The sequence below is a fragment of the Eriocheir sinensis genome, unplaced genomic scaffold (genome assembly GCF_024679095.1).
Source record: "Eriocheir sinensis breed Jianghai 21 unplaced genomic scaffold, ASM2467909v1 Scaffold362, whole genome shotgun sequence".
In the NCBI taxonomy this organism is placed as follows: Eukaryota; Metazoa; Arthropoda; class Malacostraca; order Decapoda; family Varunidae; genus Eriocheir; species Eriocheir sinensis.
The window spans coordinates 74,937-147,025 of NW_026111679.1; the positions used below are offsets into that span (position 1 = coordinate 74,937).

The window sequence follows — 72,089 nt, forward strand, 5'->3', positions numbered from 1 at the left end:
ATACCAAATCGCGGGACCACTAATATTTTTTCCTCTACTGCCGCATATTGGTGCACCAATGTACCAGGCATGGGTTGCTTGCATACCATGTACCAGTTCGCGAAGCACTGACGATATAGTCTTGTTCTGCTATTCGGTGTAGTTTTATGATTATTATACGAGTTAGTGTCGATACAATATCTTACATTTTGATGAGCTGCAAGCATAAAAAAACAATTAATACGTGTTTTTTTACCCTCCTTTCAACAGAAATGAGAACCTGACCGTATTTTAAGGAGGGCAATCGGATCTCACCTGGTGATTCAGATGATTCAAATTTTTGCTCCTTCAGATGACCCAGATGATGAGCTCTCCGAGGAAAGTGACGGGTTAAAGGGAAACAGATGAGAAGAGCAGGATGGGGAACATTATTCTCTTCTTCTGTTATGAGCAAAATTTTAATTTATTAGGGATTTTTACGTTGTTGTGAATTAGTATTTTCCTCTGCAGTTCTGTAAAATACACTTCAAACATTAGGATAATCTAATATTCCAAGTACTAGTAAGTAGTGATCTAGACATTATTTTTTGTTATGAAAGCAAAATTTTTCATTTTTGGGATTTTTTTTTTTTGTTTGATATGAGGGCATTGCCTCTATAGTTGATTACTAGCATAATGAAATGCTTATAATTTGGAAGCAAATTGTCCTGAAGCTTAAATGTATTTTGGATGCCTTTTACATAGCTATATATTTGTTACCTTATCATTTGAACTTATTACCTGGGTACCATTGCAACACATCTGCGGTCATAAATAAATTTACCCATAATTGTTTTTATATACTCATGTTTGTAAGAAGTTTATAGAAGACTATTCGGGCCACAGATGTACCAATATGCAACAAGTGGAAATATCTGCTCAACACAATAGCTGACTGATAAGTGAACAAGGTATAAACAATCATATGTGAAGATTTCAACGACAATCAAATGAATACAAATGTGTAGAACATGAAGTAAAACCAAGGAACCAAAATCTTGAAATTTACGAACTTACATAAAAGGCTACAAAATCGACAAAACGTCTGACCTTGATCTTTTGTAAAAGATATCAATATAATCTACGACTAAACAGCAATTTTTTCTCATTTGTACATTTTTAAAAATGTAAAGCAAGAAAACAAGGAGAAAAAGTGGAGAAAATTATTAGTGAAAATAAATTTCAATTTTTAAGCCAGAACAAAAAAAATGAAAAAAAATTACAAAACGAGAAATGTAGATATATACATAAAGTTTCTATAGTATTTTTTTCAACTAAAGTCTGAAACAAAAAATAATCAGTAGCATGCTTTGTTTGAGTCCTCTCTACACATTCACCCCAAATTTCACAAAATTCACAGAATGTCCTTACACTTACACCCAACAAACAACATACTAAAATTTCAATATAGGACATGCATGTGCCCAGGAGGACCCCCCAGGCATCACCTCCTTAACTGAGAGCTGTAGACCCTTTTTGAGCTTTCCTGCGAGTCGTGGCTGTGGTGCAGTGTGGACCCCCTAAAAGGGCTGCTCATAAAACGCATATTGTGAGCTAATTGTGGCGGTGAGTGGCACCATGCAGCCACCATGAATGCCCTAGTTCATTGTGGTGGGTGGTGATCTTGAGTTGGCTTTTTTGTCATAGGTGAACTGTGAGATTTGTAGCATACTAATTATTATCATACAGTGATCATGGCAAATTCTCTATAGTACACAGCCGACTCTCGGCTAGATGCCACGCATCAAGACTGTTTATTTTGTAAAAACATCACCCAAAAGAATGGAGTTTGAGTAAAAGTAAATATTTTGAACGGTTTTATGGTTATGAGAGGAGTACTTTGATGTACGTTTCATGCTCTTTTCTTAGTCTCAAAACGCAGAGTAGTTTATTCGTTTCTCAGGCACTTCTCCGGCTTTCCCTGGCAAGCCTACGAGGTTAATAAGGCAGTGAGGCCGCTGATTGGGTGAGCATGGCATTGACGTCATTGGACTCCAGATCCTGTCCATGTTTTCAGGCTCAGCCAGTCAGCGCTTCATCGACTTCAAATGACCGTTCTCTCTTTTGTTTCCTTTTCTTTTCAGGTATGTTGCAGGCCTAACAAGGGGAGTAAGGAGGAAAAAAGTGAGCTCCAGGGGCAGCATGACCCAACTATAATGCTTTCCACATAAACAGTTGCCTGCTGTGGCAGGCTCAAGGGCCGACCATTAGGCTCAGATGGATGGATTTATCAGCCATATAAACCACATAAAAAAAAACTCACGGATCAGACAAATAGCGCTTCTTCAGTGTTTTCAGTACCTCGAGTTTCGCGACTCTCGAGTTTGCGCTATACCTTCGGAATGAGGAGCTGAAACTCGAGGAGAAGTTACTGTAGTCATAACAAATACTGGCTAAAGCGAAACCTTCTCTTTATCAATGCTTTTATTTATCGTAAATATACACATTTCTTCCATTTTGTGGGTATGTAAATAGCCATAGGAGTGGTGGTTGGCCCAAGCCCAGGCATTGAATTGCGGGCAAGTGTTTATGCAACAAATCTATTCTTGGCTCATGCACTGCGCAGGCTCATTCTTGATTTCCCTTTGACAGTTCCTTTAGAGTCCACGTTGATGGGTGGTCTCAGGACGGCATGTGTGGGTGGTCTTGGGCCACTCGGCGGTGACTGAAAAATCAGGTGGTAGCGGCGGCGGATTCGTTAAATCATCCACGACAGTGAACTGGACCAGCACGCTAACCACTCAGCCACCGCCTTGGATACCAACAGAAAAATGATGTATTTGGTATGGGTTGTCTTAAAATACGTATGTGTAAAGAAGGCGACGCAATGTCCTCCTTCCTCCTGGCAGTGGGCAGCGGCTGTCAGTCATAGCAGGCCACATAGAACTAGAACTGGGTTAGGCTGGAATTGGGACAACAACAGGTCTTTGAACAAATAATTTAGAATTAATAAGATATGGGGAGAATAGCCTCAAAGATCAGTGCCAGGTGAAAGGTCAGAAATTGCAGATAAACTCCGTGCATGACCTGGGTACCCCTAGTTAGTATTGACTTTTCACCACTGTGACACATTGACATCACAAGGACGGTAACAGATGGACTCTCACCTTCAGAACAGGGAACCCAACACCTCCCTCCGCTCTGCAAGTCCTGGTGTTGTCGAAAATGGAATACCTGTGCCAGCAGGGGTCCCCAAACAAAATTTGTGACAACAAGCGTCTCGAACAGACACAAAGGGTCTTCACAAGGAAGCTGAACTCGATGAATAATCTGAGCAACTGGGACAGACTCAAGATTCTGCAACTACACTCCTCCAAGGACGAAGAGATAGTACTACATAATTAACACTGAAGAAGCAAGTGCCTAACCCATCACCACAAACTGAAGGAGGATAACACGCCAGACACCCCTAATTTGGCACCTGCCCCAGAACATCCATTGAAACAGTCAGTCAATGTCTTAGGTCCATACATGCTACCAGCTTTAGCAACGAGGCCAAGACTATTCAACTGCCTGCCCAGGGCATCAGGGACACCTCAAACTGCAGCATGGAGACCTTCATAAGAAAATTTGACCTGTTTCTGCAGGGGATCCCTGATGAGCTCCCTTCCTACACGCGACTACTCCAAGGGTGGCAGAGTAGCTCCTCCTGACCAGCTGAGGCAATTAGGGACCGCTTTCACAGTCATTTTGTTTGTTTTATCGTTACAAATGGCGGTGATTGCCGCTATAGTATTTGTGGCGGCTGCAGGTGAGCCCAGCCCGCACCTTACCACATACTCTCAACACCTCTCACCTCTACCACTAATAGGCTTTCACGTGGAAAATATGCGTTGATCACCGCCATTGGTCAAATAAATAGGAGTAGGGAACAGTGTTGGGGCGGTGGACTCAAGTCGCCCAAAGTGAACATCACCTACACTGCAACAAGACAAGACCCATAACTTAAAATAAAGTTAGTTCCGTATTGGACACTCACCCTGGGAGTGCCTGGGTGAGGAGCAGAATGCTCCTCCTCCACGAGAAACACTGCCAGGGCACTTAAGGGCACGCGGCGGACCGATGATCTTGATGTCACAGGGGACTTGTTTGCTTCCTCCTCTTCTTCTTCTTCCTTCCTTTATAGCTTCTTGGGTCCTTCTTGATTGTTTGACTTTTCTGTTATATTCAGACTTACCTATTTTCTCCGATTGACCTATTTTTAACTTTTTTATTTTATTTCCTGTTTTCCTCTTTTCCCTTCTCCTCTTGTTTATCTGCAACAATAAACTATCAATCAATCAAATATCCTCTTTGTACATCTTCTTAGGTCCTTCTTGAGTCTTTATTTTTCTTTGTACCTATATTCAGATTTTCCTGTCTTCTAATTTAGTACATATTTTTCCCATTTTTCTTTTATTTCCGTATTTTCTTCTTCTTTTGATCTGATCTGCTTCTTTTTCTTCTTCACACTATAAGTTGTTGTCTTTATGCATTTTATTTATGGTCTTTTATTTCTTGTATTTTCTTTTCCTTACGCTTAGTTTATCCTTGGAGGAATAATACATGGAGTGGCCCTCAGCGGTCGCTCTCTTGGAGGAAGATTCTTCCTCCCTAACTTTGTAATAAACTACCGATGAAGTCCTTAAAGCCCCGGACCTGACAACGTATATCCTATACTGCTTAACCCTAGAATGGAAACCGTTTGCCGTTTGGCACAAAAATTAAGGTGTTTTGAAACTGCTCACTGTGGTTAACCTTGGCCGAATTTTTCAACTCATTCACGGGCATGTATCTCTCTCTCTCTCTCTCTCTGGTATCTCTGATTTCTCTCTCTGTCAATACCATATAGTATATATATATATATATATATATATATATATATATATATATATATATATATATATATATATATATATATATATATATATATATATATATTTTTATATATGATGCGTGATAACGTCCATGTTACGAGACAGATCGTTCAATTATATATATATATATATATATATATATATATATATATATATATTGCTTCGTATCATATCATTGAGGAATAGCCTGACACGTCAGATTAAGTTTGTGTGTTAACGCCTCAACACTAGGCCGCATATAATCGCTGCCCTTAATATATCCCAGAATACATATACTGCGTCATGGCCCATTGCGGAATCTTGATGTGCACAGACAGGCTGGACACAAGTGTTCAGTGCCGTTTGCACCATTTAGTGATGAAGAGGTTTAAGTTGTTCTTGCCAGGTGTTTGGTGAGGTCAGGTTGAAGAGGATTAGGATGCGTGAGGTTAGTGTGACCTGACTACAGTGGAGGTGGAATTATAAAGTAAATGGTGAGAGTTAGTCTCTTCACTTCGCCATGGCAAGTCTAAGAGACGTATTAGAATTTGAGACAGAAGGCTTTCATTCTGTAATACTTAGTGAAACTGAAGACACAGTACATTTCCGGCTAAATGTGAAAAGTGACGATGAGTTCCAACTGTGGAAAGAACTTTATATGAAGGAAAATAACACGTGTTTGAACGTGAAGCGTTCGTATCCTTGCAAGAAGTGGAATTTGTTTCACAAGACGTTCGTCTGTCTACATGGTGATGCTCGCAGCAAGGGAAGAATCAAGACATATACTGGGTATGTATTGTTTATGTACAGTATATATTCTAAGTAATTATTTTCAGTATGGTGAATATAGTTGTATATATGGCTCATATCATAAATAAATGTTCTCTGGTGTGTGTGTGTGTGCGCCATAATTCCCTGTGGCATTTTTTCCGGTGCCATTTCTTCCTGTATTCCAGGCAACCAGACGTTATACTACGAGAGTGTGTGAGAGAGAGAGAGAGAGAGAGAGAGAGAGAGAGAGAGAGAGAGAGAGAGAGAGAGAGAGAGAGAGAGAGAGAGAGAGAGAGAGAGAGAGAGAGAGAGAGAGAGAGAGAGAGAGAGAGAGAGAGAGAGAGAGAGAGAGAGAGAGAGAGAGAGAGAGAGAGAGAGAGAGAGAGAGAGAGAGAGAGAGAGAGACAGACAGACAGACAGACAGACAGACAGACACACACACACACACACACACACACACCTCGGATCTGCTGCACCCTTTGGCTGTCTCGACAGACAGACAGACAGACCGACAGTCCCACCCACACACACACACACACACACACACACACACACCCACACACACCTCGGATCTGCTGCACCCTTTGGCTGTCTCGACAGACAGACAGACAGACAGACAGACAGACAGACACACACACACACACAGAGAGAGAGAGAGAGAGAGAGAGAGAGAGAGAGAGAGAGAGAGAGAGAGAGAGAGAGAGAGAGAGAGAGAGAGAGAGAGAGAGAGAGAGAGAGGCAGGCAGGCAGGCACACACACACACACACACACACACACACACACACACACACACACACACACACACACACACACACAGAGAGAGAGAGAGAGAGAGAGAGAGAGAGAGAGAGAGAGAGAGAGAGAGAGAGAGAGAGAGAGAGAGAGAGAGAGAGAGAGAGAGAGAGAGAGAGAGAGAGAGATGCACTCAGATTTGATCATATGTGCTGGACTCGCGACCGCTAAATGCATCACCCTTTACAACAGTAGTTCTTAATTAACGAAACATGCTGGAAAACTTTTAAATAGCATCTGACATCTCTCCTAGGCAAACGTGTACATTACTTATAGCAATGGCAGTGTACCCCTCCCTTCTTTCTCTCCACTGAGTGCGTGCACACTCAGTAGTGTTAAATATCCTGGAGTACACCTATAACATATTCATATTGTTAACCTTTTAATCCCATACACTGATGTTATTTCCGTACCACTACACTACATTGTTTTCTGTTTGGTGTCCTCACTCCAAAGTCTGTTGTTTCTTTTCATAACTTAACGTTTACTTTTCTCACCGTTGAATGGAGTTGGTTTTGTTATTGCTGTTGGGACATTATGAAAAGAGAAACAATAGTAGCAAAACCTGGATTTAGACGGGTGAAATCTATATTTTTGTAAGTTGATTTCTTTTCAGCAACAAATGCCTAGATTTTGATTCAAGGAAACATATTTTTTCTGAAAGCGGGATTTCTTTTCACTGAGTGAGTCTCACCCTGCTAGGCCCAGGGTAATGAGAAGCATTGACCCCGAGGAAATTCCAGCACTGCTGGTTATATATCACTATTATGGAATGTGTGTGTGTGTGTAATTCACTGTTGTCTGCTGCAGTTTCATCGAGACAGCCAAACATTACTGCCAGAATGAGCCCAGAGCTCATTATTCTCGGATCTTTGATAAGTCTGAGACCACACACCAATTACACAATCTCATCCCTACCTAAGGATAGTAACCGTGCATTGTCAGCGAAAATCCCACCTGGGTCATAAAGTGGTTTTGAACACGGCTCGAAGGAGACGTGAAGCTGATGCCTCCCCACTGAACTATCGAGAGGTGTGTGTGTGTGTGTGTGTGTGTGTGTGTGGGTGGTGTGGCAATGGATCCAAGGACACCGTCTGTAGTCAGTAGTATTGGAGAAGGGGACAGCTCACAGGTTCCAGTCACGAATGCTTCTTCAGATAGAAAACATGATTCAAACGCGATTCCTATAATAGCCTTGATATTTAGTTTATAAAATTGGCAGGTGTCTGTGACTTGAATGTCTAAGTATCCGGCTGACGACGAAAGACAAAGTGAAAAAAGACAGACTGATGAAAAGCATCCATGCTTAGGCCCGCTAAAGGGTCTTCACAACCACTTCTTCAGTCAGAAGCCTCAACCAACTTAGGATTCTCCTGAACAAAAGAAACTTTCATCAAGTATTTGAGCAATTGTAAGTTATTATATAACTAGTAATATATATATATATATATATATATATATATATATATATATATATATATATATATATATATATATATATATATATATATATATATAATACACATGCAGGTATATATATATATATATATATATATATATATATATATATATATATATATATATATATATATATATATATATATATATATATATGTATGTGTGTGTGTGTGTGTGTATATTCATTTGTCGGCTGCAGCCTGATGAGTATTGCTTCAGACGTTACCCTGCCAGATAATGAGCTCAGAGCTCATTATTTGGATCTTTGATAAAGTTCGAGACTATTCATTACCACCATTGACACCCCATCCTCACTCCAAGGGGGGATGAAAACTCCCCGCATTGTCAGCGAAAAATCACACTTTGGGTTTATGGAATTGAACACGGCTCATACAAGGCCGATCCGCTTCCACTGAGCTATCAGAGGTCTGAACCATCGAGAGGTGTGTGTGTGTGTGCGTGTGTGTGTGTGTGTGCGCGCGCGTCAGTGCACAATATTGGTCATTTCTTGTGCTACCTAGGAATGTCAGTACCAAGCATCAAGACATCATGTACTAAAAGTTAGGGCTGTAGATGATTCCATATGGCCAGGCAATCATGCAATCAACCCATCGTGGTCCGGAGCTCTCATACATCACATGAGGCAACGATGGATCGAACAAATATGGGGACTTGATAACTTATCCATGGCAGACTGTATTATAAATATGCCGCAAACAACCCAGAAGTGACAATAATACAGACATAGAAGAAAGTCGCTTTTCTGTGGTGCTGTAACTCTTTCATGAGAGAGTACACTCAGTTCAGAGAGGCTGGAGAACTGTGATGCACAGGATGTGTTGACGCTCAATACATCTGTGGATAATTCTTTCCCCATGGACCTGTAGCAGGAGCTGCTCCTCTGTTTCATGTTTCATCTTCCTAGATGCAGCAATGCTACGAAAGGTGAGAGCATGTTTATCAAATGTATAGCGTGATGTTTCCTTGTCTATTGTTCAGCCTAACAATTACCGAGAGCACCTGTATTATCCCGTTGTGTGTGTGTGTGTGGTGTAAGGTGTGGTGGTGTGTGTGTGTTTTGGAGAGAGAGAGAGAGAGAGAGGAGAGAGAGGAGAGAGAAGAGAGAGAGAGAGAGAGAGAGATTCCTGTATACTGTAACCGCTTTTTTTTCTCATTACAGGCTTGCATGGTAAAACCAGCTGTTTGAGAAAATGCAGTTCATGGGACACAGTCATCACCAGAAACGTTCATGACCGACAACCGTAGGCTAAGGAAGTGCCTTGGCAGCAACCTGGCCTGCAGCCTGACAGTTTTGTGGCTTTTCACGTACTCCAAGGAGTGTGTATGATGGCTACTAGACTCCAAACATGCCATAAAAAGGAGGATTAGGAGACGATGGCTACGAAGTTCACTGGCATATGACCATCGAAGGTGATTTCAAAGCTATAAGAGTTCAAAGCTAAATCCTCTTCACAGAGGTACACCAACTCTTGGCAGGTATTGTTAAATTCCTATCAACTTCATCTACAAAAGTTTTTAAAAGAAAAGCATATGAGCATATCATCATACCTCAATCGTCATTATATTACTTAATAATATTACTAATATAGCAGTAGTAGTAGTAGTATAGTAGGTAGTAGTAGTAGTAGTAGCAGTAGCGTATACTATACTATAGCAGTATATGTCTCTATTACTAACAACAACTATAATAATAATTATTATAGATACCACAAGCATCACTATCTATTCAGAAACTGGTAGTAGCAATTGTTACTATGTCGAACTTATACATTTTGCGTATTGCGTATAGTTATTGATATTGTTGTAACCCGCAATCCGGGTCACACAGGGAGACGACACACTGTTTGTACTAGTGACACTTGACTTAAAATTCTAGTACTTTAGGAGTATTTAAAGGAGTTCGTAAATGGGGTGATGAAACGGTGTCGCCTTTCTTATATGTATTTTATTCACCTTAATACTACTTAATATTACAGAGGGTAAAAATATTGTTTAAAACCAGCGACTGGCTTACGAGACTCAATGAGTCTTCAGGTTTTCTTTTCACCATTGGTTACTGACGTTAACACTGGTATAATATTGAGTAAAACTCACAACAATAAAGTATCATAGAAATATAATCCTAAGTAAAACTAAGATAATAGAACACAATAGATATGTTAGATACGCTTTCCTCTATGGTACCACATCACCCATACTCACAGTAGCAACGATGAATGTTCTACCCATGTTGTCTAGGGAAGGACAACTGAGTGTCCAGCAACGAACAGAGTGCTGGTTAATCTGAGGTCTTGCCTGCATGAATGCTTTTATATAGGCATGACATACATACAGACATCACGAGGGTAATACGTCAGGCGTGTGAGTCATACATCAAACTCACACTGAGCTCATACAATAATCTACCTAACTGACATGTGCTTAATAAGGTCGTAGTAAGGTCGATTGTCACGCGGTGACGCAGCTTTGTTTTCATAACATTTTGTTCCGCGGCTGATCGTGTTTTTGGCTGCAGTGATTGTGTTTTGGCTTAGAGAGATAAGGGTGCGTTAATGGGCAATTACAATTGTGTATAGGTTGGTAAATGAACAGGGGACAACTGCGTGTTGGAGTCCGTGTTGTGTTTTAGCGGTCGATACCGCTGTTGTCATCGGAAAATATTGCAGGTGAAGATGATGATGACACGAGTGGTGTCGCAGCCCTCGGGGCACCACATACACCCCCCGTTAAAATCACGCCACGTCCTCGTGGCACAAAGCGTTCCGCCCGGCGGACGACCATGGAGGGCCAAGACGGGGATGGCGGGATCGTGGGGAGGAGTCCTGCGAGAGACGGGACCTGAAGAGACAGAAGAAGGTTGACCCCACCGGCGACGAAGACGACGCCGAGGAGGAGCAGCCACCCCACCAAGGGAGGAAGGGGTCGAAGGCGGGGACCGAGAGACGGATTCTGGAGCGCGTGAAGTGCTGTAGGGAGGGCCATCGGGGGGTCCAGAGACGACCCGTGCGACGGCTGCGGGGAGGGGAAGGGGCAAAGGTGAGTCCTGGCCAGGAGCGATGAGACCACGTCACGTCCGATGTGGAATGGGGCGCGATGAACCGTCAGCGGGGCGTCACCGTCCATAGTAGCAGAGGCAGGGAGGCTGAAGGCGTCGGAGTGGGCACTACAGCCCATACCGAGGCGGAGGAGACCTGTCCTGTTGATGGTCTGCCTGTATTTGGAGACCGGGCTGTCCGGCAGACCATGGTGACCATCTGGGGAGTATCGGAAGGAAGACCCAGCCCGCAGGAGACGGATGAAGACTGGGGGAAGACTCTGAGGAGAGACTTAGAACACAGCGAGAGGGCGTCTGGGCGATCGAGAAAGAGAGCGATCTCGCAGCGCTGGACAGAAGTCGAGTAGACAGGGGCGACAGGGGACATACATAGAGCAGGTGGTGTTTAGCACAGCGGTCCAAGGAGTCTAAGAGCATATAGTGAGTGCGGTCTTCAGAAACCGCAAGGTAGTGGAAAGCGTGTCGGTGTGCAGAAAATATGGCGTGCCATCAAGATGAAAAGGCAACGCGTCCATTTTAAACACATCGAACACGTCAGAGGGATCCCTTTCATGGGATTTGTGGGCAGAAGTGAAGGTTCCTGAGGAAAGCGTACCTTTAGAAATAACCCTAGAGACATCTCTATACAATGCTAAATATTCATGTGCTGCAGGGAAAAGTAAGCCTGGTAATGGAGGACGCATTGCTGAGCACACGAAATAGTACATCATTTGGAAGGAGGAGAGGGAAACCTGCGTTTGGGACAGCTGCTGAAGGCCAAGCTTGAGATTCAGAGTATCATGATTTAGGTCACTAAGTGCCAACTGAATGAGAAGGATAGTCTCCAAAATACGCATTTCCCTTCAATTTGCAAGGTTTTAGTGAGAACTGACGGATAATAGCTGAGGCCAAAGCCGAGGCGGACTCTAGACGGGAGATGGCAGAATGAATATGACGGAGGTCCTGAACTGTGGCGTTGAGGACTTCCTGATGGAGGTTGTTGACGTCTCTCTTCTGTGGACAGAGTGTAGAGCTGGGAGAGCTTCCCTGTATCACATCTATTTGGGCCTGAGTGGCTGTACCGAAAAGGAGGTTTGCTACCGAGCCAAGGAAATCCACGGCCCTCGCTTCTGGCGAGTCCGAAATGGGCTTCCATCTCTACCACTCATAGCCGACAGGAAGCTGTTAAGATCTTTGAATAACTTCTCAAACTCAATGTGAAAAGAGTCTAGAGTGCGCCTGAGCAGACCAACAGTGGGGAACGATTGATTCATATGTTCAATCGACCATGAAACTTCCGCTGTTAGATTTGCCACGTTGATGAGAGGACGTTGATGTCGTCCGTCTTGATGACGACGGGGACAATATAGTACCGTCCTGTCAACAGCATCTAAAGACTGGGGAGAAGACGAGGCCGACGAATGGGTTGCTCCTGGAGGGACTCAAGGAAGACAAGGAGAGGGCAACACCCAGGATCTGTAATTATAGGGGCATCAGTTCGTTGGTCGTTGGCGATACTCAAGAGGGCGGTCCATCACATTGGGGAGAGAAGGTACCGTATTGGATCGTAATGAGCGACTGACACAGGGCTCTGAAGGAGCTGAGGGAACCAATGAGGGGACCTCTGAAGCATCTGAGGAGACAGGAGCTGGTGAGGAGAGCTCGAAGGAGCTGGAAAGGACAATGGCAGCGGCCTCGGGGGAATAAGTCATGGGGAGGGTCCACTTTACTACTTGATCAGGGAGAGGGTATGCACGCCTGACATTAGGAGAGCCATGGAAGCCAAGAGAGTCCTCGTGAACGACCTGAACATTATTTGTGTGAACTGTCTTGATCTTACCACCTCTAACATGACGCAGTCGTAAGACTACAGGGCTTATTTTTTCTAGCACCCTAAAAGGTCCATTGAACAAGGGCTGGAGCTTCTTTGGTTCGCCCTTTGTACATACATGCCTTAAGTAGACCTGATCTCCTACTACCACCTGTTTGGGTTTGATTTCCTAAACATTCTTTCTGACCTCTGCCATCCTATATCTATATTGGTCTGACATAGTTTATAGGTTTGCTGCGCGACACTAGAAGTAAATGCTTTATAGCTGTCAACATCATAACAAGGTTTGAGTTTCTTCTCAACCACTTCTATAGGAACATTTGGGTACATAGATAAAAGCAATAATAATGGTGAATCTTTCAGAACACGATTGTAGGCAGTGTTGTAGGCGTGTGTTGCAACCGGAAGCATTTGGTCCCAGATACCGCGATTGTCCTCGCACAAAGTTCTCAAGATATTTATTATGTTATTAGGCCTTCTATCACACCGTTTGCAGACGGGTGATAAGGAGTTGTCCTTAGATGATCAATCTGTAATAACTGAGTCAACTTCGTAAGAGAGTGTTGACGAACTCCTTTCCTTGATCCGTGACTAGAATCGGCGGGATGCTGTGTACACAGACTACGTTCTTGTAGAACGCAGCTGCCACTTCCTTGGCTGCCTTCGTACGAAGGGGTTACTACAAGAAGCGTGACAGGACGTCTATCACTGTCAGTACATACCTATAGCCTTCGTCTGAAACAGACAAAGGTCCGACAATATCCATATGGATTCTGTCAAACGGTTGGCCAACCTCTGATACCTCATAAGTGGAGCTGGCGGGATCCTCTTCTTAAACCGACAACAGACAGGACAAGATCTGACATATTGCTCCACGTCCGCCTTCATTCCCGGCCAGTACGCAAACTTGCGACAGCGTGCCAACGTAACCTTAGTGCTCCATGCCCTGCAGGTAGCATGGAATGCGCCAAAGCTAACGCGTTAGGAATGTAGCTTGCGGAACGATAACCAGTCTTTTTCTGCTTGTTGTATCCATCGCAAACATCGCGGTAGAGAATGCCGTTCTCACACACTTCACTAAGAGGCAGTTTTTGGCGCCTCTTAGCTGCATTTAACGTTACATTGCTCCTCTCTGCAACCTTTCTCTCATCTCTCTCATGTACGTTACTACCGGTGGTTTGTTCAAAAGCATGCTTCAATTCTCTCAGTTCAGGATCGCGATCCTGGTGCTCCATGAGTCCAGCAAGACTCCAATGGAGAAACTTATCCTGTTTGTCATGTCCTCCGGAGAGGCGACAGACATGTCCTGTCCACCCGTAAGGGTGACAGACATAATTCGAGCATCCAATTCGCCTCTATCACGTCGCCTCCTGATTCCTAATCCTTGACAAAAAAATCTGCTACCATGTTGCTGGAGCCTGGGAGATAATCAATACTAAAGTCAAATTCTCCTAGAAGTGTCTGCCAGCGTGCAATCCTGCTGCTAGTACTGTGCTTTTAACAGCCAAGTCAGTGGTCTATGGTCCGACAGGATGTATCCTATAACCCAAGATAAGGGGTCGGTTAGTACTGAGGCCATAGATGACTGCAAGCTTCTCTCTACCGCTGAGTAGTTACGTTCTGCTCCATTCAGGGTTCTACTAAAATATGCTATGGGACGTAAACCACCATTTTCATCCTTTTGCTGCAACACACCACCTATTGCCTTATCTGACGCATCTGTAGAGATTGAAGGGCTCTGAAACCGGAAAGGCTAAAACAATGTCAGTCGTTAGACTGTTCTTTAGTGCTAATGCATGCAATGCCTCTTCATTCCACTCCAGATGTGTCTTATCATTCTGGTTACTTTCCTCCCTTGAGTAAAATTATTAAGGGGATGCTATCTTGGCAAAGTCTTTAATGAATTTTATAAAAGTTAACCAATCCCAGGAAACCTTGAAGTTCTTTTTGACTGTTTTCGGAGGAGTGAGTTGTTGCAACTGCCTGTACCTTTGAGGGCTGAGGCTTGCCAGAAGCACTAACAATGTGACCCAGATAATCTACTTGCTCTTTGAAAAAGGAACACTTATCTAGTCTTAAGGACAGGTGAGCCTTCTGCAGTCTGTCCAAGACGGCATGGAGGTTCTTTAGGTGATGGTCCATGTCTTTCCTTGTACTATCAAATCATCAAGGTATACATGTATAATTCTTCCTGTCAGACCCATGAGAACTTGATTCATGATCCGTTGATAGGCTGCAGGTGCTGTTTTTAATCCAAAGGACTGTAGTGAATTCATAGAGGCCATAAGGTGTCGTGAAGGCTGTCAAGTGTTTAGATTCCTCTGCCAATGGGACGGTGGTAGCCCTGGCGCAAATCAAGGAGGTGAATACTTTACTTTCCCTAACTGTTGCAAAATGAGGTTAATGTTAGGAGTGGATGTTTGTCATCAATCAATTATCGTTCAGAGCGCGGAAGTCGAGACAAAGTCTGACTCACCATCCTTTTTAGCAACAGGGACTAGAGGTGCGCTGTAGGGTGACGCACCAGGGCGTATAATACCCTGGGCCTCAAGGTCCTTGAGCTGAATCTCTATTTCTTTATGATATTTTACTGGTATTGGGTATGGCTTTTTATATAGGCTTGTCATTTTTAGCCTTAAAGTGTGAACATAATAGGGGTAATAGTGAGTGGCCTGTTTTTAGAGCAAACACATCAGGATACTTGTGGGTTAAGCTCCTTCAGACAGCAATTTTCCTGTTGTGAGGGTAAAAATAGCTCGTCTATCAGCTTATCGAGTACCATCTGCTTACTTGACTGGGTGACAGGCGGCTTTGTAGCTGTTTTGTGACAGCTGCTACACATTCATTAGTCGATGATTGATAGTATTCTGAGGACAAGAATAAATGTCCCATCACTTCACCTGTTGGCATCTCAATAGTTTCTTCAGTTGGGTTAGCATAGGGAATGATGAATTTACCTTTGGTTTGTTTGACGTTAGAGTTAAGGTTACTAACCTGGGAAATAAAATGAAGAAGGGATATCATTGGACCTTGGGAGAAATAAGGCTTGCTGGGCTCTGCCAATCTCTGCCTCCAGAGTGACATACCCTGCCGTGCCTGGGAGCAAGGACGCCACGTTAATAGCGTATGCTTTCACTGGTACTTCCTCCATCTCGTCTAAAGTAGGTTTAAGGTCGGTTAGTCAATCTTCTGGGTACGGGCTCATATCGTCCGCAGCCAGGGAATGTACTTCCACTGGGTAGGCGCCCACCATTACACTAAACTGCCCAGGTGTGGCCAGCGGTGCAGCTACCACATTTTGTCTCCACATAAATTCTAGGCCCAGCAAAACTGCTGTTGGTAACACTATACCTTGTGATATTACTACAAACTTTTCTATAATTTCTCCGTGCCCAAAGTCTACTACTACTTCGGCTATTCCTTTATTAGGGATTGGAGTCCGATCTACCCCTTGTATGGAGAGAGGTTCTGTAACTATCATCTTCCCGCCTACCTTCCTAAATAAATCTTCTATTAGGGACGCTCCTGCCCTGTGTTCAGCATTGCGTAAACCATCTCCTTTTGTGCATTAGCGCCTACGCACAACTTCAACGTGAGGGCGTTGGTAGGCTGTGGACCGCCGCAGCTACTCTGGGGTCGTTTTTTTTTTTTTGTTCTTCTCGTGGTCAGGGTTGACCCAGGAGCTACGGGGTGAGGGACCGGCCGTGTACTCCGGGCGCCAGGCAGCGCAAGGCGAGACAGGCTGACGCCTGTTTCGAGTGGGCTGGTACTGAGGGTACTGAGAGCCCGTTGGTGGGTAGGCACCCCGATCCTGCCTGCGATATGTGCCATCGCGAGCCATGTGTCCGACATACCCACACGCATACCAGGTAGGTGGCGGGGGCGCGTGCCCATATGGGCGTGTAGGTGGCGCGGCGGGCCGTCCTCCCCTTTGGGGTATCGGGTAACGTGACTGGCCTGGAGGGCGTGGAGGACGGGCTTGTGAGACATGTTTGGGTCCGATGCCTGGGTGGAACAGACGTTCAGCACTTTTATTTCTTTGGCGATATCGGCATCGGATAGCTTCGACTCTGGATAAGCTTTAATATACTCATACCCTTTCTTTAATACCTTCTGTGGGTCCCCTTTCTTCCTCCGTTAGGATGAGTAAGAGGGCCGGAGGGAAAGCCTCTGAGCCGTAAAGCGGTTATCTCAGTTAGCAAACTGGCATTGTCAGGCTTGAGAGCGATCAACCTGTCTCTCAATGTCTCCAGGCGGATGAGGAAGGTGCGGATGTTTTCTCCTGTCCGCCGTTTTGCTCTCTCCCAATTCTTTCTGAGGACCGAAAGGTCCTTACTGTGGGAAACACACGTAGGAAGTCTTCCTTTACTTTTTCCCAATCCTGTCCACATCTAGTGATACAACCGAGGAGATGATCGCGCGCTGCTCCCAGGGCATATTGTTTGGCTAACTCAATCTTTCCGGTAGTGTCCCAATTTGCCTGTGTCCGGCTTTCAATATCCTCTATCCATTTCTTTGCTAGCTTATGGCATGGAGGTTTGTGCTTTGCTACTTTTTCTTCTCCACCACAAAATATAAGAGTCCCTGCACTCTACTAAAATCATTCAAGGTATGACGGCTAAGTAGCGTGACAAGATCATCATGGGCAAGGTGATCGATTTTCCATCTCCTTTTTGGGGAGGGTTCTTGCCTCGTATGGCATTTTTAACTCTAAAGTCTTATTCCCGTAATTCCAAGAATAACTGTCTTCTCCCTCGCTTTCGGATGTGGACATACACCAGTACAATACCAATATAAACCAATATAAATCGCAAGTTTCACCACAAGTTTCACCACAAGTTTCACCACAAGCTTCACCACAAGTTTCACCACAAGTTTCACCACATGTTTCACCACAAGTTTCACCACCCCACACCTGACACCAATGTTGTAACCCGCAATCCCGGGTCACACAGGGTACACGACACACTGTTTGTATTAGTGACACTTGACTTAAAATTCTAGTACTTTAGGAGTATTTAAAGGAGTTCGTAAATGGGGTGATGAAACGGTGTCGCCTTTCTTATATGTATTTTATTCTACCTTAATACTACTTAATATTACAAAGGGTAAAAATATTGTTTAAACCAGCGACTGGCTTACGAGACTCAATGAGTCTTCAGGTTTTCTTTCACCATTGGTTACTGACGTTAACACTGGTATAATATTGAGTAAAACTCACAATAAAGTATCATAGAAATATAATCCTAAGTAAAAACTAAGATAATAGAACACAACAGATATGTTAGATACGCTTTCCTCTATGGCACCACATCACCCATACTCACAGTAGCAACGATGAATGTTCTACCCATGTTGTTCAGGGAAGGACAACTGAGTGTCCAGCAACGAACAGAGTGTTGGTTGATCTGATCTCTGGCTGTATGAATGCTTTTATATAGGCATGACATACATACAGACATCACGAGGGTAATACGTCATGTGTGAGTCATACATCAAACTCACACCGAGCTCATACAATAATCTACCCAACCGACATGTAATAAGGTCGATTTAATCTGGTAGTATTGGTCATTGCGGTGACAACGCGGTGTTTTGGCCAAGCGATTGTGTTTTGGCTTAGAGATAAGCGGGTGCGTTAATGGGCAATTACAATTGTGTATAGGTTGGTAAACGAACAGTGGGACAATCATGTGTTGGAGTCCGTAAGAAAGTTTTTAGCGGTCGATACCGCTGTTGTCATCGGAAAATATTGCCGGTGAAGATGATGATGACACGAGTGGTGTCGCGGCTCGCGGGGCACCACACTTCCACCGGACAAGCGACCACTACCGCAGCGCCTTCCGTTCAGCCAAACTCGGTGCCGGGGAAACATTCCAACAATTCTCCACCCTTCTAGGCCGACACTGATCACTGGCTCGACTCCAGCGAGGTAACTCTCTCCTTCTCGGATCTCAGGTCCTTATGATCCTTGACCAGTTTATGGCTTCCGTCCCAGCTGAGTTACGGATGTTCCTGAAGGAGAACAACATTCGCACACTAGACGAAGCCGTAAAGCGCGCCGATATCTGGGCTTCTGCCCACCGCTACTATTCAAGGTACCCTTCAGTGACTGAGCCCAACAAACGGCCGCTCTCTACTAAACCATCGTCTTCAAAGGGATCTCCACCCACTTCAAGGAAATCATCCTCAGTTAAGTGCCATAATTGTGGAGAGCCAGGCCACATTAGACCAAACTGTCCTCAAAATCCTGCATTATTCAAACAAAAGCCTAAATCTGACTCTTCCCGGGAAATGTAAAGATCGCGTCCTGCCTCTCTAAACCTTCTTGTCAACAGTACTACACTACGGGCACCATCAACGGCTCCAGGGTGTCAACAATCATTCGGGATACGGGATGCTCTAGGATTCTAGTGTCAGAGGAAGCCCTGCCCGACGTGGACGTCTCTCAGTGTAACACCGTTCGCTGCTTCGACTACTTGGGACGAGCGGATGAATTCCCGGTGGTAAGGTGTTTCCTTCGCTGTCCCTACTTCGACGGTTGAATCGACGCTGTTCGCGCCCCATTAAAGTACTGCAGCGTCTTGGTGGGTAACGTCGAAGGAGTGCGTTCACCTGACGACCCGGACAACACCAAGATCTACGAAGACACTGTAACTCCTCCTATTCCAGTTGAGGTGGCTGCTGTCCAGACCCGTGCTGCCGCCGCTCGGAAAATTCACCCTTTGGTACTCTCAAACCTCGAGCCTTTGTCTGTGACACCTAAAGAATTCTCTGATTTGCAGAAGGCGTGTCCTACTCTAGTTGCCCTGCGGAACAAGGCCGCCATTGGTGAACAAGATGTCACTCGTAAGGGTTGCACTTTTAGCTTTGAGGTATCCGAAGGACTACTTTACCGGATTTGCCTTTCGTCAGATTGCCCGAACCTGCCTGGCAAGAGCTATTTAGTGGTTCTCGCAGAACGCCGCTGTGCAGTATTAACCCTCGCCCATGAGAGTCCTCTAGCTGGCCATCTTTCACACCGTAAGACGGGGATGAAGATCGGAGAACAATTCTACTGGCCAGGTATGTGGTCTGACATCCGTAGCTTCTGTCAGTCGTGCGACAAGTGTCAGCGCATGTCCGTCAGGGGAAGAGTGAAACCAGTTCCCCTGAAACAACTCCCAATAATTACAGAACCCTTTTCAAGGGTTGCTGTTGATATCGTTGGCCCCTTGTCTCCTCCAACCTCTGAAGGACACCGGTACATCCTAACACTCATAGACTTTGCCACAGGGTTTCCTGAAGCTGTCCCCCGAAAAGAAGTTACTTCCATTTCGGTAGCTGAGGCACTGTTAGAAATATTTTAAAGAGTGGGTATTCCACGTGAGATCCTGTCGGACCGAGGCACACAGTTTACCTCGCAGATGATGTCTGAACTCCATAGGCTTATAGGAGTTAAGCCACTCTTTACTACGCCGTATCATCCTAGTGGCAACGGAGGATTGAGAGGTTCCACTCGACTCTCAAGGCATCTCTACGAAAACTGTGTTCTGACAAGCCTCGGAAATGGCACCGCTACCTACCTGCTGTTTTGTTCGCCTTAAGGGAGATGCCGAGCGATCGAACAGGATTCTCTGCCTTTGAGCTCCTGTATGGAAGGACAGTAAGGGGCCCGCTTTCGATCTTGCGCGATTTATGGGAGGATAACAAGCTCACTACTGATGATCGATCTTGCTACCAATATGTTATAGAGCTGAAGGACAAGCTAGCGGACTGTGCGAAAATCGCCGCTGAAAACGCAGACATAAGCGCCGCCAAATATAAGACATACTTTGACTTGAACTCCCAGGACCGACAGTTCAAGCCAGGCGACGAGGTGCTTGTCCTCCTTCCAGACTCCACTAGTAAGCTGCTGCTGGCCTGGAACGGTCCTTACACTGTCCTCGAACGTAAGAACAGAGTTAATTACGTCATAGAAGAAAAAGGGAAACCCAAGTTGTACCACGCTAACCTGTTGAAACGCTATTACAGACGTGCCCAGGTGAACCAAGCCGCTGTCTTGGATGAGATCTTCCTCTCCAGTGATGCACAGGATGCCCCGGAGTTAACCTTTTCTCTAGCCGAGCCGGAACTTCTCGAAACGGCCGACGATCTCCCAATCACCCCGGATGGTCGCTTGGATCAGGCCGACTCGAACACCGTCCCGGAGGTAAGAGAAACACTCACCACATCCCAACGCAGTGAACTCTTCCAGCTCATCTCCGACTTCAAGGACGTTTTCTCAGAAATTCCTGGTTGTACTTCCTCCCTCCAACATGACATAGAAGTGTGTACCACTGAGCGCGTCAAGCCTAAACTCTATCCGATCCCCCTCCATCTCAGGCCCTTCTTTCAACAGGAAGTCGAACAACTCCTCAGCCAAGGGATCATCAAGCCTTCCACGTCACCGCATTGCTCCCCAGTCGTCAATGGTCAAAAAAACTGCTGGCAACTACCGCCTTGCCGTCGACTACCGGGTACTAAACTCCATTGCAGTTTTTGATGCGGAGCCAATAACCACCATAACGGAAGACCTTCACAAATTCTTCGGGCCCAGGTATTTTTCAGAATTAGATCTAACCTAAGCTTATTACCAGGTACCACTTACTGACCGAGCTATGTGTCTTACAGCCTTTCCGACACACCTGGGGTTGATGGAGTTCTGCCGCCTCCCATTTGGACTTGTTACAGCTTGTGCCACTTACATCAGATTGATGCGACTCGTCCTTGCTGGTCTGGAAGGAGTAACTTTCTACTTTGATAATATATTCATTTTGGTTCAACTTGGGAAAACATCTCGATGCTTTCAACTCCGTCCTCATCCGTCTCAGACAGCATGGTCTTACCGCCCGTCCCTCGAAGTGCCGGTTTGGATTCGGATCAATTGAGTACCTCGGATTCATCGTGGACGGCAACACCCTGCGCCCTCAGGAAAACAAGGTATCGGCCATCTCTTCAATACCACCTCCTAATAAGAAGCTGCTTCGATCCTTTCTAGGCATGATATCCTTCTATAGAATGTTCATCCCGGATGAAGCCTCATACACCAGCAGCCTGTCGGATCTTCTGCGCAAGGGCGTCCCCGAACCACTTGTATGGACCGAGGAACTACAAGTATGTTTCGAACGTCTGAAGACTGCTCTACACTCCGATCCAGTACTGAGGTTGCCGGACCAGACTCGCCCTTTTGTGCTACGGACGGATGCTTCAAACCAGGCTTTGGGAGCTGTCTTGCTGCAGTTCCACCAAGACTACCCTTGGACTCAGCCGAGTTAACACCTTTATCGGCCTCCCATTCTGCTCACCGCCGAGCGGGGTTGTGGCTGACACGAGCCCTGCCAGTCTGCTGCCCCCGTTATTGCTCTCCTCCTCATCGGACGTTGTGGCTTCATCTCGCTGCCTTATCTCCATCCTACTTGTGGCCCCTGGGCCCTTCCAACTCCGACGTCCCGACACCGTCTCGCCGCCGCGTCACCACCCTGCCAGTGGCCCCTGGCTCTCTCCAACCGGGACTCTGTTGACGCTGGGCGACGCTACCCCGGGAATACTATACTTCTCCCGTGTGTGTGGGTGTTGAGGAGGCAATTAAATGTAAAAGCCACTCTAGAGTTTATCTCGCCACGCACCCAGGGAAGCTGAGGGATACCGGGCCTAGCGAGGGACTTGATCTGGCGTCCCATCCACCTAACTACGCCTGGGCCCTGTCCCTCACAAGTGGAGAGAGAGAGAGAGAGAGAGAGAGAGAGAGAGAGAGAGAGAGAGAGAGAGAGAGAGAGAGAGAGAGAGAGAGAGAGAATTCAGATGTTGTCTCCTGAAGCAGGCTGGGTAAGGAGTCTCCTCCTTCTCCTCCCCCTTCTCCTCCTCCTTCTCCTCCTCCTCTTCCTCCTCCGCTTCCTCCTCCTCTTCTTCCTCCTCCTCCTCCTCCTCCAGTATTGGCCCAATAGCAACTGTAAATGGCGAATCCACAAATGATGATAAAGAAATCGCTAACATATTGAATTATTTTTTTGCCTCGGTTTTTCCAAAAAAAATCTTATCCGATAGGCAACCGGAAGGCCCTAGATATATTGATGACACATCCTTGAGTAGTATTAGCGACATTGTAGAAAGTGATATAGTACAAATTATCGATAATATTAAAGTAAACAAAACGCCCGGCCCAGATAAAATATCCCCGCGTATTCTTAAAGAGGCAAGACATCAGATCAGCAAGCCCCTCTTGAACATATTCTCAAAGTCGCTAAACACAGGAAAAGTACCACTAGAATGGAAACTCGCTAACGTAACTCCTATCTTTAAAAGAAAAGGCGACAAGTCACAACCAGGTAATTATCGACCGATCAGTCTAACGCCAATCGTGTGCAAAATTTTGGAGACGATCATTCGTGGAAAAATGGTAAAGTTTTTTTTTTTTAAGATAACAGACTAATTAAGAATTCGCAACATAGTTTTCGAAACAGGCGTTCCTGTTTGACTAACCTTCTCGATTTCTTCAACTACATTTTTAATGTGTACGATGAAAGTCAATCAGTAGACATTATATATTTGGACTTTCAGAAAGCATTTGACAAAGTCGCTTACAACCGCCTACTTAGTAAATTGGAAGCTCACGGTTTAACTGGTAATATTCGTAAGTGGCTCAAAGACTGGCTTACCGACCGTAAACAGAGAGTTGTTATGAATGGTATATCATCTGACTGGCGAGATGTCAAAAGCGGTGTTCCACAGGAGTCGGTGTTGGGACCTGTTCTGTTTTTAGTGTACGTATACGACATTGACGAGGGGCTATCGTGTAAAATATCGAAATTTGCCGACGACACAAAAATAGCCAGCAGAGTCACTACGACAACGGATAAAGAACACTTCCAAGCTGATCTCGAACTTAAGCAGTTGGGCACGAACATGGCAAATGAATTTCAATATTGAAAAGTGCAAGGTTATGCATATCGGAATCAACAGCGATCGTATTCATTATCAAATTAATGGAGTGCGACTTTCTGAAGCCAGCAAAGAAAAAGATCTTGGAGTAATAATTTCCAGCGATCTTAAACCGAGTCAACATTGTACAGAAGTAGTAAACACTGCCAACAAACTGATCGGATTTGTTGGTCGTACATTTGAACACAAATCAGAAAAAGTAATATTGACTCTGTACAATTCGTTAGTTCGCCCACATCTTGAGTACTGCATTCAGTTTTGGTCTCCCTATTACAGAAAAGATATAGACAAACTCGAGAGGGTGCAGCGTCGAGCTACTAAAATGATCCCGACTGCGAAACAAACCATACGAGGACAGATTTAAGGAACTTAACTTATTCAGCTTATCAAAGCGCAGGCAAAGAGGTGATCTTAAAGAAGTGTTTAAAATTTTCAAGCGATTCGACAACGTTAATGTTCATGATTACTTTACAGCAGCCCTGTGCAACCTGCGGCCCGGGGGCCGCATGCGACCCTTAAGACCTTCCAGTGCGGCCCGATCCATCAAAACTGAATATCGTAAAGTGCGGCCCGACTCTTCGAAGTTCGAAACTAGGTATCGTACAGTGATAAAGGATTTTGTATTTTCTGTATAATTTTGTATTATATATCACATTCACATATCCTGTGTTAAGGCTTCTTATACCGCACAATGTTTTTCATATGTTCAAAATAAAAGACTAATTTTGCTGTTGTTTTTTACTATAGTGTCATTCTAAACACCCCAATGTGCGGCCCTCCATTACATACGATTCTTGAATAGTGGCCCTTCAAGTGAAAAGGTTGCACCCCCCTGCTTTACAGTCTCTCAATCAAGTGTAACAGAAAACAATGGATAGAAAATAACGAGGAAGCGTTTCAACTCAAATGAATCAAAACATCATCAATGCATGGGATGGTCTGCCTCAAAACGTCGTCGAAAGCGAGACTATTTGCACGTTCAAAAACCGACAAGACAAATATTTAGAAGGTAACCCGAACAACCGCTATTTTGCTCCGGTATAGCAGAAAGTAGTGTTAGCTAAGTTGTCGTGTATGATCTTCCTTCTCTCCATGTAAAATTCCGTTGTAGTTTTTCTATACTACATGGTATTCTTCCTCATCGTGCCAGCCTCGGCTGGAGGGACTGGTGGGAGGGGAGGAGCCCTCGCCTTTGCTGTCCTGTGTCTCTGACTCGTAGATTAGGGTAGATGGTAGCAACAACAAACAGCCTAGTTAGGACCAAGAGGTCTGTTGCTGTTTGCTTTTCCTTAGTGTTCATTTGTACTCCATCGTACTGTCAATCCAGTGACGGGCACGTTAATCATTTGTCTTCAAACACACACACACACACACACACACACACACACACACGGCCCGGTAGCCTGCACGGCACGGTAGCTCAGTGGGTAGAGCGTGTGCCTCAGGATCAGAAGGACCGGGGTTCGATTCCCCGACGGGTGAAGATAAGTTGGGTTTATCTTCTTTCACGTGTAGCAACTGTTCACCTAGCAGTGAGTAGGTACGCGACGTCAGGCGAGGAGTTGTGACCTCGTTGTCGCGGTGTACCTCAAGGATCAGTGCTTGGCCCCATGCTCTTCTTAATTTATGTTAATGATATCGATGATGGGCTCACTTGCAAAGTATCAAAATTTGCTGATGACACAAAAATTGCAAGTAAAGTAACTGCGATACTCGACGAAGAAGCTTTACAATCAGATATAGATCGACTTGCACGTTGGGCTAATCAATGGCAAATGAAATTTAACGTTGACAAATGTAAAGTGTTGCACATCGGAAAAAATAACAATCGCGTTCGGTACGTAATGAATGGCCAACAACTTTCTGCAGTAAGTAAAGGAAAGGATCTTGGAATCACTATATCAAGCGATTTAAAGCCCGGTCAGCATTGTTCAGAGGTAGTTAAAACTGCAAACAAATTGGTTGGCTTCATCGGACGAGTCTTTAATAATAAATCGGAAAAAGTAATATTAGAACTGTATAATTCGTTGGTTCGACCCCGTCTAGAGTACTGTGTACAGTTTTGGTCTCCCTACTACAGAAAAGACATAGAAAAGTTGGAACGGGTCCAACGAAGAGTAACAAAGATGATTCCTAGGTTGAGAAATTTCTCATATGAACAAAGGCTTAAAGAAGTAAATCTATTCAGCCTATCAAAACGAAGAATGCGAGGCGATCTAATAGAAGTGTTTAAAATGTTCAAAGGATTCAGTGATATTAATGCGGAAGATTACTTTACAATTGATCGATCAAATAGAACAAGAAGAAATCACAATTTGAAGATAAGTGGTAAAAGATTCTCGTCGCACGAAGCTAAACACTTCTTCTTCAATCGAGTTGTTAATGTTTGGAACTCTATACCTTGTGATGTCGTTGATAGTACAACAGTTACGGCCTTCAAGAATAGATTAGACAAGTGTTTTGAATCCAACCAGCAACTAAGATATTACTCATTGTCGTAATAACGTTAAGTTCTTTCGAATACTGGTGTCCTTGTCCGCTTTTATCGCCCGGTTAGTGGTAGCAGTAATGGTAGGTCTTTCCTCTTTCCTACATAAATTCCAACCAGTTTTTCCATGCTGCCTGGTTCTTTTTCCTTTCCTGCCAGCTTTGGCTGGAGGGATGGGGGGGTGGGGAGGAGCCTTCGCCTTTGCTGTCCTTCATCTTCCACCTTTGATTAGATAGTTACTAGTTAGTGTAGCTTGTCACAAACAACCTCGTAAAGACCAGCAGGTCTGCTGTTGTTTGTTCTTCCTTTGTGTGTTCCTTTGTGTGTGTTGTGTGTGAGTAGTCTCAGCCCTACCCAAAGATCGGTACTATAAGATCTGTGCTCTTCCGTAGGGGAACGGCTGGCTGTCTCGAGAGAGACCCCCAGCAGACCAAGAGGTGAATTACACACACACACACAGCTGGCTGTCTCGAGAGAGACCCCCAGCAGACCAAGAGGTGAATTACACACACACACACACACACACACACACACACACACACACACACACACACACACACGGCTGGCTGTCTCGAGAGAGACCCGCAGCAGACCAAGAGGTGAATGACATACACATAAACACAGTCTTTTTTGGGAAGATCTTGTGTGTGTGTGTGTGTGTGTGTGTGTGTGTGTGTGTGTGTGTGTGTGTGTGTGTGTGTGTTATAATAATAATAATAATTTACGGTTTAATGATGACAGATACGTGCAGCCAATAGCTGAAGATACACACAAAAAAAAAGTATAGATGCATAAACTTAAAGGAGAATAAAAGCAAAATGGTGACTAAAATAGGTTCGATGTGAATAAAAGGCAAATGAATGAAAGGAGTTGATGAAAACGACAAATGAAATGAAATGAATACAAATAATGGTACAAATATATGGTTAGAGTAGGTAGGAAGACACCTACCGAACGGGCGTGAGCTACTCCCGGTGAGGATATATGGGAAGCGAGGAGGGTGCTGAAGCCCTTCAAAGACCCTTCCCATGTCCTCACTAACCGTTTCCCTTGAATCATCAACACCAGAGAGCAGTTCAGCATGCTCTCTAACGACAGGTCCTCTCTCTTTCTACCCCCCCGTACAGCCACACAGCACACACCCTTTTTCCCCACATTCACTTCACAATGGCGATGAACAACAGAGCCTCAGAGTCCCCGCCTTGGGGGTGGGGGGGACCATAAATTCCCCCGGGGAGGATTCCCCTTATCGCTGCCGACTTGAGAGGTGTCCTGATAACTCCTCGAACCTCCTCCTTATCATTTTCCGCAACATTCGTGGTCTTCGTTCTAATTTTCATTCTGTGGAACACCATCTCTCCTCCTCTAAACCTCACCTTCTCTCCCTCACCGAAACACAGGTTTCTGAGGCTACTAACAGCAACCTCTACTCTGTTCCCTCCTACTATCTCTATCCTAAATTTCAATCCAAAGCTGGATGTTGCGTCTACGTGCGCAACGACATCACTTGTTCTCTTGCCCACAACCTTGACTCTTCTGAATTTTCCACCATCTGGCTAAGACTTCATTGTCATTCTATTACTAAATACACCTGTGCTGTTTATCTCTCACCTAATTCTACTAACTATGTAAAATTCTTTGACTATTTGAACTCTAAAGTGGAGCACATCGTGACTCACTCTCCCTTCGCTGAAATCTCCATCCTAGGAGATTTCAATGTTCACCACCAGCTTTGGCTTTCATCCTCTTTCACTGACCATCCTGGTGAACAAGCCTACAACTTTGCTCTCCTCAACAATCTAGAGCAGTTGGTTCAGCACCCTACATGTATTCCCGACCGTCTTGGAGACAGGCCCAACATTCTAGACCTCTTCCTTACCTCTAATCCTTCTGCTTAGTCTGTCAAACTGTTCTCTCCGTTGGGCTCCTCCGATCATAACCTTATTTCTGTATCCTGTCCTATCGCTCCTGTACATCCTCTGGACCCACCGAAGAGGCGATGCTTCTGGCATTTTGCTTCAGCTCGGTGGGACGACCTGAGGATGTACTTTTCCGATTTCCCGTGGAAAGATTACTGCTTCCAGGATAGAGACCCCTCTGTGTGTGCCCAGCGCATCATGGAGGTGATTGTCTCTGGAATGGAGGCATACATTCCACGTTCTTTCTCTACTCCTCATGCTAAAAAGCCTTGGTTTAATCACGCTTGTTCTCGTGCTATTAAAGATAGAGAGGCAGCTCACAAAAGGTTCCTGAGCCTTTGAACACCCGCTAACTTTGACCTTTACATTTCAGCCCGGAATCGTGCCAAATCTATTCTCCGACTTACCAAAACTTATTTTATCAATAGAAAATGTCAACACCTTGCTTCTTCTAATTATTTCCGTGACTTCTGGCATCTAGCCAAAAATATCTCCTCCAATTTCACTTCTTCCTCTTTCCCTCCTCTCCTTAACCCTGACGGCAGCACTGCCGTCTCATCTGTCTCTAAAGCTGAACTCTTCGCTCAAACTTTCTGTAAGAACTCCACCCTGGACGATTCTGGGCATATTCCTCCTACTCATCCCCCCTCTGACTTTTTTATGCCTGTTATTAAGATTCTTCCAAATGATGTTTTCTATGCCCTCTCTGGCCTCAACTCTCAGAAAGCTTATGAACCTGATGGAGTGCCTCCTATTGTCCTTAAAAACTGTGTTTCCGTGCTGACACCCTGCTTGGTCAAACTCTTTCGTCTCTGCCTATCAACATCAACCTTTCCTTCCTGCTGGAAATATGCCTTTGTACAGCCTGTGCCTAAGAAGGGTGACCGTTCCAATCCCTCAAACTACCGTCCTATAGCTTTACTTGCATGTCTATCTAAAGCTTTTGTATCAATCCTTAACCAGAAGATTCAAAAGCACCTTTCCACTTCTAACCTTCTATCTGATCGCCAGTATGGGCTCCGCAAGGAGCGTTCTACTGGCGATCTTCTCGCTCTCTGAACTGACTCTTGGTCATCCTCTCTTAGCCGTATCGGTGAAACTTTCTCTGTTGCGCTAGATATATCGAAAGCCTTCGATAGAGTCTGGCACCAGTCTTTGCCTTCTAAACTGCCCTCTTTCGGATTCTATCCCTCTCTCTCTTCCTTTATCTCCAGTTTCCTTTCCAGCTTTTCTATCTCTGCGGTGGTAGACGGTCACTGTTCTTCCCCTAAACCTATCAACAGTGGTGTTCCACAGGGCTCTGTCCTATCGCCCACTCCCTACCTGTTATTCATCAATGATCTTCTTTCCATAACAAACTGTCCTATCCACTCATACGCCGACGACTACACTCTGCATTATTCAACTTCTTTCAATAGAAGGCCCTCACAAAAGGAAGTACACGACTCCAGACTGAAGGCTGCAGAACGCTTAACCTCAGACCTTGCTATCATTTCCGATTGGGGCAGAAGGAACCTTGTGTCCTTCAATGCCTCAAAAACTCGATTTCTCCACCCATCAACTCGACACAATTTTCCAAACACCTATCCTCTATTCTTCGACAACATTCAGCTGTCACCATCTTCAACACTAAACATCCTCGGTCTCAACTGGAAACTTCACATCTCCTCTCTCGCTAAATCAGCTTCCTCGAGGTTGGGCGTTCTGTATCATCTCCGCCAGTTCTTCTCCCCCGCGCAGTTGCTATACATATACAGGGGCCTTGTCCGCCCTCGTATGGAGTATGCATCTCACGTGTGGGGAGGCTCCACTCACACAGCTCTTTTGGACAGAGTGGAGCCTAAGGCTCTTCGTCTCATCAGCTCTCCTCCTCCTACTGATAGTCTTCTACCTCTTAAATTCCGTCGCGATGTTGCCTCTTTCTATCTTCTACCGATATTTCCACGTTGACTGCTCTTCTGAACTTGCTAACTGCATGCCTCCCCCCCTCCCGCGGCCCCGCTGCACACGACTTTCTACTCATGCTCATCCCTATACTGTCCAAACCACTTATGCAAGAGTTACCCAACATCTTCACTCTTTCATCCCTCACGCTGGTAAACTCTGGAACAATCTTCCTTCATCTGTATTTCCTCCTGCCTACGACTTGATCTCTTTCAAGAGACGGGTATCAGGATACCTCTCCTGAAATTGACCTCTCTTTCGGCCACCTCTTTGGATTCTTTTTTAGGAGCAGCAAGGAGCGGGCTTTTTTAATCATTGTTTCCTTTTTTTGTGCCCTTGAACTGTCTCCTTTGTTGTAAAAAAAAAAAAGATGAATGAAGTGATGAGAATTTGGCAATGTTGACTAGAAAATAGGTGAATATGAATAAAAGAAAATGAATGTGATGAGTTAATGGAATACAACAGGCGTGAAATAAATTTGAATAGAAATAACAGAAAATTAGAGTACTTCATGATAAAAACATAAAAAGTCAGGTTATTATCCTTGCTAGTTATTTAAAAAGCTAACTACTGTCGGTATGGTGCTGTTCTTGTACCGGTCAGCTCAGGTTCTGATGGGGACCAGCTTCTTGGGGCGGCGTACTGCTCGACGGGGCCTCGGGGCTTCGGGAGGGAGCAGGTGTCTGTGGTGTGGGTTGTGAAGCAGCTTGGTGCCGAACCTCTGAAGCTGAAGCGTCAGGAGGTTTGGAATGGAGAGAAGGTTCAGTTGGGTGATGGCTTCATTGTAAATTGTGTAGTTCGACCCCATGATGCTTACAATTGCCCTCTTCTGTACTTTTTCCCGTTTCTTTGTTTGTGTGTTGTTGAGGGATGACGACCAGAGTGGAGAGGCGTAGCACAGCCTTGGCAGGATGAATGTGGTGTAGACATGTGTCAGGTCGGAGGTAGTGACGCCAAATTTCTTGAGAGTGCGGAGCATGTGCAGTCTGTATGAGGTGGCGGAGATCGTAGTGTTGGTGTGAGGGTCTCAGCTGAGCTTGTCGTCGAGGAGGATGCCAAGTAGTCTAGTAGGTGCACAACTTCCAGGATGTGATCACCGAGCTTGAGTGTTGGGGGTGGAGTAGGTGTAATGGCCAGGTCGAAGTGCATGACTATTGTTTTCTTCCTGTTAATGGTGACGGAATAGTCTTGGGCCCAGGCCAGCAGGGTGTTGAGATCATTTTGAAGGGAGGTGTAGTATGGTGAAGTGTTGTTAATTGCTGCAGCTATTGTGGAATCGTGTGTGTGTGTGTGTGTGTGTGTGTGTGTGTGTGTGTGTGTGTGTGTGTGTGTGTAGGACAATAATAACAGTAATGTGAAAGGAATAGATAAATATATAAATCGATGCAGAGATAGGAAAAAAGATAGATGCATAAATAGATATAGACATATAGATCGATAGATTTGCTATGAATAAGTGGATAGGTGAGTTGGAATGTTTTTTATATAGATGGATAAATAAACGAATAACAGACACACAAATACAGACAGAAAGACAGATAGATTGACTAACAAAGACACAGACAGACAGACTGACAGACAGACACAGATGCTGAGTCAGAGAAAACAACATTTGAAATAATCTTAATCGAATTCGTAATCGTATAATGGGACGGATGGAGGGAGGAAGGAGAAGCCCGCAGTGGTCCGGTATTGGCGGAGATTTTTAACGAAAGTTTGTGTAAATTTTCTTTTTTATGGAAGCTTGCATTTAAGTCGTTCGTGAAGCGAGGTAGATTGAACAAAATAACATGTTTTCTACTCTGACGGAACGAGTAAGACGAGAGTTAGGAAACCAAAGTTGTGTTTTTAGTATCTACTCGGTGCAACAAGTTAAGACAAACGCCCAAGGTGCAAACTATTATTAAAATATGAAGTACCACGATTTGTGTAATACTTCAACGCAACAAAATTAATGAAAAGTGCAGGAAGTTTTTCAGCTCATCCCGCCATAATAAGAAAAAAATAAAAATGACAAGGGTTTTTTTATCATCCCGCGCAGGAAAATTATTGAATATTTTTTAAAAAAAGTCACGGTTTATTTCTGCCTTGGGGGAACCAATCAAAACAAGAAACAGAAATGTCAGTTTTTGTAGCGCCAGGATGTAAAATGAAACAGTGAGTCGTGAAAACATAAATACAAACCGATTCAAGGCACAGGAAGAAAAGATGTGGACCTCAGGTGTTGGGAGGCTCAAGTAGTAACATCACTCCACCGGGCGAAGAAAAGATGTGGACCTCAGGTGTTGGGAGGCTCAAGTAGTAACATCACTCCAGCGGGCGAAGAAAAGATGTGGACCTCAGGTGTTGGGAGGCTCAAGTAGTAACATCACTCCAGCGGGCGAGAGTAACTCAGATCGAGTCTTTACTCCTTATGTCTCCTCATACAAAAGATGGGTGATGGAGACATGGTTCGGTTCAAGGCCTGGGTATCAGGTGATGGAATGCTCAAGTGGCAACATCACCTGACCAGCCTGGAGAAAATATCATTAAACCTTTACTTTCTATCCCTCTTACTCAGAAAAAAAAGGTTATAGAGATTTGGTGCGATTCAAGCCAGAAATATTAAAAAAAAAACGTACATTTCAAGTGATGGAAAACTCAGGAAACATCAGTGAACCAGCCAAGGGTAACTATGATTGACCCTTTACGCTTTCCTTCCTCTTCGTCAAAAAAGTAAGGGAGAGACTTGGTTCGACTCTATCCAGGAATATAAAGGTCATGGTTCTCAGGTGATGGAAGACTCAGGAAACATCACTGAACCGGCTAACTGCAGCTAGGATTGAACCTCTACATTCAGCTTCCTTCTTAATGGAAAAATATATGAATCGTAGAGTTACGGCTCGATTCAAGCCATAGATATATAGAGCTTCGTTCTCAGGCGATGGGAGGCTCAAGTTACATCACAACTGGTGAGGAGGATCTAACCTTAAACTCGACATTAATATCATATGAATACAATGCAGCTCACTTCTCTCGATCTTGCTTTCGCCCTCAGGCATTAGGGAAACAAGACCAGAGAACGCCTCCACATTGAACCGAAAGAGAAATTATGAAGATAAGTAGTCGATTGGTTACAAATTATGAAAAAACCGGAAGCAAGGAAACAAAACAAAAAACACAATGAAAAATCGGAAAAGGGTTGGAAAGAATATGACAACAGATGAACGACATACAAGAAAAGGAGAGAAAAGGGGAATTCAAAACAGGAAGATGATGTAAAAATCGTCATTTCCGCGAGGCCTCAATACACGGACGAGCAGCAGGACAGTTCCGCCTCGCGCCGCCCCTCGCAGCAGCGGTGTGGCTAATGCAAGAAGCAGTTTCGCGCGCTGGGCCCCCGAGACCACGCCGGAGGGATGGGACGGAGTACAGAAGCAGGGCGTGGTCAGGGAGGGAGCCCGGGAGGAACGGTTAACAGAGTAAGCTGAAAGGTTACACGCTGAGACCAGCAGAGTGTCTCGCAGGTGTCAAGGCTCCGGGGGATTAAGGTCGATGGCTACTAAAGGCTCGCGGTCACCGTCAGTATTTTATCGATTTGGTGGAAAAAATTGGCTGGGCGCTGGTAATCACTAGGCTCTCCTAATAGTACTGTTTTGGGGAATTTATAATGTCTGCTACGCTGTGTTACTCGAATAAATGAAGGTTTGGTTAATACTAGATGTTAAGAGTCCAATTGCTTGTTGTTTTATCGTAGGTGAAAGGAAGTGCTAATCGCTAAAATCTATCAATCCTACTTTTCGGAGTTTAGGTTTGCTACGTTCTGTAAGCGCTTTGGTCGACTAGGCGATAGTTTGATTTATTATGGAAGTTAATTAAGAGTTCAATAGTCTTTTATCGGCGGTAACAAGAGAAGCCGCTCGTAAATCTAGTAATATTGCTACTTATCGGAATCTAGGCTGCTTTTTGCACTTTATAAGCACTTAGTCGAATAGGCGATGATTTAGTTCAGCCCACAAGTTAGGAGTCTCATAGTTTTCAGGCCAATGCGAGTAAGCCGCACAAACATACCTAATCATTGAGGCTGCGAGGCTAGGCGTTGAGGCCACTCTGTCCCCGGAGTGGCTTGGGTCCCGGAGGACTGGTCAGGGGTGCTGACGAGCGATGGCTGGCAGAGGTGGACACAGACTTTACTTCATCAGGTCAAAGGTCACTTACTCAGTCCAACATAGCGGGTAAAGAATAAGGATGCTAAAACAATTATGGTAGAGTGAGTAGTGAGTCGCCGCGCGGGTCGGAGGTGCTGCGCCTTGCTCGCGAAAACGCTGAATCGACATGGCTGGCCGAGCCAAGAACTCGGTGGAGTTCTGTTACGTTTGTGCGGATCCCACAGGCGATAAGTGGATAGGGTGCTGTCTGTGCCCTAAGTGGTGTCATGTGAAGTGTGCTCATCTGTCTGGAATTAAGTCGGAAAATATATATAAAGTAAATTGGATTTGCAACCCATGCCTTCATAAAGCATCTCTGGCTACCAAAATTGTGGAAAAAATGGAAAAACTCAAGCTGGAATTATCTAAGGAAATATCAGAAGTGAAACAAGAAGTTGAGTCACAAGCGGTCAGCGTGAAGGAGGAGCTGGGGGAGGTGGCGCAGGATGTGGCGGACGTTTTGCAACGGGCTGAGCATGTGGAGTCAGCAGATGCAACTTGGGCTGAGGTCACCAAACGTAAGAGGAAAGTTAAGAAGAATTTACTTGTTGTCAAGGCCTCGGAACAAGATAAAAAGGCTACAGAGTTGAAAAGTGAAGTTTCTGAAGCATTACATGGCATTCAGATTACTGATTCATGATTTACTATTGGAGGTAATATTATAATGAACTTTGATGATGAGGATATGAGGAATGAGGCAGCCCAAAAATTGCAATGTGTGGAGAAAGTCAGGACTAAAAGTGTGGGAAAACTGAGGCCAAAGATCGTAATGTGCACCAGGAGGAGACTGGGGATAAGATAATTGAGACACTGCTTAAAAGAAATGACTTCCTACGCTCCATTCCACAAGTTGAGGAGAAAATTGAGAAAATTTTTAGTAGGCCTGCTGCCGGTGGCACAGCACATTATATCCTGAAATGTGACCCAATGGTTGGAGAGCTAATCTACAAGCACCATGATGGAATAAAACTTGAATGGGGGGTGTATACTGTGAGAGACAGATACCATGCAATAATATGTTATCATTGTCAGAGATATGGTCATATTGAGTCCAAATGCACTGCCAAGGCCAATGGTGAGAACCCAGTATGTTATAAATGTGCAGGAGAGCATAAAGCGAAAGACTGCCCCGGGACTGAGAGCATTTGTATAAATTGTGTGAGGTACAAGAAGTCTGAAGTTAATCACTCGGCGAATAACCAGTGTTGTGTAGTTTTTCAGACTGATATTGAGAGAATTCGTAACATAACCGATCATGGCTACTAATTCCTCAGATACAAAGATAAAATGTTGTCTGGTAAACGTTCAGTCTGTGGGAAATAAAACTCTAGATATCCGTGATCTCATCAAAGAAAAGGATCTTGACATTTTAGCGGTAACTGAGACATGGCTAAATGACTACGACGTCGCCAAGATTCGTGAGATGACGCCAGTAACTCGTACCTCTCTACATGTTCCGAGGGAGACAAGAAGGGGTGGCGGTGTTGGGATCTTTCTTTCGAATTCTTTTAAGAAGATTCGGAGAAAAGCATCAGAAAGGTGGGATACCTTTGAATTAGTGCAAGTCATCTGTGAAACTGATAGAAGGAAATGCACCTTTATTGTGGTGTATCGACCTCCGGATACAAGAGCAGAGGTCTTTATTGATGAATTCGCACACTTTGGAGTCTGTGGATATGGTGAGTGCAAATGTGTTCATCTGTGGTGACTTTAACCTATGGATTGATGATCCTGAAAATTCTTCTGCCATGGCCTTCATTGAGATGATGGACAGTTTCAACCTGATTAATAAAGTGAACGAGATGACTTCTTTAGGGGGTCATGTGCTAGACTTGGTTTTCAGCGATATAGACGGTGATTTAGTGCAAGGGGGGGGTGTTGATGAAATATGTTGTATATCCCCGGTGCATAAATTGGTAACCTTTGAAAATTCATACGTGAGGGAAGCAGTGCAGAGAAAAAAGATTACGTTCAGATTGCGAAAGAATTTTCAACCAGAAATATTGATTAACTCTGTAATACAGGAAATTACTATTAATTGTCGTGAAATCTGTGAACATGGCTCGGTGTTACGTGGAAATTGTGCTACCTGCCTGGTTAAGCTATATAATGGTTTAGCTAAAGATGAGTATAACAGCCTCTGTCCTCTGAGTGAAAAGGAGATAGTGTTGAGAGATCATGCACCTTGGTTTAATGTGGAAATACTGTGGGCAAAAAGAGAGAAGAAAAAAGAAAGACTGTGGCTTATGCAAAAAATCAGATGAGGCAAGAAGAGCATACCAGGAGGCGAGAAACAAAGAAAATCGGCTTGTGATAAAACGGAAAAAGAATACTATCGGAATAAGGTTGTGGAGGCAGGGCCGAACATCAATAAATTATATAAGGTGCTTGACAGTTTGAGTGGAAACAGAAAGGTTAACAAGCTTCCGGATGGTTTCTCGGATGAAGTGCTGGCAAATAAGTTTTTAGACTTTTTTGACAAGAAAATTGAGAAAGTTATCATGAACTTTAGAGGCGACCACGGTTACCATGGATCCGCTGTGGAAACTCCAGTCCCTGAAATAAAGTTAACAGGCTTTCAACAAGTGGATGTGGCTGTAGTGAAAACTATCACACACAGGTGAACCTGACGTACTGTGATGGTGATTCCTTGCCGATAAGTGACATCATTAAGAGTGGAAACTTTAGTGATTTATTAAATATTATGACTGTGATGGTTAACACTAGTATCGAAAACAAGACTTTCCCTGAGAGTGAGAAAGCGGCGATCGTGAAACCTATCGTTAAAGGTAAACTGGACCCACAGTGTTTAGTTCCTCTAGACCAGTATCCAACTTGACGTTTCTATCCAAGATACTTGAAAATGTGATCTTAAATCAGCTAATGGAGCATCTGCTAGTGGTGCAGGCTTTACCGGATAATGAATCTGCCTACAAGAGGCTTTACTCAACTGAAACTACTCTCTGTTTGGTGGTAAACAACTTGCTTGTGCTTATGGATGAAGGGAAGTGTGGTGTTCTGATTTTGTTAGACTTGAGTGCTGCGTTTGACACGGTGAGCACAGTCTATTGCTTCGGGATTGTAAGAATATTGGAATTGAGGGTGGTGTGCTGGATTATCTGAGGAGTTACCTTGAGAACAGAACTTACTGTGTGCAAATAGGTAAATCGTTCTCTACTCATAAACTTTTGCAAAGAGTAGTCCCCGAGAGAAGTGTACTGGGTCCAATTTTATTCTGTGTTTATACTATTGGTCTTGCACATTTGCTAAGAAGGCATGAAGTTGACTTTAAACTGTATGCTGATGATACACAGTTCTATGTGTCGCTGAGTGATGTGGAAAACACTGAAGATAAGCTGAGCAGAATTATGGATGATGTCGGGAAATGGATGAATTCTAAGCAACTGAAGCTGAATGAGGATAAAACTGAATGTTTGATTGTGGGGAAGAACAAGGATCTCAGGAGGCTAGATGTTTCCACTCTTCGGATAAAAGATGACACTAGGACTGTAAAAAAGTCAGTCAAACATTTAGGTGTGATACTTGACTGCACTCCATCATTCAAAGAACAGATCAATCAAGTGGTGAGAACGGCAGGCTACCATCTGAGAAATATTGCATTTGTCAAGAAATACCTGGATGATAAGACTATGAAGATGCTTATATATAATCATGTAAACAGAAAGCTGGATTATTGTAACTCACTTTATTATGGCCTTCATAAATATCTACTGAAGAAACTACAACTTGTTATGAACAGAGCTGCAAGGCTAACAAAGGGTCTGGTGAGAGAATAACACCTGCACTCACAGACTTGCATTGGCTGTCCATTAAGGCAAGGCTAACAAAGGGTCTGGTGAGAGAATAACACCTGCACTCACAGACTTGCATTGGCTGTCCATTAAGGCAAGGCTAACAAAGGGTCTGCCCCCCATGAGAGAATAACACCTGCACTTATAGACTTGCATTGGCTGTCCATTAAGGCAAGGCTAACAAAGGGTCTGCCCCCCCGTGAGAGAATAACACCTGCACTTATAGACTTGCATTGGCTGTCCATTAAGGCAAGGCTAATAAAGGGTCTGCCCCCCGTGAGAGAATAACACCTGCACTCACAGACTTGCATTGGCTGTCCATTAAGGCAAGGCTAATAAAGGGTCTGCCCCCCATGAGAGAATAACACCTGCACTTATAGACTTGCATTGGCTGTCCATTAAGGCAAGGCTAACAAAGGGTCTGCCCCCCCGTGAGAGAATAACACCTGCACTTATAGACTTGCATTGGCTGTCCATTAAGGCAAGGCTAACAAAGGGTCTGCCCCCCCGTGAGAGAATAACACCTGCACTTACAGACTTGCATTGGCTGTCCATTAAGGCAAGGCTAACAAAGGGTCTGCCCCCCCGTGAGAGAATAACACCTGCACTCACAGACTTGCATTGGCTGTCCATTAAGGCAAGGCTAATAAAGGGTCTGCCCCCCATGAGAGAATAACACCTGCACTCACAGACTTGCATTGGCTGCCCATTAAGGCAAGGCTAATAAAGGGTCTGCCCCCCATGAGAGAATAACACCTGCACTCACAGACTTGCATTGGCTGCCCATTAAGGCACGGCTAATAAAGGGTCTGCCCCCCATGAGAGAATAACACCTGCACTCACAGACTTGCATTGGCTGTCCATTAAGGCAAGGCTAATAAAGGGTCTGCCCCCCATGAGAGAATAACACCTGCACTTATAGACTTGCATTGGCTGTCCATTAAGGCAAGGCTAACAAAGGGTCTGCCCCCCGTGAGAGAATAACACCTGCACTCACAGACTTGCATTGGCTGTCCATTAAGGCAAGGCTAATAAAGGGTCTGCCCCCCGTGAGAGAATAACACCTGCACTCACAGACTTGCATTGGCTGCCCATTAAGGCAAGGCTAATAAAGGGTCTGCCCCCCATGAGAGAATAACACCTGCACTCACAGACTTGCATTGGCTGTCCATTAAGGCAAGGCTAACAAAGGGTCTGCCCCCCCGTGAGAGAATAACACCTGCACTCACAGACTTGCATTGGCTGCCCATCAAGGCACGCATAGTCTACAAAATATTTGTCTTGACTTATCAAGCAATGCGATTTGGTAAACCTGGATATTTGAGAAATATTCTACAGGATTTTCATTTGGACACCACCATGTCACTGAGACACAGTGCAGAACAGTATAGACTCTATGAGCCCAGGGTCAACCTGGAACTGGGTTTCAGAGCATTTGAGAAGAGTGACCCGCGGCTCTTGGATCAGTTATGTGTAAGCATGGTGGTGCAGAGAGAGTGACAAGAGAAAGGGCATTGCAAGGAAGAAGGGTGGTAGGGTCTTTGAGACAAATCATGAATGGCAGAAGTGTGAGCATGGAGGTAAAGAGGGATTTGAGAAATACAATAATAGTACCAACCCTCACATATGCAAGTGAAACGAGGGCCTGGAATGAAAGTCAGAGGTCTAGAGTGCAGGCAGTGGAAATGAGTTATTTGAGAAGTGCTTGTGGTGTGAGTAGAATGGAAGGAATGAGTAATGAAGTGTGTACGAGAGTTTTGGAATGTGTCACGGGGGTGAAGGGAAGAAGCGTGGAGTGGTGGAAGAAGTGAAGCGACAGACTTTAAAGTGGTTTGGCCACATGGAGCAAATGAAGGAGAGTAAGATGACCAGAAGGGTGTATGTGAGTGAGATAGAGGGAGGGAATGCTAGAGGACGACCTTGAGTGAAATGGAGGGATAGGGTGCAAGAGTACGTTAGGGAGAGGGGGGAAAGATCTTTGAGAAACTTTGAGCAGGCACGGAGGGAGTGTCTGGATAGAGATAGATGGAAACTCTGTAATGTGTGATGACTCTCATACTGGAGTGTCCGGGGGTTGTGTAAGGTTGTGTGTGGCGTCACTGGCACACTACAACGCAGCAGTGACTGGCAACAAAACACCAGCAACCAAATATTACAAAAAATACCACACAAATGACAGGACTCCCATGAGCTGCACACTGTTCAATGACTGACAGACACCCACCTGTGTGCTGGATGATGGAGGCGTGGTTGGGGGAGTTGCTGCGCTCACCCTTGTCAAAGTTCTTCAGCTCCAAGTGGCCGTGATGGATCCACAGGTCTGGAGGCTGGACGCCAGGCTTGTTGCTCTCACTGCAGCTGCCGCCAACACTGCAAGGAAGTGATGTATCTTACTAGCTAAATACTACTGAGTGCTGCTGCTGTACTGCAGGGCTGTCCAGAGGGAGATGGAAGGGCACATGCAATCTTCAAAACAGGATGGATGTTAAAGGTATGAGGTTTGAGTTCAACAAAGCATATTTGAATTAATTTAAAGAAATAGCTCCCAGCCAGCACACTGCAAGCAATCACAAGTTAGAAACACGTGTTAGCTGCTCCACCAAGAGACACAGATATCACAAACAGAGGTCACTTGTTACCCTGCATCTATGTACAGCACAAAATGAAAGTCCATCTTGAACATTTCCTATGAACAAGTTTACCTTTTTTTTTCTTTCTCTAATCTTGGCAAACTTAAGTCTTTGTGGACTATGCCCTGCAGCCTTGTTCTCCATATTACAAAGTGAATAAAAAGTTCCTGCAGTCAGTGTAAAGGATTGCTGAAATGAGTCATGGGATGAAACACACCAACAAGAAACTGTCCTGCCACCTTACACAATGCTTGGCCTGGGCTCCGCCTTGACCCGCGGCAGTACAGTGTGGTGGCCAAGAAGGCCCCCAGCTGGTCATGGCTCCTGCCACGCCAGCGATCACCAGCACAATCAGGCCTCTCGCTCCACACACCAGCCTGGGGGCTCACCGATGCTCTTGTCAACAGCTGGAACACAGGAGCAGATGTATAATATTTTTAACATTGGCTTAATCAATCAGTCAATCAATGGGGGCCTCTGCCAGCCTGCCTCACCCAAACTATGACACCATTCTTGGGGGTTCCTCTGTGCAGGTCCCTATGCAGGCACCTTCCCCATACCATGTACCTCCCAGCAGGATCCATCAACCTGCTCTAACCCAACTTTCTGGGCACACTCTTTACTAAGGATTGTCCCTTACATAAACAACCTGGTAAGCAGGGTTTACCCACATGCCCACAGAGCCAGAAGTGGCATTCACACAGCATGCAGGTAATGGGCCTCAGGTCAGCCTCAGGGAGGGAGTGCTCCATGATGAGGGACAGTGTGGTGGGACACAACATGTGCATAACTGGGAGAACAGTGACTGATGCACCACAGCACACAGCATGCAGGTAATGGGCCTCAAGTCAGCCTCAGGGAGGGAGTGCTCCATGATGAGGGACAGTATGGTGGGACACAACATGTGCATAACTGGGAGAACAGTGACTGATGCACCACAGCAATGACGGCTCCCTAAGACTAACACTTCCTTACCTGGAAGTCGTGAAGCTTTCCACGGAGGAGAATGGACCAAAACCTTTGACATGGTGAGAGTGCATCTTGTGCAAATACTTCCTTGAAGGCGTCAGTCCATGGACGGTAAGGGTGAGCCAGTCCCCCGTCACTTCCCCCGTCACCCAGTCACCGACAGTTTGGTCCGTGGTGAGGAATATCACGTAGCCTGGAACAAACAAAATTACTCTCTCAATAATCTTTTTTTAACCGTGTACCAGTGACAGGCAAAATTTGTGGCTTTACCGTGTAGCAGCGACGGGCCTAAATAGATGATGCATAAACTGATCACAAATGCATTGATATATATTATAAAATGGCTTGCCTGAGTGATGATTTTCTCTCTCTCTCTCTTTTTTTTACGTCGCGGCCTATTGCGCCGGTAGGCTTCTTCCCGGTGGGTCCTGATGGTCGGCCCAAGGCAGTGCTTAGAGTGGCCTTTCAGAGACATGATCCCTGCAGCTACTGGGTTAAGTGCTGCCCATAGCTCCAGTAGGCTCTTTGGAGGGGCCTCTTGGATGACCCCAGCCCGGTAGTGGCTCAGGCAAATTGTATTTATAGTGGCTGACAGGATGTATGGTTCTTGCTTCCTGCCTGGCCCACGCTGCCCACCACCATGACCTAAGTCACTGTTTATTTACTATATATCCAGGTCTTTTCCACGTCAGTGAAGGTGTGTTCCCTTAACTATGTAGTCTAGTACATCACTGTGGTTTGGCACACTGACTCTTTTTTATTTTTATATAATTTGAAGATACCATCCTGGTAACCCATCAGCTCACCTGTGATCCTCCCATTGTTCCACTGCAGCGGCTGCCGGGTGAAGGTGGTGGTGGACGGCTGGCCAGGGAGGGCCAGGATGGTCAGGCCACCAGCAGGGTGTTGGAGGCCACCAGGCTATAGGGGGACTCACGCCAAACCTGATGGGGAAAAGTGTGTGGGAAAAAGTGTGATTGTCGCACACCAAAACTTCAACGCACCCCCATCATGCATTTTATATATATATATATATATATATATATATATATATATATATATATATATATATATATATATATATATATATATATATATATATATATATATATATATATATATATATATCTCCTGGTGAGTGATTCATAAGTTTCCATAATTTTTTTTTTTTTTTTTTTTTTTTTAAAGAAAAGGAGACAGCTCAAGGGCACAAAAAAGTAAACATTAATAAAAAAAAAAAAGCCTGCTACTCGCTGCTCCTAAAAAGAATCCAAAGAGGTGGCCGAAAGATAAGTCAGTTTCGGGAGGAGAGGTGTCCTGATACCCTCCTCTTGAAAGAGTTCAAGTCGTAGGCAGGAGGAAATACAGATGAAGGAAGATTGTTCCAGAGTTTACCAGCGTGAGGGATGAAAGAGTGAAGATGCTGGTTAACTCTTGCATAAGGGGTTTGGACAGTATAGGGATGAGCATGAGTAGAAAGTCGAGTGCAGCGGGGCCGCGGGAGGGGGGGAGGCATGCAGTTAGCAAGTTCAGAAGAGCAGTCAGCGTGGAAATATCGATAGAAGATAGAAAGAGAGGCAACATTGCGGCGGAATTTAAGAGGTAGAAGACTATCAGTATGAGGAGGAGAGCTGATGAGACGAAGAGCCTTTGCCTCCACTCTGTCCAGAAGAGCTATGTGAGTGGAGCCCCCCCACACATGAGATGCATACTCCATACGAGGGCGGACAAGGCCCTTGTATATGGACAGCAACTGTGCAGGGGAGAAGAACTGGCGGAGACGGTACAGAACGCCCAGCCTCGAGGAAGCTGATTTAGTAAGAGATGAGATATGAAGTTTCCAGTTGAGATTTTGAGTTAAGGATAGACCGAGGATGTTTAGTGTTGAGGAAGGTGATAGCTGGGTGTTGTCAAAGAATAGGGGATAGTTGTTTGGAAGATTGTGTCGAGTGGATAGGTGGAGAAACTGTGTTTTTGAGGCGTTGAAGGACACCAGGTTCTTCTTGCCCCAATCGGAAATAATAGTAAGGTCTGAGGCTAAGCGTTCTGCAGCCTCCAGCCTTGAGTCGTTAAGTTCCTGAAGGGTGGGTCTTCTATTAAAAGAAGTTGAATAATGCAGAGTGGAATCATCGGCGTAGGAATGGATAGAACAGTTCGTTTTGGAAAGAAGATCATCAATGAACAACAGAAAAGAGTGGGAGATAGGACAGAACCCTGTGGGACACCACTGTTAATAGATTTAGGGGAAGAACAGTGACCGTCTACCACGGCAGAAATAGAACGGTCAGAAAGGAAACTGGAGATAAAGGTATAGAGAGAAGGATAGAAACCGTAGGAGGGTAGTTTAGAAAGCAAAGATTTGTGCCAGACCCTATCAAAAGCTTTTGATATGTCCAGCGCAATAGCAAAAGTTTCACCGAAACGGCTAAGAGAGGATGACCAAGAGTCAGTTAAGAAGGCTAGGAGATCACCAGTAGAACGCCCCTTGCGGAACCCATACTGGCGATCAGATAGAAGGTCAGAAGTGGAAAGGTGCTTTTGAATCTTACGGTTAAGGATTGATTCAAAAGCTTTAGATAGACAAGAAAGTAAAGCAATAGGACGGTAGTTTGAGGGATTGGAGCGGTCACCCTTCTTAGGTACAGGCTGTGTGAAGGCATACTTCCAGCAAGAAGGAAAGGTAGATGTTGACAGGCAGAGGCGAAAGAGTTTGACCAGGCAGGGTGACAGCACGGAGGCACAGTTTTAAGGACAATAGGAGGCACTCCATCAGGTCCATAAGTTTTCTGAGGATTTAGGCCAGAGAGGGCATATAAAACATCATTTTGAAGAATCTTTATAACAGGCATAAAGGAGTCAGAGGGGGGATGAGTAGGAGGAATATGCCCAGAATCGTCCAGAGTGGAGTTTTTAGAAAAAGTTTGAGAGAAGAGTTCAGCCTTAGAGATAGATGAGACGGCAGTGTTGCCGTCAGGACTGAGGAGTGGAGTGAAAGATGAAGAAGTGAAGTTGGAGGAGATGTTTTTGGCTAGATGCCAGAAGTCACGGGAAGAGTTAGAGAAAGCAAGGTTTTGACATTTTCTATTAATGAAAGAATTTTTGGTTAGTCGGAGAATAGATTTGGCACGATTTCGGGCAGAAATGTAAAGTTCATAATTAACATTAGTTTGAAGGCTCTGGTATCTTTTGTGAGCTACCTCTCTATCATTGACAGCACGAGAACAAGCGTGATTAAACCAAGGCTTTTTAGCGTGAGGAGTAGAGAAAGAACGAGGAATGTATGCCTCCATTCCAGAGACAATCACCTCTGTGATGCGCTGAGCACACACAGAGGGGTCTCTATCCTGGAAGCAATAATCATTCCACGGGAAATCGGAAAAGTACATCCTCAGGTCGTCCCACCGAGCTGAAGCAAAATGCCAGAAGCATCGCCTCTTCGGTGGGTCCAGAGGATGTACAGGAGCGATAGGACAGGATGCAGAAATAAGATTGTGATCGGAGGAGCCCAACAGAGAGAACAGTTTGACAGAATAAGCAGAAGGGTTTGAGGTAAGGAAGAGGTCTAGAATGTTGGGCCGATCTCCAAGACGGTCAGGAATACGTGTAGGGTGCTGGACCAACTGCTCTAGGTCGTTGAGGATAGCAAAGTTGTAGGCTTGTTCACCAGGATGGTCAGTGAAAGAGGATGAAAGCCAAAGCTGGTGGTGAACATTGAAATCTCCTAGGATGGAGATTTCAGCGAAGGAGAGTGGGTCAAGATGTGCTCCACTTTAGAATTCAAATAGTCAAAGAATTTTACATAGTTGGTAGAGTTAGGTGAGAGATAAACAGCACATATGTATTTAGTAATAGAATGACAGTGAAGTCTTAACCAGATGGTGGAAAATTCAGAAGAGTCAAGGTCGTGGGCACGAGAGCAAGTGATGTCGTTGCGCACGTAGGCGCAACATCCAGCTTTGGATTGAAATTTAGGATAGAGATAGTAGGAGGGAACAGAGTAGAGATTGCTGTCAGTAGCCTCAGAAACCTGTGTTTCGGTAAGGAAGAGAAGGTGAGGTTTAGAGGAGGAGAGATGATGTTCCACAGAATGAAAATTAGAGCGAAGACCGCGAATGTTGCAGAAATTGAGAAGAAAGAGGTTCGAGGAGTTATCAAGACACCTCTCGGGTCGGCAGCCAGAAGGGGAGTCCTCCCTGGGGGAATTTGTGGTCCCCCCCCCAGGCGGGGACTCCGAGGCATTGCTTAATTGAGCCATTTTGAATTTTGAATTTTGGAAAAAGGTGTATATGTTATGTGAATGTAGTGTGGTGTGGATAAAGAGAGGATCTGTCTTTAGAGAGCATGCTGAACTACTCTCCGGTGTTGGTGAGACAATAGGGAAACGGTTAGTGAGGACATGGGAAGGGTCTTTGGAGGGCTTCAGCTCCCTTCTCACCTCCCATATATACCTCACCGGGAGTGGCTTGCGCCCGTTCGGTAGGTGTCTTCCTACCTACTCCAGCCGGTTACTTTAAGTTTAAGTTTAGGCCTGTAAGTCTGAGCACAGTCAAGGATCCAGATACATACTTGTTCAGTACTTGTTTGTAGTTGGTACAGGAGCAGGTTTAGGACAGATAGAGTTGCCTGAAGTTGTCATTTTCATGACAAAATATTATATTATTACCATACAGAAGAATATCTACTTCTATTCTGTTACAGTTTGGTTGCAAACCTTGGTTGCTATTATGATACATTGCCAGCCAAGTTAGTAAAGACTAAAGGAGGCTGATTTTTTACCTAGTAAAAAACATGTCAAGTTGGCAACATTAGCGCAGGAGGATATAATAATGTAGGAATCCTTTTTTTATACTTTGAAGAGAATAAATGAATCATTGCACATGAATAGGTTGTTTTACTTTATCATCTTTGGAGCACATCATTTTACCTATGGAATACTTTTACTCAGAAAAAATACAAATAAAATCAATGATTTAATCATTTGATTAAATCAATTTGATTAAATCATTGCCAACCCTGCTGTGCTGTTTCTAATACCATTATGTAAGGTTCATTTTTAAGTATTTGCAAAAGGTCAATGAAAAAATCAATATCTCAAACACTAATAATAGCTCACCCTATGAGTCATAATTTCTCTGTGCCTCATCACAGCAAGGATTCAGCTGTGCAGGATTTCCTTGAGAAGTGTTGCAGGACTGAGTGAATATTTACTGAAAGAAGAACGAAGGCTTCCAGCACTGTGGTCTCACCCTGATGGTCTTCACAGCAAACTCACTGTTGATGGCTTGAGGCTGTCAATGAGGCAGGTCACATCCGTGGCGTTGACGTAGCGGCTGGAGGATGAGGACGAGAAGGTGGTGCAGCTGTTGTACTGCAGGAGTCAAAGGTCAGTATTAACAGGGAGTCAGGTACAAGGACGGAGGGAAAACATAAGAAAGGTCACTGGATGAAGGACTGGCTTGTGAAATGAGACATGAATGACAGGAGGATAGGAAGGGTGTGAGGGAGTGCTTGCAGGAAAAAGAGGATGTGTAAGTGAAGGATAAGGATGTATGAGGGAGGATATGAGGTGTATAAGGGACTGTTTGCAGGAAAAAGAGGATGCATGAGTTATGGATAAGGATGTGTGAGGTGGACGTGAGGTGAATAAGGGAGTTTGCTGGGACGAGAGTATGAGTAAGTAATGGATAAGGATATAGAGAGGAAGATATGAGGTGAATGAGTGGCAGTTTGTAGGAGGGAGCAGGATGCAAGTTACGAATAAGGATGTGGAGAGGTGGATATGAGGTGAATAAGGGAGTGTGTGCAGGGAAACAAGAATGTGTAAGTGGTGAATAAGTTCCTTGACAAATGACTAACTTTTCCGCTGCTGTGTTGATGCAAGTGGCAAGTCGTGACACAGTGCACAAAGAACATGAGATAAAACATATATTTTCCAGCTGATGACTGCCCTCCCTGAAGCAGCCCAGCAACACTACCCAAAACTGACCTCTTTTGACCTCCCATTCTTCATGCTTGTGTTTGGAACGGCATCTAGTGGCCATTTAATTGTTGTTTAATTTGTTTACCTTGAGTTGCCTCCCTTGAAAAAAAAAAATAATAATAATAATAAATAAATAAATAAATAAATCACCTGGTTCTGGCTCAGCATGGTGTCCGCCCACTGCAGCACCACGGTGAAGGGCGTCAGCACCACGGCCTTCACCCACACCGCCGGGTCCAGCGTGGGTGCCACCACCTCCTCCTCCTCTGGCTGGGTGCGGACTTGCTGGTACACCGGTTGCCCGTCACCCACATTGTTGAAGGCTCGCAGGCTTATCACAAACTCCATGTTGGGTTCTGAGGAGATGGAGAACTTGTTATGGACCTAATCGTAACAATACAACAATTTTTTCACGACCCTTAACCCGTCCGCTGTGATTGGCACGGATTTTGCCTTCACTTGTAGCCTGGTAACATAGTCCCAGGTCTTTCTCTCTCTGTCTGTGGTGGATAGTGGAGTGTTTCCCATGTGGTATTGGTGTGCTGGATATCCCCTCCCAAGGTGCAGGACTACACTTTTCTTCACTGAACTGTAGCCACGGACACTTTTTGTTCCATTCCTGTAGCTTGGCGAGGTCTGCTGCTAGGAAATCCGCAGTCAAGGGGTTAAACTGGGCAGAACAGATAACAAATGAGATAGACTTACAGACAACAGGTAGAAAGACAGATAACAGGCCACAGATAACCAATGAATAACCTGACTAACATTATGACCACCCAGGAAATATCTGAGAGTTCAGGGCAGACAGAGGAATGAGCCTGAACGATGATGAGTCTGAAAATGGCAACTCAGAATACCACCTCCTTTCCCTCAATAATTGCTCTCATGGTCCAGGGTCTTCACAATATGGAGAGCTAACTTTATGATGGTGTGTAAATACTTTTCTGTGTGTGTTTGTGTGTGTGTGTGTGTGTGTGTGTGTGTGTGTGTGTGTGTGTGTGTGTGTGAAATGTTAACAGACTCAATAAATGTTTAACTATGATCTACTTAGCAAGATCTCTACCTTCACTTTACTTTGCTTAAATGAAAACTTGTTATGGACTCCATCATCATTTTCTTTGGGGGGGGTGAATGTAATGTTAACTCCAGACTCAATAAATGGTTAACTATGATATCATTTAACCCATTGACTGTGGATTTCCTACCAGAAGACCTCACCAAGCTATAGAAATGGATCAAAATGTTTCTACTAAAATTCAGTGAAGAAAAATGTAAAGTCCTGCACCTTGGGAGGGGATATCCAGCACACCAATACTACATGGGAAACACTCCACTGTCCACCAGAGAGGCAGAGAAAGGTTACCAGACTAACAGTGAGGGCAAATCCGTGCCAATTGCATTTGACAGGCTAACAAAATCTTTACCTTCTCTTGGCTCAACACAAATGTAGAAGTGGCTAATTCAAAATCCCTGTCTTGTGGAGAATCACACTGCAGGTCTGCATACTACTTGGCCAGATAATGGAGAATTAGTCACAAATGATCATCTTACACACCCAGCTTATCAATGATGTAACCGTGCTGCTTGCTGTCCACGATCTTGGAGTAGATGTCCGCCACGCCTTGGTCCCAGGCAATGGTGTAGCCGCACAGCAGCACATTGTGCTGTGCGGGGGGCTGCCAGCACACCCTGATGTGGTCAGTCAGCGCCACGGCTGTAATGGACCACAAGACACTGCAGATAACACAGTGACTCCACCATCATGATCACTATGTAGGTTTTATCATGGCTTCCAAACATGAATATTTTGTACCATGAAAACAAAATTATACAAATGTATTGGACCTGTAAGTTATCCTAAATTCTATGCACAACACATATTAGGTTTATACTGTTTGTTGGGAATTAAGAATGTAAGTGATGGATAAGAAGGTAGGAGGTAGGAGGGACAATTTGAAGGGGACAGAGGATGTAAATCACAACACTGAGGGAAACACTCACCCTTCAGACCAACTGGCTTGTCTGGGACCCTGTTTTCATGGCGGTCACTGGTGAGGTCCCCGCCAGGGTGGACTAAGTGTATGGGCAGTGCCGATGACCGTGAGTGCTGCAAGATGGAAATGAAAAATGAAAATGAGGAGCTGTTAGCATATTCTCAACATGGAAAAATTCCACTGTACATTAAAATTTACTCTGTTGAAATGAAATGGGAAAAGTATATTTGACCCCTTGACTGTGCATTTCCTAGCAGAAGACCTCATCAAGCTACAGGAGTGGAACAAAAAGTGGCTGCTACAATTCAATGAAGAAAATGTAGTCCTGCACCTTGGGAGAGGATATCCAGCACACCAATACCACATGGGAAACACTCCACTATCCACCACAGAGACAGAGAAAGACATGAAACTATATATATGATACTAGGCTAACAGTGAAATCCAAACCCGTGCCAACCGCAGCGGACGGGTTAACCCAAACTACCTGCCCCGTCCACGGACCCCCATAGGGCACGGAGGGTAGACGACCGGGGCTTACATGTCAACGCCTACACGCCCCGCCACGGCACCGCTACAAGGCCGGGAGCACGAGGATAACAAGGGGGGGCACGTGGATAGCAGGGATAACAAGGGAAGCACGGAGCACAGCGTCCCTTCCTTCTTCTTCTTCTTCTTTTGACCTGTAACGCTTTGTATCGCTTCTTAGGTCCTCCTCCTCTCGTTCCTCCCTTCTTATTCACACAACTTTCTTTTCAGCGTTATGTAATTTTCTAATCTGAAATAAAGCCACTTATATTCACTTATACGGACATTTGTGCCCTTTTTTCCCAGCACTGCGCGAGGAACACTTTTGCCAACTTTACCATTTTTCTTTCCGTTTCCTTTTTGTCTCCATGCAGCCCCAACACCGTGCAGATCGCCCCGTTTTCCTCCTCTAGTCTCCTAGCCCACTCCTCTCCGCCTATTACCATCACTACTCCTGCCACCAACTCCCCTCTCTGCCTCTCATAGTTGCTGCATTCCACTATTAGGTGTTCTACTGTTTCCATCTGCCCCGTCCTACAGCTACAGTCCTGGTTTCCCCCGTCCCTGTTCCTGCCGTTTACCTCCAGGGTTCCTGTTCTTGCTTTAAACAATAGTTTGCTCCCCCAGTCTCCTACATGCCAGTGTACTCCCTCTGGTTTCTGTTTCCTGCTGTACCATTTTAGCGTTGACTTGCCACTCATTCCTTCCTGCCATTTGACTTGTCCGTTCCTTTCTACTGCCTTCTTCACATCCCTGATCTCCATTTCATTCCACTCTTCCCTCAGGTGTTCTCTCCTTTTCCACCTCTCTAACTCTTTCCCCCAGGTGGACTTGTTTCCACTTTCTTGCAGTATTTTCTTTGCCCATCTCTCCTCACTACTCTTTTCAATTTTCTTAAGGAAGCCTAACTTGCCCTTTACAATTCTTTCCTTGAATGTACTCCATCCCATATCTCCTCTGACGGCCTCTACCGCTGTGCTCCTAGGGGCTCCTAATCCCCACCGGCCTACTGTGTTCTGAACCTTTTCTAGCTGTGCGATGTCCCCTTCTCTGTAGTGCGTTATCTCTGATCCATAGAGGCAATATGGTACACCTACTCCTTTCCACAGACTTCGCCCTACATCATATTTGTTTACTACTCTATTGCCTCCATTTATTATCATCCCTGACATCCTCCTTGCCTTCCCTTCATTCACTTTCCTCTGTTTCTCCCCTCCTATGCCTTCCTTGCTAACCTCCATTCCTAGGTACATATATTTATCGACTACCTCCAGCACGTTGTTTCCTAGTACCCATTGGTTACTGCCTCCACTACCAAACTCCATAACCTTACATTTTCTTTCACTAAATTTCAGGTCCCACTCCCTCCCATATGCCTGAGCTATGTGCAGGATCTCCTCCATCTCCTCTTTCCTCTCCGTCATCAACACTACATCATCAGCGTAAGCCAGGCACCCTAACTTCTCCTCCTATCTCTACCCCTTTCCCGGCTTTCCTAATTCTCACTATCAGCTCCTCGAGGTACATGTTGAAAAGCGTCGGGGACATCACACAGCCTTGTCTGACTCCTACATTATTTTCTAACCAACCAGTAGTGACGTCTCCTAACGTGAACTGCACCTCATTTCCCTCATATAGGCTCTGTATTATATTTACTATCTTGTCATCTACACCTACATGTCCTAGCAGTCTAATGAGCTTTTCTCTGTTCACTGTGTCGTACGCCTTTTCAAGATCTATGAATACTAGGTATAACTCCTTCTTCTTCAACTTGTTCCTTTCAATAATCTCTTTTAAGGTAAATATATTTTCCAGCCCTCCTCTGCCTTTCCTAAATCCACTCTGTTCCTCTCCAGGCACCTTTTGCATCTCTATCCAGTTCTTAAGCTTTTCGTTTATTACTATTCCAAACACCTTTGCCATGGTGTTCATGATAGCTATTGGCCTATAATTTCCTATCTCTGCTTTATCCTTTCCCCCTCCTTTGTGTATCAGAGTTACCCTGCTCTTTTTCCAGTCCTTTGGTACCTCCCCTTCCTCCAGAACCTCCTTGCAGATATTAAAAATAACCTTCTTGACTGCATCTCCTCCATACTTGAGGAATTCTCCTATAATGTCATCTGTTCCTGCCGCCTTCCCATTCTTCAACATTTTCAGTGCTCGCTCTACCTCCCCTATTTCTATTCCTACCTCCTCCATTTCCTTTCTGTCACTGTAGATTACCATGTTCTCTATTCCTCTATCCCCTGTATCTATCTTGATTACCTTACTCCAGTACTTTTCTATTACTAACCTTATTTCTTCCTCTGTTCCAGTCTCCCTGCCCTCTGTTTTCAGTATCACCCTCTGATCTACCTCTTTCCCTCCTAGGTACCTCTTCAGTCTTTTCCACCCTTCTTTTTCTCTCTCTCCTCGGGGTAGATTGTTTAGTTTCTCTGCCTGCAGTCTCTCCCAATCAGCAATCTTATTATTAATTAAGATCTGTGTCGCCTTCTGCACCTTCCTATAACTGCTATACGCCGCCTCCCATTCCTGTCTGTGCTGCTCCCTTCTTTCTCTGTCAATTTCCACAACTTTCTTTGCCTTCTGTTTTCTCTTTTTCTATCTCCTATTGCTTTCTCTACCTCTTCATCCCATCAGCCTTTCAGTCTCCTTTTTCCTACCTTGTACTTCTTTATACCTATTGATATCTTTGCCTCCTCTGCTATTACCTCCTTTACCTGTTTCTCCCACTGATCACTTGTCCTGTTACCCTTCTCTATTTCCCTACATAGCTTTCCATCAAGGTTAGCCCTATATTTCCCCCAGTCAGGATTTAGCGTGTCCCATTTTGTCTTCCACTCTGTCTTCATCTCCTGTTCCTGTTCCTTCCTCCCTCCCTTTCCACATGTCACACCTATCATTATATGGTCTGATATATCTACCTCCTCTTCCTTCCATATCCTACATTTGCTTTTCTCCACTGCCTCACTTGCCATGATATAATCTATAGCTGATGCTGCCCCTCTGTCCCTCCAAGTTATTGGGTCCTCAAGCTCCCAGTTCTTAATTTTCAAATTAGCTGACTCCGCAAATTCTAGCAACATGTGCCCATTTCTGTTGACTGGTGCATTATTTAGGCCTATGTGTCCATTGAGGTCTCCCATTACAATCCACTTTTCTTTTCCTACCCTGCCGCTAATTTCCATTAATGCACCATACAGCTTCCTATTTTCCTCCCGGTTTTCTGCCCCTTCTACTCCCATATATACCACTGTCACCCACCATTCTTCCTTCAGGTCTGTCACCTTAACTGTGATCAGATCTCCCTTGTTGTATCCTAACTTTTTCTCAGTTTCTTCCAATAAGTCTACCTCCGTTACCTTTCTTCCCGCCCTCTCCTTCACTATCACACCCACTCCTCCTCCCTTTTTCTCTCCTACTTTCCTTCCTCTCCCTATACACAGCCAGTCACCTTCCTGCCACTGTATCCTGTCATGCCACCCCGTTTCTCCTACTCCGATCACCTCAATGTTTTCACTCTCCTTCAACAAAATTCTCCACTTCCCTTCATTCCAGCCTCTCGTGTTCAGGAAGGCGAAACACATCTGCCTTCTCATGGCCTCATGCTATTTTCTTTCCTGTTCAACTCCTCTGTACTGCGCCCACTCCACTATGTTCCAGCCTGCCCACACTTTTCTCCCCAGCGCGAGGTAAACAAACACTGAACAGCTGACTGCCGCGGTGTGTGAAGGACGTGTGTGTGAGCGGCTCGGAGTTTTTGTGAGGATTTTCCGTCTGTGCAGTATTTTGGTGAGCACTTTACCTAAGAGTTAAGAAGAGATGGGCAAGGACGACTGTGGTGTGTGTGGGAAGGATGTGAATGACAATGGATTGTGTTGTGAAAGGTGTGAGGAGTGGTCCCACCTGACCTGCGTTAACATCAAGACCGCCTCACGGATCCTAGAGCATAGCCTGATCGTGTTCCTGTGCACGGTGTGCCTCGACACAAGCAGGACGGAATGGAAACGGAAGAAAGAGGACAAGGAGGTGCAGACAGAGGCCAACGTGGTGGAGAAGGCTGCCCAAACAAGCAGCGTGCAAGCCGCCCCAGCGAGTGAGCCTGCTGCCCCCAAGATCACCGTGGAGTCCAGGGAAGTGGAGGTGCAGGTCGAGGATGTTGGGGGAGGTAGGGATGGGTGTGGAAGGTGTGAGAAGCAGAAGGACAGGCCACAGGTGAGGAAGGCGATAAAGAGTATGCCCCCCATTCGTGTCGTTGGGGACAGCATGATGAAGAATGTTAAGAGTCAGTTGGGGTGTAAGGCCGAGGGGAGTGGTGTGGAGAGCTTGAGTGGTGCCAGGATTGGAGAAGTGAGGAGGAGGGTTGAGGAGAAGGCAGAAGAGTTTAAGGAAGGCAGCCTCTTGATCATTCAGGGTGGTGGGAATGATTTGGAGAATGTTGGCACGGAAGACACAGTAAGAGAGGTGGTAGAAGCAGTGAAGGCAGTAGAGGGTAAGAATGTGAGAGTGGCAGTGGTAGGGGTTATGAGGCGCCCCAGAGAAGGGGAGAGGTATGAGAGGGTGAGGCAGAGGACGAACATTAGACTCCAAGAGGCACTGCTACAGCTGAAGGTGGAGTGGCTGAGGGGTAAGAAAGGGAATGTTAGCTTTGTAGATTTGGATGGTGTGCTACGGGAAGGGCTGGACTTCACCGTAGATGGGGTCCACCTGAACCAGTCAGGACACGAGAGGATGGGCAGGAGGCTGAGGGAGTGGAGGAATGCTAGGTCCGTCCAGTGTGTGAATGCTTGAGGCGCTAGAGAGCAAGGAAGAGAAACCACCAACCAGGCAGTGAAGCGTATGAACTGTATGAACATTGGCTGTATAAATGTGAGAGGATGGGGCACAGGTAAGCTGGATGACATGAGTAAAGAGCTGGATGAGTGGAAGTTTGATCTAGTTGGTGTGACTGAGACTCAGTTAAGAGATGACGTGCGTGTGGATGGGGAAGTGTTTGCTATGATTGGGAAAGGCAGAAAGAAGCAGAATACACGGGGAGGAGGCGTAGCCCTACTCCACAGGAAAAGTAAGGGTTTCAGAGTAGAAGAAGTAAATGTAGGGACGAGTGCAGACAGTGAAGATGTGCTAGCAGTGAAAGTGGAGTGTGTCAATGCCAAGGGTAAGTCTGAAAGGTTGATAGTGATTGTGGTGTACATGACGGTGGAAGGTGAGAGAGCCGTGAGGGAGAACAGAGGAAGTATGGAGTGTTGAGGAATGTTATTTGTTAGTATTCCGGAGATTAAGTTATGGTCATGGGAGATATGAATGCACATGTGGGTGTGCTTGGGGAGAGAATGAACCGGAATGGGGAAATGCTGGATGAGTTTGTGGATGAAATGAATCTGGAAAACTTAAATGTGACGATGGCTGAGGGACGTGTGACGTGGAGTGCGAGGGATCAGGAGTCTGCTATTGATTATGTGTTAGTGAATGGGAGAATGCGTGAGTGTGTGTCTCGTATGTGGATAGATGAGGACGGAATGATTGATGTGGTGTCTGACCACAATATGCTGGTGGTGGAATGTGACCTGTATGCTAGGAATGAAGGTGAAGTGAAGAGAGAAAGAAAGAAATGGAGGTTGAGGGATGTTAGATGGGAAGACTTCCAGGTAGACCTGAGGGAATTAGACTGGATAAATGGAAGTGTGCATGACGTGGATGGAGCCAATAGTGAGTTTGTAGGAAATGTAAGGAGAGCCGCAACTCGACGGATTGGGTATGTGAGTACGAATGGAAGGAAGAGAAAGTACAAGCCATGGTGGAATGGGGAGATCAGGGATGCTAGGAAGGAGCGAAAGAGGCTGAATAAGGTTTGTAGGAGACTGAGGAAAGAGAGACATGTAAACGTTGAGGCAGAGAATGAATATCAGAATACATGGTCAGAGTATGTAAGGCAACAGAGGGTCACTAAATGGAAGATTAGGGAGGCCAAGGTCAGGTGTGAGAGGAGTGTGATTGAGGCTCTGAAAGAAAAAAGGCCTAGAAGGTGGGCGTGAATGGTATAAATTCTTGAGGGGTGAAAGTGTGACTGATAGTGAAACCGTGGAGTGCCTGAAAGTAAATGGTGAGGATATCAGGAACACAGATAGAATGAAAGAGTGTATAAAAGGTTTCTGGGAAGAGATTGGAGGGTTGGGTGAAGTTTTTGAGGTGAGAGAGGGATGTGTAACGCTTGAGAGTAAGGATGCTTGTGAGCTGAATGAGAGAATTTGCAGAGAGGAAGTCGAGGTATGTTTGAAGAAGCAGAAGAATTGCAAGGCAGCAGGGCTGGATGAGATCCCGTATGAATTGTATAAGAATGGAGGTGAGGTGGTGATAGACAGGATGACTGAGCTATTCAACGGTGTATGGGAGAATGAGAGAGTGCCTCGGGAATGGAACGAATGCAGAGTGACTCTGATACACAAGGGAGGACATAAGAGTAAGAAAGAGCTGAAGAATTATAGGCCGATAGCCCTGGCGAATACGGTGGGAAAGATTTTCTGTGCTGTGTTGAATGAAAGGCTGTGTAAGTGGATTGAGAGAGAGAGTGCTGGGTGAGGAGCAGAATGGTTTCACAGACAGGAGAGCAGAGGACAATATGTATGTGGTAAATGAGATGATAGAGAGGAAAAGGAAGAATGGAAGTCCGTTGTATCTTGGGTTTCTTGATATTGAGAAAGCGTATGATAGAGTGAACAGGGAAGTGATGTGCAAGGTACTGGAGAAAGTAGGTTTGAGTGATAAGATAGTGCGAATCATTAGGAGTATGTATGTGGATACAAGAGCCAGGTATAGGTTAGGAGCATTAGAGACAGAGTGGGTGAGGAGTGAAAGAGGTGTTAGGCAGGGCTGTATCCTGTCTCCAACTCTCTTCAGTCTGTACACTGAGGAGTTGGCAGCCAGGATGAGGAGAAAGAATGCAGGAGTAAAAGTGGGAGAAGACAGGGTAAGTGTGCTTCTATATGCAGATGATGTGGTAGTCATGAGTGAGTCAGCGGAGGAACTGCAGGAACTATTAGATGTGGTAAATGAGTATGGGAGAGATTTTGGAGTGAAATATAGTAGTGAGAAAAGTCAGATAATGGTTGTGAATGGGGCAGAAGATGAGAGAAATAGGACCTGGAGGCTAGGAGACACAGAGCTAGGGCAAACAGATGCATACAAGTACCTGGGTGTATGGATGAGTCCGAGCGGATGTGAAAGGACAAAGAATGAGAAGATTAGCCTAGTTAATCAATGGGTGGGCCGTCTGGGAAGTGCAGCAAGAATGAGAGCATGTAAGTATGATGTGCTGAGAGAGGTGTGGAAGAGTGTAGCAGTGCCAGTGTGATGTATGGGATGGAGGTGATTACATGGAGTGAGTTGGAAATGGATAAATTGGAAGTAGGGCAAAATAGGATCGGTAGGTTAGCTTTGAATGCACCAAGGTATGCAGCAGTGGAAGCATTGAGGGTGATATGGGGTGGAGTACCTTTAGGGAAAGATTTAGGAAGGCTACCCTTAGATACAAAGTCAGACTGGAACGAATGGATGACGCGAGATTGGCACGGAAGGTTTACTTGTGGAGTGTGCATGAGAGCAAATGGATTAAAAACTGCATGAGAATGGTTGGTGACAGTGGTATGCGAGTCAGGTGGGTGAGCAGAGAGGAAGGGAGGCGTTTCTTTGAATGGAAGGTGACTGACAGAAATAGTGAGGGCCTAGAATGGAATGTGAGAAAGTGGAAGAAAGAGATAGACAGTGCAGTGAAAGGTGACGGTCTGAGGAGGTGGAAGCATGCGATGGAGCGAAAGAGTACTTTGGAGTGGTACAGGGAAAAGGAAGCCCCGCAGTGTGTCAGCTGGTATGATGGAAGCCTGGGTGGTGATCTTCTCTTCCAAGCTCGAGCGCAGTGTATGAATGTGAATGCAAGAAACTACAGGTGGTCTGAGTCCCGCAGCAAAGTGTGTCAGATGTGTGACAGGGGTGTGGATGAAACTGTCGTGCATGTGATACTGGTGTGCGGGAGGTACCGGAGAGAAAGGACGGAGATGATGAGGGTGGCACTGAGTGAGATGGGCTGGGATGTGAATGGGAGGATTGCAAGGACAGAGAGGGAATGGATGCTGCTGCTGCTGGGACTGAGTGATGAAGCAAATGATAGAATTATAGAAGCCATGAAGAGTTTTCTGGAAAAGATGTGGTGTGCAAGAAATAGGGAATTGGAAGATTTGTAATGGATACTGCTTGTTTTGTTTTATTTTTACAGGGTGTGCCGATACGAAGGCCTGACTCTCCAACGGGTCACCTGTACAGCAAGAGCAAGAGAGAGAGAACAGCTGATGGCTGGGATTATTGTACAACGTTGCCAGATTGTCGTACTCAGTTTCTCATATTTCCCAATTTCCATCCCCAAAACTGTTTCCTGGGTCACAATAACGATATTTATTTGTAGTTACTGTTGAAATGGTTTATTATTCATGTTTCCTGGTGATATTTATGCGGGAGAAGCTGGTAAAAGTAATGCTCCGAGTACGACAATCTGGAAACGATGCTGGGATAACTTGCCTTCATCATCTCGCCCTCGTGCATGTACCGGTTTTCGACGCTTAACCATTGCCAAAACACATCAGGAATCAACGGTTTTAGTGATAACTATATCTGAGTCTCGTTATTGGGCGCCAGAGACAGGTTTTGGGTGGGAGATCGGCAAATATAACAGGCTGAGTGTAACGAGCTGGCAGCTTCACGCCCGTGTGACTCGCCAGCGATACGAAATTGTCGTACTTGGAACATTGTACTTCCCTTATATTATAATTGTCTATCTATGATGTGTAAATTTATCTATTATTCATTTGTATTCGTCTAGTTGCTAAACTCGTGTGCTCCAGTTAAACTGTTAACCCCCATGGCGTCGGAACATTTCCCACCCGTGACCCCCCCCAGCGTCGGCACTTTTCAAAAAAAAAATTTCTCCCATTATGTCAGAAATGCTGAAAAAACATAGGTTTAAGTCATGAAAAGTGTCAAAAATGACATCTGAATCACGGTGTGTGTCGTAAATTGTCGCGTAGTATATGTACGACGCCGACGCTGGGAAGGTGACTCAGCCTGTGTAGTACATGTACGACGCCGACGCTGTGAGGGTTAATTGACTCTCCTTGCTGACAGCACCCCGGTAAATATAAGTGCTGCCTTCCACAGACACTATTTTTCAAGCACCTTCCTCACCACAAAACTGTTCTGATTTCCTCTAATGACTGACTGACTGCTTGATTAACTGACTGACTGACTGGTTGACTAATTGACTGACTGACTAACTGACTGACTGCCTGACCGCATGATATACTGAATGACTATATAGCTGGTTAACTGACTGACTGAATGAATGATGGATTGACTGTCTGACAGACTGACCGACTGCCTGACAGACAAACTGGTTGACTGACTGACTGAATGAATGATGGATTGACTGTCTGACAGACTGACCGATTGCCTGGCAGACAAACTGGTTGACTGACTGACTGAATGAATGAGATTGATCGACTGATAGAAGGTTTACGAGTGGTGGAGCGCCGAGGTGAGTTTCGACAGGGGATGCTTGCAGCCTGTGTCGATCTCAGGAAGGCGTTTGATTCAGTGCATCGATCGTGAGGCACCCTGGGATCTTCTGCGACTCCGTGGGATTCCTGCGAGGACTATTGGTTTGCTGACTGGCCTGTATTCTGGGACAGAGAGTGCTGTGAAGTGTGTGTGTGTGTGTTGGGGGGGGGGGTCTTGTCCCGCCTCTTTCCCGTGAATGCGGGAGTGAGGCGGGGCTGTGACCTTGCCCCAGCGCTTTTCAACACTTGTATGGACTGGGTACTGGGCAGAGTTGTGGACCTGCGGAGCATCCATTGGCAATACCAGGGTCCTTGTTTTTGCCGATGATGCAGTAATCCTGGCGGAGTCGCTGGAGGTCTTGGTGATGGCTCTCGAGGCACTGCACGAGGCGGCGAAGCCCTTGGGACTCCAGGTCTCCTGGGCCAAGACCAAGGTACAGGTGTTTGGAGGCTTGCTGGATGACACAGTACAGTCTGTTCATGCGTGTGGCGAGGACGTTGAAATCTCGGAAAGTTTCACGTATCTTGGTAGCGTAGTTCATAACAACGGTGAGTCTGGCCAGGAAGTCTTACGGCGGATTGGTCTGGCCCACGGTGCCATGGACTCGCTCAACACGAGTATATGGCGTTGTCGATACCTGTGCAGGTGGACAAAGACGCGGATCTTCAGGTCCCTTGTGCTCCTTGTTTTACTCCATGGTTGTGAGACATGGACACTAAACGGGGACCTGGAGAGGCGGATTGATGCCTTTGGTAATAAGTGTCTAAGCAGAATCATGGGATATCGCTGGAAGGACTTTGTGTCAAACAGGCGACTACTCCGTGAGGCTGATTCGACATATATTACCTGCATAGTCCGTCAACGCCAACTCCGGCTATGCGGGCACGTTTTCCGGAAGCTGATCCTGCTCATCGGGTTGTCTCTGTGAGAGACAATCCTGAGTGGAGGAGGCCACGGGGACGCCCACGGAGTTCGTGGCTTAAGCAAGTCGATAGATCCTGCCGGGAGGTACTCGGGTTGGGAAGGGGGCCTGCAGGAGACTCGCCCGGAGGGACCCCCGGGCTTGGCGTCGTAGGGTGGGCGAGGCGACGCACCCCCTGGCGTATGCCCCCATTGATTGATTGATTGATTAAGAGAGTGCTGATTCTCGTAGTAGTAGTAGTAGTAGTAGTGGAAAACCGTATTAGGAAGTATTCGTATAATTGTATTCCAAAAATTCCTGACAGAAGTCAAAGTGTTCTCACTGTATTTGACAGAAGAGTTGTGTTTTTAATGCACAGATGGCGTTAGTGAAGGTATCGATAATGGACTGGCTTAGATAGATTTTATGAGTTCGTTGTTCCGGAAATATGGCGTTCGTGTTGGTATCAGAAGAGGAAATATTTTGAGTCACATATTCATACACAGGCAGCTGTACAGACAGAGAGAAAGACAACCACGCAGACACAAACAGAATGGTGAACACGCACGGGGACCCAGAGTGAGACAAACAAACAGGCAGACACAAGCACACACCGAAAAATACACAGACACACAATCCGATACACAAACAACAAACGCAGACAGTTATAGGCACACACACACACACACACACACACACACACACACACACACACACACACACACACAAACACAAACACACACACACAAACACAAACACAGCCTCCCCTTCCCCCATACATACACACATGCAGGTGTTTGGTTTCTACGAGTAATCTGACGAATAATTCAAAACTTCTTATCGTAACTCGGAGCCGTTGTTGCAGCCTCTTGGGGGGCGCGCTATAACAGTTGTGTGTATACAAGGCTGTTGTTACTGTTGCATAGTTTTAGAACACTGCTGTGCCCAGCCACGTCAAGAAGCTGTCTGGCGTCACTTATGAGAAGGTTCGTCTGTATAACATTTGAAACATTTATTAATAGCCTATTAGGTGCAGTTACATATGTCGATGTATGTATTGTTAGAGGCCTGCCTTTATATAAGCATAAGCTTTTCAGGCAAAAGTGAAGAAAATAGATATATAAGAAAAAAATAGGAATAATGCAAATATATCTTGGAACAAAAAAATATACAAAATACAGAATACTGAACATTAGTTAGAAATATAGCAGTGGTAGAATATACATACATAATAGAAGCTCGGCAAAATAAAAAATACCATAATTAAAAATAATAAACCAAAATAAAATAAAGAAAGAGAAAAAAATAATGTATATAGAAGCATATGAAATTATATAGGATTATAGGATGAAGCAAAGTGAAATAATAATAATAATAATAATAATAATAATAATAATAATAATAATAATAATAATAATAATGATGATGATGATGATGATGATGACGATGACGATGACGATGATGATAATAATGATAATGATAATAATAATAGTAATGATAATAATAATAATAATAATAATAATAATAATAATAATAATAATAATAATAATAATAATAATAATAATAGTAGTAGAGGGAAGGACAAAATACCTGGGTAATTAATTACGGAACAAGCGTGAGGGAGATGACGTTATATATGACTGAAGAGAAATTGGAATTTACTGGATAACAATCAACACACACACACACACACACACACACACACACACACACACACATACAGACACACACACACACACACACTCACACTCACACTATCCTTTTGGTCTTTGTTTTGTCGTTGATTAAAAATGAAAGTTAATTTATATATATATATATATATATATATATATATATATATATATATATATATATATATATATATATATATATATATATATATATATATATATATATATATATATATATATATATATATATATATATATATATATATATATATATATATATATATATATATATATATATATATATATATATATATATATATATATATATATATATATATATATATATATATATATATATATATATATATATATATATATATATATATATATATATATATATATATATATATATATATATATATATATATATATATATATATATATATATATGAGGCTTCAGTGCTCATCTCCGTTGCATTGACCCTTTGATGAGGCCTGTGGTGAAGGGACTTGAAAATACTGAAACTGAAAAATAAAGAAGCATTAGGAACCTGCTAAGAAACATTAAAAGGACATGTTCGTATTTCAGGTTTTATCTACACACACACACACACACAATAATAATAATAATAATAATAATAATAATAATAATAATAATAATAATAATAATAATAATAATAATAATAATAATAATAATAATAATAATAATAATAATAATAATAATAATAATAATAATAATAATAATAATAATAATAATAATAATAATAATAATAATAATAATAATATTTATAATAAAAATAAAAATAATTATTATTATTAGCAAATGAAAGCACCTTGATATTGAGGAGCAGATGAAAGAAACTCGATATTGATGAGCAGATGAAAGCACCTTCAAATTGAGGAGCAGATGAAAGCAAATCGATATTGAGGAGCAGATGAGAGCACCTTGATATTGAGGAGCAGAAGAAAGCACCTTGATATTGAGGAGCAGATGAAAGCACCTCGATATTGAGGAGCAGATGAAAGCACCTTGATATTGAAGAGCAGATGAAAGCACCTTGATATTGAGGAGAAGATGAAAGCACCTTGATATTGAGGAGCAGATGAAAGCACCTTGATATTGAGGAGCAGATGAAAGCACATCGATATTAAGGAGCAGATGAAACCACATTGATATTGAGAAGCATATGAAAGCACCTTGATATTGAGGAGCAGAAGAAAGCACCTTGATATTGAGGAGCAGATATAAACAGCTCCATATTGAGGAGCAGATGAAAGCACCTCGATATTGAGGAGCAGATGATAGCACCTCGATATTAAGGAGCAGATGAGAGCACCTTGATATTAAGGAGCAGATGAAAGCACATCGATATTGGGGAGCAGATGATAGCACCTCGATAATGATGAGCAGATGAAAGCACATCGAAACTGAGGAGAAGATGAAAGCACCTCGATATTAAAGAGCAGGTGAAAGCACATCGATATTGGGGAGCAGGTGAAAGCACCTCGATATTAAGGAGCAGGTGAAAGCACCTCGATATTGAGGTGGAGATGAAAGCACCTTGATATTGAGGAGCAGATGAAAGCACATCGATATTGAAGAGCAGATGAAAGTACCTCGATATTGAGGAGCAGATGAAAGCACCTTGATATTCAGGAAGAGATATAAGCACCTTGATATTGAGGAGCAGATGAAAGCACCTTGATATTGAGAAGCAGATGTAAACAGCTCCATATTGAGGAGCAGATGAAAGCAACTCTATATTGAGGAGCAGATGATAGCATCTCGATATTGAGGAGCAGGTGAGAGCACCTTGATATTGAAGAGCAGATGTAAACAACTCCATATAAAGGAGCAGATGAAAGCACCTCGATATTGAGGAGCAGATGAGAGCACCTTGATATTAAGGAATCAGATGAAAGCATATCGATATTGGGGAGCAGATGAAAGCACATTGATATTGAGGAATCAGATGAAAGCTTATCGATATTGGGGAACAGATGATAGCACCTCTATAATGATGATAAGAGGAGAGCACCTCGATATTAAGGAGCAGATGAGAGCACCTTGATATTAAGGAGCAGATGAAAGCACATCGATATTGGGGAGCAGATGATGGCACCTCGATAATGATGAGCAGATGAAAGCACATCGAAACTGAGGAGAAGATGAAAACACCTCGATATTAAAGAGCAGGTGAAAGCCCATCGATATTGGGGAGCAGGTGAAAGCACCTCGATATTAAGGAGCAGGTGAAAGCACCTCGATATTGAGGTGGAGATGAAAGCACCTTGATATTGAGGAGCAGATGAAAGCGCATCGATATTGAAGAGCAGATGAAAGCACCTCGATATTGAGAAGCAGATGAAAGCAACTTGATATTCAGGAAGAGATATAAGCACCATGATATTGAGGAGCAGATGAAAGCACCTTGATATTGAGAAGCAGATGTAAACAGCTCCATATTGAGGAGCAGATGAAAGCAACTCCATATTGAGGAGCAGATGATAGCACCTCGATATTGAGGAGCAGGTGAGAGCACCTTGATATTGAAGAGCAGATGTAAACAGCTCCATATAAAGGAGCAGATGAAAGCACCTCGATATTGAGGAGCAGATGAGAGCACCTTGATATTGAGGAATCAGATGAAAGCATATCGATATTGGGGAGCAGATGAAAGCACATTGATATTGAGGAATCAGATGAAAGCTTATCGATATTGGGGAACAGATGATAGCACCTCTATAATGATGAGAAGAGGAGAGCACCTCGTTATTGAGGAGCAGATGAAAGCACCTTCATATTGAGGAGCAGATGAAAGCACCTTGATATTGAGGAGGAGATGAAAGAACCTCGATATTGAGGAGCAGATAAAAAGAATTCGATATTGAGGAGCAGGTGAAAGCACATCGATATAGAGGAGCATATGAAAGCACATTGATATTGAAGAGCAGATGAAAGCACCTCGATATTGAGGAGCAGATGAAAGCACCTTGATATTGAGAAGATGAGAGCATCTTGAAATAGAGGAGCAGATGAAAGCGCCACGATATTGAGGAGTACATAAAAGCACCTCGATATTGAGTACCAAGTGAAAGCACATCGAAATTGGGGAGTAGATGAAAGCACCTCGATATTGAGGAGTAGATAAAAGCACCTCGATATTGAGTACCAAGTGAAAGCACTTCGATACTGGGGAACAGCAGGTGAAAGCACATCGATATTGAGGAGCAGGTGAAAGCACATCGATATTGAGAAGCAGGTGAAAGCACATCGATACTGAGAAGCAGGTGAAAGCACATCGATATTGAGGAGCAGGTGAAAGCACATCGATATTGAGAAGCAGGTGAAAGCAAATCGATATTGAGGAGCAGGTGAAAGCAAATCGATATTGAGGAGCAGGTGAAGGCAAATCGATATTGAGAAGCAGGTGAAAGCAAATCGATATTGAGGAGCAGGTGAAGGCAAATCGATATTGAGGAGCAGGTGAAAGCAATTCGATGTTGAGGAGCAGGTGAAGGCAAATCGATGTTGAGGAGCAGGTGAAGGCAAATCGATATTGAGGAGCAGGTGAAGGCAAATCGATATTGAGGACCCGGTGAAAGCAAATCGATGTTGAAGACCCTGTGAAAAAAAATCGATATTGAGAAGCGGGTGAAAGGAAATCGATATTGAGGAGCAGATGAAAGCACCTCGATATTAAGGAGCAGATGAAAGGACTTCAAAATTAAGAAGCAGGTGAAAGTTACCTCGATATTGAGAAGCAGGTGAAAGCAAATCGATATTAAGAAGCAGGTGAAAGCACATCGATATTGAGAAGCAGGTGAAAGCAAATCGATATTAAGAAGCAGGTGAAAGCACATCGATATTGAGGAGCAGATGAAAGCCACTCGATATTGAGGAGCAGGTGAAACCACCTCGATATTGAGGAGCAGATGAAAGCCACTCGATATTGAGGAGCAGGTGAAACCACCTCGATATTGAGGAGCAGATGAAAGCACCTCAATATTGAGAAGCAGGTGAAAGCAAATCGATATTGAGAAGGTGAAAGCATATCGAAATAAAGGAGCAGTTGAAAGCACATATATATTGAGGAGCAGGTGAAAGCACCTTGATATTGAGGAGCAGATGAAAGCACCTTGATATTGATGTGCAGATGAAAGCACCTTGATATTGAGGAGCAGATAAAAGCACCTTGAAACTGAGCAGCAGGTGAAAGCATATCTGTATTGTGGGACGGATGAAAGCACCTTCATATTGAGAAACATATGAAAGCACCTTGATATTGAGGACCAGGTGAAAGCACATCGATATTGAGGAGCAGGTGAAAGCACATCTATATTGAGGGACAGGTGAAAGCTCCTTGACATTGAGGAACTAATGAAAGCACCTCGATATTGAGAAGCAAGTGAAAGCACCTTGTTATTGAGGAGCAGATGATACCACCTCGATATTGAGGAGCAGATGAAAGCACATCGATATTGAGGAGCAGATGAAAGCACCTCGTTATTGATGAGCAGATGAAAGCACCTCGATATTGATGAGCAGATGAAAGCACCTCGATATTGAGGAGCAGATGAAAGAACCTCGATAATGAGGAGCAGATGAAAGCACATCCATATTAAGGAGCAGAAGAAAGCACCTTGATATTGAGTAGCAGAAGAAAGCACCTTGATATTGAGTAGCAGAAGAAAGCACCTTGATATTGAACAGCAGATGAAAGCACCTTGATATTGTGGAGCAGATGAAAGCATCTCTATATTATGGAGCAGATGAATGCACATCGATATTGAGGAGCAGATGAAAGCACCTTGATATTGAGGAGCAGAAGAAAACACCTTGATATTGAGGAGCAGATGAAAGCATATCTATATTATGGAGCAGATGAAAGCATCTCTATATTATGGAGCAGATGAAAGCACATCGATATTGAGGAGCAGGGGAAAGCACCTCGATATTGAGGAGCAGTTGAAAGCACCTCGATATTGAGGAGCAGATGAAAGCATATCAATATTGAGGATCAGGTGAGAGCACCTTGATATTGAAGAGCAATTGAAAGAATATCAATATTGGGCAGCAGATGATAGCACCTCGATATTGAGGAGAAGATGAAAGCACCTCGATATTGAGGAGAAGATGAAAGCACCTCGATATTGAGGAGAAGATGAAAGCACCTCGATATTGAGGAGAAGATGATAGCACCTCGATATTGAGGAGAAGATGAAAGCACCTCGATATTGAGGAGAAGATGAAAGCACCTCGATATTAAACAGCAGATGAAAGCAACTCGATATTGAGGAGCAGGTGTAAGCACCTCGATATTGAAGAGCAGGTGAAAGCACCTCGATATTGAGGAGCAGATAAAAGCACCTCGATATTGAGGAGCAGGTGAAAGAACATCGATATTGAGGAGCAGATGAAAACACCTTGATATTGAGGAGCAGATGAAAGCACCTCGATATTGAGGAGTAAATGAAAGCACCTTGATATTGAGGAGCAGATGAATGCACCTCGATATTGAGGAGCAGATGAAAGCACCTCGATATTGAGGAGCAGATGAAAGCACCTCGATATTGAGGAGCAGATGAAAGCACCTCGATATTGAGGAGCAGATGAAAGCACCTCGATATTGAGGAGCAGATGAAAGCACCTCGATATTGAGGAGCAGATGAATGCACCTCGATATAGAGGAGCAGATGAAAGCACCTCGATATTGAGGAGCAGATGAAAGCACCTCGATATTGAGGAGCAGATGAAAGCACCTCGATATTGAGGAGCAGATGAAAGCACCAGATGAAAGCAGCAGATGAAAGCACCTCGATATTGAGGAGCAGATGAAAGCACCTCGATATTGAGGAGCAGATAAAAGTACCTCGATATTGAGGAACAGATGAAAGCACCAGATGAAAGCAGCAGACGAAAGCACCTTGATATTAAGGAGCAGATAATAGGACCTCGATATTGAGGAACAGATGAAAGCACATTGATATTGAGGAGCAGATGAAAGCAGCTCTATATTGAGGAGCAGATGAAAGCACCTTGATATTTAGGAGCAGAAGAAAGCACCATGATATTTAGTAGCAGATGAAAGGAGCTCTATATTGAGGAGCAGGTAAAAGCACATGGATATTGAGGAGCAGATGAAAGCACCTTGATATTGAGGAGGAGATGAAAGAACCTTGATATTAAGGAACAGATGAAAGCACCTTGATATTGAGGAGCAGATGAAAGCACCTCGATATTGAGGAGGAGATGAAAGAACCTTGATATTAAGGAACAGATGAAAGCACCTCGATATTGAGGAGCAGATGAAAGCACCTCGATATTGAGGAGCAGATGATTCCTTCTCGATATTGAGGAGCAGATGGAAGCACCTCGATATTGAGCAGCAGACGAAAGCACCTCGATATTGAGGAGCAGTTGATTCCTTCTCGATATTGAGGAACAGATGGAAGCACCTCGATATTAAGGAGCAGATGAAAGCACCTCGATATTGAGGAGAAGATGATACCACCTCGATTTTGAGGAGCAGATGGAAGCACCTCGATATTGAGGAGCAGATGGTACCACCTCGGTATTGAGGAGCAGATGAAAGCACCTCGATATTGAGGAGCAGATGGTACCACCTCGATATTGAGGAGCAGATGGAAGCACCTCGATATTGAGGAGCAGATGGTACCACCTCGGTATTGAGGAGCAGATGAAAGCACCTCGATATTGAGGAGCAGATGGTACCACCTCGATATTGAGGAGCAGATGGAAGCACCTCGATATTAAGGAGCAGATGAAAGCACCTCGATATTGAGAAGATGATACCACCTCGATATTGAGGAGCAGATGGAAGCACCTCGATATTGAGGGGAAGATGATACCACCTCGATTTTGAGGAGCAGATGAAAGCACCTCGATATTAAGGAGCAGATGAAAGCACCTCGGTATTGAGGAGCAGGTTAAAGCACATCGATATTGAGGAGCAGATGAAAGCACCTTGATATTGAGAGGCAGATGAAAGCAATTCGATATTGAGGAGCAGAAAAAAAGCACATCGATTTTGAGGAGCAGATGAAAGCACCTTGATATTGAGGAGCAGATGAAGGCAATTCGATATTGAGGAGCAGATGAAAGCACCTTGATATTGTGAAGCAAATGGAAGCACCTTGATTTTAATGAGCAGATGAAAACAGCTCGATAATGAGGAGCAGATGAAAGCACCTTGATATTGAGGAGCAGATGAAAGCAGCTCGATATTGAATAGCAGGTGAAAGCACATCGATATTGAGGAGTAGATGAAAGCACCTTCTTATTGAGGAGCAGATGAAAGCAGCTCTACATTGAGGAGCAGATGAAAGCACCTTGATATTGAGGAGCACATGAAAGCACCTTGATATTGAGGAGCAGATGAAAGCACCTCAATACTGAGGAGGAGATGAAAGCACCTCGATATTGAGGAGCAGATGAAAGCACCTCAATACTGAGGAGGAGATGAAAGCACCTCGATATTGAGCAGCAGACGAAAGCACCTCGATATTGAGGAGCAAATAATAGCACCTCAATTTTTAGTAACAGATGAAAGCACCTCGATATTGAGGAGCAGATGATACCACCTCAATATTGAGGGGCAGATGAAAGCACCTCGATATTGAGTAGCAGATGAACGCACCTCGATATTGAGAAGCAGATGGTACCACCTCGATATTGATAAGCAGATGAAAGCACCTCGATATTGTGGATCAGATGAAAACACCTCGATTTTGAGGAGCAGATGAAAGCACCTCGATAATGAGGAGCAGATGATAGCACATCCATATTGAGGAGCAGATCAAAGCACCTTGATATTCAGTAGCAGAAAAAAGCACTTTGATATTGAGGAGCAGATGAAAGCACTTTGATATCGAGGAGCAGATGAAAACACCTCGATATTGAAGAGCAGATGAAAGCATATCGATAATGAGGTGCAAATGAAAGCACCTTGATATTAAGGAGCAGAAGAAACCACCTTGATATTGATGAGTAGATGTAAACAGCTCCATACTGGGGAGCAGACGATAGCACCTCGATATTGAGGAGCAGGTGAGTTCACCTTGATATTGTGGACCCGATGTAAACAGCTCCATATAGAGGAGCAGATGAAAGCACCTCGATAATGATGAGCAAATGAAAGCACCTCGATATTGAGGAGAAGATGAAAGCACCTCGATATTAAGGAGCAGGTGAAAGCACCTCGATATTGAGGAGCAGATAAAAGCACTTCGATATTGAGGAGCAGGTGAAAGCACATCGATATTGAGGAGCAGGTGAAAGCACATCGATATTGAGGAGCAGGTGAAAGCACATCGATATTGAGGAGCAGATAAAAGCACTTCGATATTGAGGAGCAGATAAAAGCACTTCGATATTGAGGAGCAGGTGAAAGCACATCGATATTGAGGAGCAGGTGAAAGCACATCGATATTGAGGAGCAGATGAAAACACCTTGATATTGAGGAGCAGATGAAAGCACCTCGATATTGAGGAGCAAATGAAAGCACCTTGATATTGAGGAGCAAATGAAAGCACCTTGATATAGAGGAGCAGATGAAAGCACCTCGATATTGAGGAGCAGATGAAAGCACCTCGATATTGAGGAGCAGATAAAAGTACCTCGGTATTGAGGAACAGATGAAAGCACCTCGATATTGAGCAGCAGACGAAAGCACCTCGATATTGAGGAGCAGATAATAGGACCTCGAAATTGAGGAACAGATGAAAGCAATTCGATATTGAGGAGCAGATAAAAGCACCTTGATATTGAGGAGCAAATGAAAGCACCTTGATATTTAGGATAAGATGAAAGCAGCTCTATATTGAGGAGCAGGTGAAAGCACATGGATATAGAGGAGCAGATGAAAGCACCTTGATATTGAGGAGCAGAAGAAAGCACCATGATATTTAGTAGCAGATGAAAGCAGCTCTATATTGAGGAGCAGGTGAAAGCACATGGATATAGAGGAGCAGATGAAAGCACCTTGATATTGAGGAGCAGAAGAAAGCACCATGATATTGAGGAGCAGATGGAAGCACCTCGATATTAAGGAGCAGATGAAAGCGCAACGATATTAAGGAGCAAATGAAAGCACCTCGATATTGAGCAGCAGACGAAAGCACCTCGATATTGAGGAGCAGATGATTCCACCTCGATATTGAGGAGCAGATGGAAGCACCTCGATATTGAGGAGAAGATGATACCACCTCGATTTTGAGGAGCAGATGAAAGCACCTCGATATTAAGGAGCAGATGAAAGCATCTCGATATTGAGGAGCAGATGGTACCACCTCGATATTGAGGAGCAGATGAAAGCACCTCGATGTTGTGGATCAGATGAAAACACCTCGATATTGAGGAGCAGATGAAAGCACTTCGATAATGACTAGCAGATGAAAGCACATCCATATTGAGTAGCAGAAGAAAGCACTTTGATATTGAGGAGCATATGAAAGCACTTTCATATTGAGGAGCAGATGAAGACACCTCGATATTGAAGAGCAGATGAAAGCACATCGATATTGAGGAGCAAATGAAAACACCTTGATATTAAGGAGCAGAAGAAAGCACCTTGATATTGATGAGTAGATGTAAACAGCTCCATATTGAGGAGCAGATGAAAGCACCTCGATATTGAGGAGCAGAAAAAAAGCACATCGATATTGAGGAGCAGATGAAAGCACCTTGATATTGAGGAGCCGATGAAGGCAATTCGATATTG

At 44.4% G+C, this 72,089-nt stretch overlaps 1 protein-coding gene and 1 long non-coding RNA gene across 8 annotated transcripts; both read right to left on the reverse strand.

Annotated features, from left to right (window-relative positions):
- Positions 1-37,940: 37,940 nt before the first annotated feature.
- On the reverse strand, positions 37,941-39,247 carry LOC126991921 (uncharacterized). 4 transcript variants are annotated; one of them, XR_007745947.1, is made up of 6 exons: positions 39,058-39,199; positions 38,904-38,980; positions 38,673-38,826; positions 38,285-38,438; positions 38,130-38,206; positions 37,952-38,058 (listed from the first exon to the last, which is right to left on the reverse strand). It is a non-coding gene; the product is annotated as an uncharacterized LOC126991921 (long non-coding RNA). The 4 variants fall into 4 exon arrangements; XR_007745949.1 differs by lacking the exon at positions 39,058-39,199 and adding an exon at positions 39,212-39,247 and having other exon boundaries at positions 37,941-38,206; XR_007745946.1 differs by having other exon boundaries at positions 37,941-38,206.
- A 6,775-nt stretch (positions 39,248-46,022) lies between these two features.
- On the reverse strand, positions 46,023-51,636 carry LOC126991919 (neogenin-like). 4 transcript variants are annotated; one of them, XM_050850595.1, is made up of 5 exons: positions 50,185-51,636; positions 49,651-49,756; positions 49,205-49,363; positions 47,800-48,005; positions 46,023-47,037 (listed from the first exon to the last, which is right to left on the reverse strand). In XM_050850595.1, the coding sequence occupies exons 4-5, from the start codon at positions 47,995-47,997 to the stop codon at positions 46,927-46,929; spliced, it is 309 nt and encodes a 102-aa protein (XP_050706552.1). In that variant the 5' UTR covers positions 47,998-48,005; positions 49,205-49,363; positions 49,651-49,756; positions 50,185-51,636; the 3' UTR covers positions 46,023-46,926. The 4 variants fall into 4 exon arrangements, 1 of the variants encoding a protein (XP_050706552.1); XR_007745943.1 differs by lacking the exons at positions 46,023-47,037; positions 47,800-48,005 and having other exon boundaries at positions 49,211-49,363; XR_007745944.1 differs by lacking the exons at positions 46,023-47,037; positions 47,800-48,005 and having other exon boundaries at positions 49,211-49,363; positions 50,131-51,636.
- Positions 51,637-72,089: the final 20,453 nt, after the last annotated feature.

What these genes read in the sequence shown, in the direction of transcription:
- LOC126991919 (XM_050850595.1), bottom strand. Translation starts at nt 47,997, where the DNA reads ATGGAGTTTGTGATAAGCCTGCGAGCCTTCAACAATGTGGGTGACGGG. An exon ending in CCATGCTGAGCCAGAACCAG is followed by an intron (nt 47,038 to 47,799) that starts GTGATTTATTTA and finishes TGACTCCTGCAG; the next exon opens with TACAACAGCTGCACCACCTT.